This window comes from Triticum urartu, chromosome 3 (genome assembly GCF_003073215.2).
Source record: "Triticum urartu cultivar G1812 chromosome 3, Tu2.1, whole genome shotgun sequence".
NCBI lineage: Eukaryota > Viridiplantae > Streptophyta > Magnoliopsida > Poales > Poaceae > Triticum > Triticum urartu.
This window is the reverse complement of record NC_053024.1, coordinates 665,725,926-665,798,014: the sequence shown is the minus strand read 5'-3', so window position 1 is coordinate 665,798,014 and position 72,089 is coordinate 665,725,926. Positions and strand designations below refer to the sequence as shown.

The 72,089-nt window shown below is 44.0% G+C and overlaps 1 protein-coding gene across 3 annotated transcripts; it reads right to left on the bottom strand.

The window, feature by feature from the left end:
• Positions 1–27,231: 27,231 nt before the first annotated feature.
• LOC125545780 (protein HASTY 1-like) lies at positions 27,232–57,821 on the bottom strand. Of its 3 annotated transcripts, XM_048709812.1 has the most exons (40): positions 57,684–57,821; positions 57,442–57,542; positions 56,832–56,876; positions 56,666–56,746; positions 56,536–56,581; positions 56,387–56,457; positions 56,127–56,290; positions 55,976–56,047; positions 55,651–55,885; positions 55,415–55,477; positions 53,153–53,413; positions 52,871–52,984; positions 52,634–52,769; positions 52,381–52,550; positions 51,857–51,955; positions 47,032–47,098; positions 45,445–45,722; positions 45,239–45,343; positions 43,440–43,543; positions 43,030–43,321; positions 42,549–42,748; positions 41,455–41,925; positions 41,062–41,377; positions 40,228–40,377; positions 40,034–40,114; positions 37,741–37,857; positions 37,561–37,650; positions 37,236–37,331; positions 37,113–37,172; positions 36,961–37,023; positions 36,806–36,892; positions 33,579–33,689; positions 33,395–33,469; positions 33,212–33,286; positions 32,869–32,949; positions 32,711–32,800; positions 32,576–32,635; positions 32,462–32,503; positions 32,318–32,383; positions 27,232–27,632 (listed from the first exon to the last, which is right to left on the bottom strand). In XM_048709812.1, exons 1-40 carry the CDS (start codon positions 57,769–57,771, stop codon positions 27,591–27,593), a joined length of 4,965 nt encoding a protein of 1,654 aa, XP_048565769.1. In that variant the 5' UTR covers positions 57,772–57,821; the 3' UTR covers positions 27,232–27,590. The 3 variants fall into 3 exon arrangements, with proteins under 3 accessions (XP_048565769.1, XP_048565770.1, XP_048565771.1); XM_048709813.1 differs by lacking the exon at positions 32,711–32,800; XM_048709814.1 differs by lacking the exon at positions 33,579–33,689.
• Between the last annotated feature and the right edge of the window lie 14,268 nt (positions 57,822–72,089).

Here is a 72,089-nt window from a genome sequence, read left to right as displayed (position 1 = left end):
TGGCTCAAGTCATCGGCATCTGGTGGCCGCACGTAAGTGCCCTGAAAGTTGTCGAGGAATACGGCTTCCAGATCTTCCCAACAGCTGATGGACTCTGCTGGCAAGCTGCCGCACTGGTCCCTTGAGCTTTAGTGGGAGGTATTTGATGGCGTGTAAGTCATCACCACGGGCCATGTGGATGTGGAGGAGGAAATCCTCGATCCATACTGCGGGATCTGTTGTGCCGTCGTATGATTCAATATTTACAGGTTTGAAACCTTCTGGGATTTGATGATCCATTACTTCGTCTGTGAAGCATAAGGGGCGTGTGTCTCCTCTGTATTGGGCTATATCGCGATGCAGCTCGAATGGGTCTTGCCCGCTGTGTTCGGCCCAGCTGGATTTACTTTTACTGTATTCGGTGTGACTTTTATCGTCTCGCGTAGTGGCGCGCCCCCGTGATCCGTAGATCGATCTTGCATGCTTTGCTTTGTCCTCCAATATGTCTCGCAGGTCTGGCATATCTCCCCATGCCTTTTTATTTGAATGGCGTCGGGGTGCAGGCTGGGTTTTTGGCTGGAATGCCTCTCTATCGCGGCCACGAGGTGGCCGATCAGCTGCATCATACGCTTCTTCCTCTAGTCGGGGTAGCAACCTACACTTAGGGTAACTCTTGGAGGGGCGCTCGAGTTTATATTCCTCGGCCGCGAGGACTTCAGTCCATCTGTCAGCTAGCAGATCCTGGTCAGCTTGAAGCTGCTGCTGCTTTTTCTTAAGGCTATTTGCCGTGGCTATAAGCTGGCGTTTGAAGCGCTCTTGTTCGAAGGGATCCTCTGGCACAGCGAATTCGTCGTTGCCGAGGCTTGCCTCGTCTTCGGAGGGGGCATGTAATTATCATCCTCCGTCTCTCCATCTGCCGCACTCTCAGGAGGGCTGGCTCCTCCATCCTCCTACTCTAAATCTTGCTGGAGGGGATTGTTGTTGTCTTCGGCACTATCCGGAGTGTTATTATCTCCTGTGCCGGTATCACCACTTTTTGCTTCGGCAGGACTTAGAGCGGCGCCGCTGACGTTGGCGCTTGGGTTGCTTCTTGGAGGGGTCATCCTCCGCTATCTCGTCGCCATTGCCTTCTTTGGGTGTATCCACCATGTATATATCGTATGATGAGGTGGCTGTCCAGTGCCTTGTGGGTAGTGGTTCCTCTTCGTATCCCGCATCATCGTCCATACCGTCGATGTCTTCGGAGTCGAAGTCGAGCATGTCGGTTAAGTCATCGACAGTGGCTACTAAGTGGGTGGTGGGTGGGCCGCGAATTTCTTCATCGTCCACATCCCAGTCCTGCCGGACATAGTTTGGCCAGGATCCTCCTGACAAGGAGAGAGACCTTAATGAGTTTAGTATGTCGCCAAAGGGCGAGTGCTGAAAAATATCCGCGGAGGTAAACTCCAAGATCGGTGCCCAATCGGATTCAACAGGAACAGGCGCAGGCGGTTCGGAGTCCGTGGCCGAGGAAGGATCCGGCAGTTTAATAGCACAGCTCTCGTGCAAGGTAAGGTCGATGTTTGGCTCGATCGCCGCTGAGGGTAAGGCCTCCGTGGCGGGGTCTATCCACCCGTACATGGATGGCGCAACTGGCTCCGAATTGAGGGTCGGAGCAGTTGCCTGTGCGATCTCCTGGACACAGTCCGATGGTAGAGCTAAATCGTACTCATCGTGACCGCGTGATGCACAAGGCAGAGGCTCGAATCCGTCGAAGATCAAGTCTCCACGGATATCGGCCGTGTAGTTTAAGCTTCCAAACCTGACCTGGTGGCCAGGGGCGTAACTTTCAATCTGCTCCAGATGGCCAAGCGAATTGGCCCACGGTGCAAAGTCGCCGAACACGAAGATCTGTCCGGGGAGAAAAGTCTCACCCTGGACTGCATCACTATCAATGATAGCAGGAGCCATCAAGCCTAACGGCGACGACACAGAGGAACTCTCAATGAAAGCACCAATGTCGGTGTCAAAACCAGCGGATCTCGGGTAGGGGGTCCCGAACTGTGCGTCTAGGCTGGATGGTAACAGGAGGCAGGGGACACAAAGTTTTACCCAGGTTCGAGCCCTCTTGATGGAGGTAAAACCCTATGTCCTGCTTGATTAATATTGATGATATGGGTAGTACAAGAGTAGATCTACCACGAGATCAGAGAGGCTAAACCCTACAGCTAGCCTATGGTATGATTGTATGTTGTAGTTGTCGTGTCCTATGGACTAAAACCCTCCGGTTTATAGAGACACTGGAGAGGGTTAGGGTTACACAAGGTCGGTTACAAAGGAGGAGATATCCATATCTGAATTGCCTAGCTTGCCTTCAACACCAAGTAGAGTCCCATCCGGACATGAGACGAAGTCTTCAATCTTGTATCTTCATAGTCTAACAGTCCGGCCAAAGGATATAGTCCGGCTATCCGGAGACCCCCTAATCCAGGACTCCCTCAGGCCTTTAACTTGGCCGATGCCTTTTCGGCAGCCGCATTACTAAACCGGGCCTGCTCCTTGGCCTGGGCCAGCTCCGCCCGAAGATTCTCAACGGCGGCGCCACCATCTGCAGCCATGCGCATTCCAGTATGCAACTTTCAGCGTCATGCTTATATTACAAATACGTATATGTAAGGATTGCTCCGAATACATACCTTGCGACTCATCAAAACGCCTGTTGATAAGCGCGATATCAGCATCTGCTTCATCAATCTTGTGTTGCAAATTCGTAATCTCTATAGTCCGGACAGTTTCTGGGGAGGTTACGGCCTGTGTTCCAATTAATCATACTAATTCCTAGGCATATCTTTTGATCCTCTGATCGCCTCCCTCAGGAAGCCAATCAGAGTCTCAGGGGCTACTATCTATACACAGGTGTATTCTTGAATAAAACACAATCGAACAGATTACAGGTACAAACCTCGAAGCCTCTTAGCAGGCCCATGAAGGCCTCATTCCATCCGCTTTTCGCGGCCAGGACCTTGTTAACCACCATGCCCATCAAGGTACGATGTTCCTCTGAAACGGACGCCTGTCACAGCATGTTCGTCAATATATCCGGCGCCTCTGGGTCTCCGGAGGCTGTCGTAGGAGTATGGCCTCCCGTTGAAGGAATCCGTTTATTCGTATCCGGTTGTAGACCGGAATGTTCGCGGCCTTTATTGTTGGTCCCTGGACCCTGGGCCACCGAAGTATCACCTTCGGGTTGTGTCTTCATCACCCCATGCACCGCTTGATCGGGAGAAACCCTCCGCGACGACACCTCGAAGTCGTCCGCCCTGTTGGGCGAGGAGATCGGTGGAGACATCTCGCTTTCCATCATCTCCAGGAGAAGATCCCCCGAGGAAGAGGATTGTTGAAGAAGACCGCGTACCGAACTTCAAAAAACGTATATTCTAGACGTTATAAGAAAGGACGGGATGTGTTTAAAACACCCTGGTTGTAACACCCCGGATGTAACCTACCTTATTTGTATTCCAACTCTTGCCATTTACGGCACTAAGTTATTATATTTCCTCATTGTCGGGTTTTTGTCTCCATGTGTTTTGTCTTTGTCTTGCATCTCATATCATGTCATCATGTGCTTTGCATTTGCATACGTGTTCGTCTCATGCATTCGAGCATTTTCCCCGTTGTCCGTTTTGCATTCCGGCGCTCCTATGTCCTCCGTCGTCCCTTTCTACCTCTTTTCGTGTGCGGGCGTTAAACATTTCCGGATTGGACCGGGACTTGTCATGTGGCCTTGGTTTACTACCAGTAGACCGCCTGTCAAGTTTCATGCCATTTGGACTTCGTTTGATACTCTAACGGTTAACCGAGGGACCGAAAAGGCCTCGTGTGTGTTGCAGCCCAACACCCCTCCAAAGTGGCCCAAAACCCATCTAAACCTGTTCCATCATCTAGATCATTCGATCACGATCGCGTGGCCGAAAACCGCACCTCATTTGGAGCTTCCTAGCTCCCTCTACCTGTATAAATAGATCCCTCCACGAAAATCCCAGGTCTCCTCTCCCCCTAACCCTAGAAAAACTCCACCCACCGCCGCCGGACAAAAATCCGCGCGTCGGACGTGTCCGCCCGGCTCCGCCGGACGAATCACGCCGCGCCACGCGTCCCGGGCCGGTCCCCACTTCCCCGCCGACACCCGTGGCCCGTTCTGCCACGCCCGCGCCGCTTCTCTCCTTCGTCGCCGGCGCGCCCAGCCGCCGTCAGCGCCCCACCGCCTCGTTCTTCACCAGCCGCTGCAACTCCGCCTCGTCGCCGGCCACCTCGGCGCCCAACCGCGCCGCCCCGTGCCTCCTCAACTCCGGCAGCCACGCCCGTCCTTCTTTCGCGTCGCTCCGGCGAGTTCTACCACCGGAGCAGCTCCGGCGACCTGCAGCTCCGGCGATCTCGTCCAAGTCTGGCGACATCCTCAACCCCGGTGAACCTCGGGAGCTGTGCGTGCTACAGTGCAAGACCCGATCCAGATCTGGAGTTTTGCCCTCGGTTGACTTTTTCCCCCGAAACCCTAACATTTTGCATACTTTGACATGCCATAACTTCCTCATCGTAGCTCCGATTCGTGCGTGTAGCATATCAAAATGTTCACCTCGAAGAGTACATCATTTCATCTCATTGCGTCATTTTCATTTGAGCTCATCTTGATGCCCGAAATGCTATTGGAAGAGGGCTATGTGATGATAGTTTCAGATCTGTTTCAGCAAATGCACTTTTGTCATTTTTGTCATGATTAATGTGTGCATGCTATGATCCTGAGCTCTACATGTGTTTTGAAGTATGCCATGCCATCTTTACAGGGGTGTGTGCCATGTATTTTTGTGATCTTTGTGGTGACTAGCACAAGCTTGCAAAGTAGCTTACTCAATGATGCTGATTTCAGGGACTTCGAATTTCACTAAGTCCTTGCCCTGTCATTATTTTTATGCCATATGTTCATGTTGTTTCCTAGTGATTCGTGCCTCTTTTGAGCAGGACCAGTAAGGATGTTTTGTAGATAATGTTGTGCTCTATCCATCCATGTCTTTGTTTGCAATTATGGAGCACCCTAGCTTGAGACTATCGAGCTCTACTTTTGCTATAAAGTGTTCCTGGCAGATTGTTAACATGTTTAGCAATTTTGCCGAGCTTGTTGTAGTGGATCCGTGCATGCTATGTTGTTGTTCTTGCCATGTCTAGCTTCTATGCCATGTCTACTTGCTGGGTGTATGCTTAAATTATCATGCCAAGCTTTGTAGTGAGTGCATCGAGCTTGTTAACATGCCTACTTGATATCTGTTTTGCATGCTCCAGTTTTTCACTAAGTCTGAATCTGTTTATGTTTTTGCTATGTTCACGTGGTTGCAATTGTATTTTCTGATCCCTTTTGGCTCATGGTCACTAAGGGACTTTTGTTGTATGCTTTGAGTAGCTTCATCCCATGCCTTGCTTTAACACGATATGTTCCCGTAGCATATAGTTATCGTGCTCGAAACATTGCTTCCTGCTGATAAATTCCAGACATGCTGTTAATTTCACTAAGTCTGAAACCTGTTATCTTTTGCATTTTTGCCATGCTTGTTTGAGATTGCTATTGAGTGAATTAGCCGTAGCTGAGTGTTCATCTTTTGTCAAGCATCATGAGTGGATCCCTGCCATGTATTTTGTTGCCATGTTTGAGTGCAGTAGCTTATTTATCTTGATGCATTTACAAGGCTACTTGTTAATCGCAGACCGGTGCCATATTTGTTTTGCTTGTCATTTCCAAACCGTGCATCCGACTCCGGTGATCTTTATATCGTTTTCGACCGAAATCACCTCCCCTTTCCAGTGGCACTCTTGGATTTCCATGTTGAGGCCAGGTTCAATCTTTCCTTTCCAAATCTTGCATATGCATCACATATCGCATCCCGCATATCATACCATGTTTGCATCATGTTGCTTGAGCATTGCACGTGGTTGATTATGTCCCTTTTGCTTTTTTGTTCTTGCTTGGGTAGAGCCGGGAGACGAGTACGTGATCGAGGAGCCCGTTGAGTACGCTTACGAGGATAAAGGCAACTCTGAGAACTTTGCGGAGCCCGTTGAAATCACTTCTATCTTTGCTTGCTTGATGCTCGCTCTTTTGCTTTGCCTATGCTACGATACCTACCACTTGCTTATCTTACCTCCCACATTGCCATGTCAAACCTCTAACCCACCATGTCCTAGCAAACCATTGTTTGTCTATGTTACCGCTTTGCTCAGCCCCTGTTATAGCGTTGCTAGTTGCAGGTGAAGATTGGAGATCGTTCCTTGTTGGAACATGTTTATTGTTGGGATATCATAATATTATCTTGTTTATCTTAATGCACCTATATACTTGGTAAAGGGTGGAAGGCTCGGCCTTATGCCTGGTGTTTTGTTCCACTCTTGCCGCCCTAGTTTCCGTCATATCGGTGTTATGTTCCCGGATTTTGCGTTCCTTACACGGTTGGGTTATAATGGGAACCCCTTGACAGTTCACCTTGAATAAAACTCCTCTAGCAATGCCCAACATTGGTTTTACCATTCGCCACCTAGCCTCTTTTTCCCTTGGGTTTCCGGAGGCCAAGGGTCATCTTTATTAAACCCCCCGGGCCAGTGCTCCTCTGAGTGTTGGTCCAAACTAGAGCCCCTTGTAGCGCCACCTCGGGGAAACTCGAGGGCTGGTTTTAGTTGTACAAATTGCTTATCCGGTGTCCCTAAGAACGAGATATGTCCAGCTCCTACCAGAATTTGTTGGCACATTCGGGTGGTGTTGCTGGACCTATTTTACCATTGTCGAGATGTCTTGTAACCGGGATGCCGAGTCTGATCGGAATGTCTTGGGAGAAGGAATATCCTTCGTTGACCGTGAGAGCTTGTGATGGGCTAAGTTGGGACTCCCCTGCAGGGATTTGAACTTTCGAAAGCCGTGCCCGCGGTTATGGGCAGATGGGAATTTGTTAATGTTCGGTTGTAGATAACCTGAAACTTAACTTAATTAAAATGCACCAACCGTGTGTGTAACCGTGATGGTCTCTTCTCGGCGGAGTCCGGGAAGTGAACACGGTGTTGGAGTTATGTTTGACATAGGTTGTTCTAGGATCACTTCTTGATCATAGTTGTTTGACCGTGCCTTTGCCTTCTCTTCTCGCTCTCTTTTGCGTATGTTAGCCACCATATATGCTAGTCGCTTGCTGCAGCTCCACATCATATTTTTACCCTTACCTATAAGCTTAAATAGTCTTGATCGCGAGGGTGTGAGATTGTTGAGTCCCCGTGACTCACAGATTCCTTCCAAACCAGATGCAGGGACCGATGATACCGCTCCAGACGATATGACAGAGCTCAAGTGGGAGTTCGATGAAGAATCTTGTCGTTACTATGTGTCTTTCCCAGATGATCAGTAGTGGTGCCCAGTTGGGGCGATCGGTGACTTGATAACCCACAAGTATAGGGAATCGCAACAGTTTTTGATAAGTAAGAGTGTCGAACCCAATGAGGAGCTAAAGGTAGAACAAATATTCCCTCAAGTTCTATCGACCACCAATACAACTCTACGCACGCTTGACGTTCGCTTTACCTAGAACAAGTATGAAACTAGAAGTACTTTGTAGGTGTTGTTGGATAGGTTTGCAAGATAATAAAGAGTACAAAAATAAAACTAGGGGCTGTTAAGGTAAAGAAGCAACTAAAGTAAATATAGCGAGTGTGGAAAAGTGGTGGTAGGAGTTGCGAAATTGTCCCTAAGCAATTGACTACTTTACTAGACCGATAGCAAGTATTGTGTGGGAGAGGCCACTGCTATCATGTCATCCCTGACTTGGAATTCTATGCACTTATGATTGGAACTATTAGCAAGCATCCGCAACTACTAACGTTCACTAAGGTAAAACCCAACCATAGCATTAAGATAAATTGGTCCCCCTTCAATCCTGTATGCATCAATTTCTATGCTAGGTTGAAGCTTCTGTCACTCTTGCCCTCCAATACATAGTCCTATCAACATACAACTAACCCTATGGTGTGATCCACGCGCGCGCTCATATGATGGGCACCAAAGGACAGCAACATAACCACAAGCAAATTAAATCAATCATAGCAATTCTTCAACCACCGATAGGACAACGAAAATCTACTCAGACATCGTAGGATGGCAACACATCATTGGATAATAATATGAAGCATAAAGCACCATGTTCAAGTAGAGGGTACAGCGGGTTGCGGGAGAGTGGACCGCTGTAGATAGAGGGGGGAAGGTGATGGAGATGTTGGTGAAGATGGCGGAGGTGTTGGTGAAGATCGCGGTGATGATGATGATGGCCACGGCGGCGTTCCGGCGCCACCGGAGGAGAGGGGGAGAGAGGCCCCCTTATTCCTCTTCTTCCTTGACCTGCTCCCTAGATGGGAGAAGGGTTTCCCCTCTGGTCCTTGGCCTCCATGGCATGGGAGGGGCGAGAGCCCCTCCGAGATTGGATCTATCTCTCTGTTTCTCTCTGGTTCTGCGTTCTCAGATTCTTCCCTTTCACCGTTTCTTATATTCCCGGAGATTCATAACTCCGATTGGGCTGAAATTTTGACATGATCTCTATCCGGAAATTAGCTTTCTTGCGGTGAAAGAAGGGCACCAACCGCCTTACGGGGTGGTCACGAGGGTCAGGGGCGCGCCTGACACCCTGGGGCGCGCCCCCCTACCTCATGCCCCCCTCGGACACCGTCTCGCGTTGATTTTACTTCCCAAAAATCATAAATATTCCAAAATAATTCTCCTTCCGTTTTTATCCCGTTTGGACTCTGTTTGATATGGATATTCTGCGAAACCAAAAACATGCTACAGACAGGAACTGGCACTGGGCACTGGATCAATATGTTAGTCCCAAAAATAATATAAAAAGTTGCCAAAAAGTATATGAAAGTTGAATAATATCGGCATGGAACAATCAAAAATTATAGATACGACAGAGATGTATCAGGACTATGTTGCATTTGGGTTTTATCTTCATTTTGGTTCCGTAGTCGGACCTTGAGTGTATTTGGATGAATGTAATGTTATTTATGCATTGTTTGACGTGGCGAGTGTAAGCCAACTATGTATCCTTTTCCCTTATTGTATTACATGGGTTGTTTGTGAAGATTACCTCACTTGCGACATTGCTTTCAATGCGGTTATGCCTCTAAGTCGTGCTTCGACACGTGGGAGATATAGCTGCATCGAGGGCATTACAAGTTGGTAATCAGAGCCTTCCCCGACCTTAGGAGCCCCCTTCTTGATCGAATCGTTGGCGTTGTTGAGTCTAGAAAAATGTTTTGAGTCATTTAGGATTATATATATCGGAGAGTAAGGAATTCTTTTTACTCCTCAGTCCCTTCGTCGCTCTGGTGAGGCATCCTGACGTAGAGTTTTGACTCTTCTCATCTCAAATTTCACTAAAAAAAATTTAGGATCACGCGGGTATCTTGGAATCGTTCTGATGGTTTTGTGACGAGAACATTGTTCTTGGTGCCTCCTGACATTTAGGGGTTGTGGTAGTGTCCCGGGGAGTTGAGCTCCGAGGTGTTGTCGTCACAATTTTATCGTTGAGATTCTAGAATACCTGAGTTTTGTCGACATCGAAAATCTCTTTTATGCAGTTGTTGGTGAGATAACCTCGACGCCACCCAGTACTGGGGCGGGAGTTCGGGAGTATTGCCATAACTCGTATAACGAATGCTTTTCAAAGGTTGAGGTAAATGATTTCCGAAGGTTTCTTGGTTATGTGTTGAAGGATGGATACAGCTGGATGTAGGATTTGCTAGCTTTGGGTGAGATATTATGCTTCCCCTGTATCCCCAACACCTAATTTCATAACCGGAAAGGTTCGGGAGTTTCATAGGTGGGAATTCATGTAGCTCTAGTAATTCTTCCGCAGATATTTGGTTTGTGATTGGGTAATCCCCACCAAATATTTGTTCTTGTCCGTACCTTGTTGTTTTATTCTTCTACCTCTATCTAGGTGGCTTCTCAATTTATGGAAATGTGACCATTTCAATTGGAATGCATTCGTTCATTTTGTTCTGATGTTAAGACTTTATGTTGCAATTTCTATCCATTGGATTCAGCTTTAATATATGTCTGTCAAGATGCTAACGGATGTCACCCTCTTCAGGATGGCTCCTGCTAAGGGTCAGAATCAGAATCAGGATCCGCCACCACCACCTCCACCTCCCGAGGCCTGGCAAGTTGTGATGGCCGCTACCAATGCAAACACGCAACTGATCATGCAAATTCTGCAAGAGCGCAACCAAGGGAATCATGGCCATGGCAACAATCAGAATCAGTTTACTACACTCAACCAGTTTCTTGCTAACCAGCCAAAGACCTTCAGCAACTGTGTCGAGGCCTCAGACGCTGATGATTGGCTTGTGGATATATGCAAGCATTTCGAGTGCAGCAACTTCAGGCCTGAGGACTTTGTCAAGTTTGCCTCCTTCCAACTCAAAGACCAAGCTGCAGAATGGTTTCAACAATACAAAGAGTCCAGAGGAGGCCGTGTGATTACCTGGGATGAATTCCGTCAAGACTTCAAAGCTCATCACATTCCTCAGAGTGTTGTTGAAAGCAAGCGTGAGGAATTCCGCAACCTGAAGCAAGGCAGCTTGTCTGTTTACCAGTATAACATTCTGTTCCAGAGGCTCGCTCGTTTCGCCAAGCAAGACGGCCCTGACGAGAAGAGCATGATTTATCTGTTCAGGGGTGGCCTCAGAGAAGATCTCCAACTAGCTCTCGTCCTTTTTGAGCCGAAGAAGTACGATGAGTTCTACAATATGACAATGAAACAAGAGACTGCTCAACTGAAGTGCGATGCTTCCAAGAAGCGAGTCAGAGATGCAACTCCTTCTTCCTCAACTCAAGTGGCTTCTAAGCAGCAAAAGTATTGGCTGCCTCCTCCTCCGTTCCGTCAGCCTTATCAGTAGAAGAGCAAAGGTGGCAATATATCTTCCCCCCCACCCAACCCAGGCTTTCAGAACAAGACTTCGTCTCAAGCTCCAAGATCAGGTGCTCCGTATCACCGTCCGCTCTCAGAGATCATGTGCAACAAGTGTCAGCAGAAGGGTCACTATGCCAACAAATGCTTCAATCAGAGGCGTCTTCCTCCTCCTCCTCCTGTGAGGTCTGCTAGTACCGCAGTGGTCAAGCATAACCCCAAGCATGCCAAGGTCAACATGATGAATGCAGCTCAGGCAGAGGACTCGTCAGATGTCATCATGGGTAACCTTCCTGTTAACGGTATTCCTGCAAAAGTTCTTTTTGACACTGGTGCATCGCATTGTTTCATCTCGAGACCTTTCGCATCTAAGCATGATTTGGTTACTCAAGTGTTGCCGAAACATTTGGCTATTGTCTCTCCGACCCGTCAAATGACTTCTCGAGTATTTGTTCTGGATGTTTCTATCACATTGGGTGACTATAAGCTCTTGTCTTCTCCTAATGTCCTTGGTGACTCGAATATCGATCTTATTCTTGGAATGGACTGGCTTTCTAAGCACAAGGCTCAGCTTGATTGTGCTGCCAGGCAGATTCAATTGATTCATTCGTCTGAGGATGTAATTGTCTTTGCCGCAAGGGATGATACCATTCGACTGTTTTCTCTCAATGAGAAGGGCGAGCTGGATACCATCTCTCAAATTCCAGTCGTTTGCGAATATCAAGACGTCTTTCCAGACGAGCTTCCAGGAATGCCTCCGCACCGGCCAGTTAAATTTTTCATCGATCTTGAGCCTGGCACGGAACCTGTTTGCAAACGTCCTTACAATCTTGGACCTGAAGAGTTGAAGGAGCTGAAGAAGCAACTCGATATTCAAGAGCGTATGGGTCTCATCCGACCAAGTTCTTCTCCATGGGGTTGTGGAGTTCTTTTTGTGAAGAAGAAGGATGGAATGGACCAACTTTGTGTCGACTACCGTCCATTGAACAAGAAGACCATAAAGAACAAGTACCCACTTCCCAACATCAACGAGCTGTTTGAACAACTCAAAGGTGCTCAAGTATTCTCCAAGCTTGATCTTCGTATGGGCTATCACCAGATTCGCATTCATGAACAAGATATCCCCAAGACAGCATTCAGAACAAGCTATGGTTCATATGAATACACTGTCATGTCTTTCAGTCTCGTCAACGCTCCTCCAACATTCTCTCACATGATGAACTTCATCTTCAACCCCTACACAAATGACTTCGTCTTGGTCTACCTCGTTGACATTTTGGTCTTTTCCAAGAACATGGAGGATCATGCCAAGCACTTGCGTTTGGTGCTGGATAAGCTCAGAGAACATCAGTTCTATGCCAAGTTTTCAAAGTGTGAGTTTTGGCTCGATGAGGTTCTCTACCTTGGGCATATCATCTCTGCCAAGGGCATAGCGGTTAATCCTGAGAAGGTGTCTGCAATTGTGAATTGGGAACCACCTCAGAATGTGAAGCAACTCCGCAGCTTCCTTGGGCATGCAAGCTATTGTCGAAGGTTCGTTGAGAACTTCTCTAAGATCGCGAAGCCTCTTTCAAACCTTCTCCAGAAGAAAGTGAAGTACGTTTGGTCTCCTGAATGTGACATCTCTTTCAACACCCTGAAAGAGAAATTAGTCATTGCTCCAGTCCTGACTCCTCCTGATGAATCCAAACCGTTTGAGGTCTTCTGTGATGCTTCCCTTCAAGGTCTTGGTGTAGTATTGATGCAAGAGAAGAAAGTTGTGGCCTATACCTCTCGCCAGTTGAAGCCCAACGAAAAGAACTACCCCACTCATGACCTCGAGTTGGCGGCAGTTGTCCATGCTCTTTTAACTTGGGGACATCTCTTATTGGGAAGAAAAGTGGACATCTTCACTTATCATAAGAGTCTCAAGTACATCTTCACTCAGCCTAATCTCAACCTCAGGCAGACTCGTTGGGTCAAAATGATTCAAGAGTATAATCCGAATATCGAATATACTCCGGGCAAGGCCAATGTAATTGTTGACGCATTGAGCAGGAAGGCTTACTGCAACAGTTTGATTATCAAGCCTTACCAACCCGAGCTTTGTGAAGCTTTCCGCAAACTCAATCTGCAAGTTGTTCCTCAAGGATTTCTGGCCAACCTCCAAGTCTCTCCTACTTTGGAAGATTAGATTCGCGAGGCTCAACTTCTTGATGCTATGGTGAAGAAGGTGAAGATTGGGATTGCCAAGAGTCAACCCAAGTACAAGTGCTATCGTCTTGATGACAAGGATACTCTATTCTTCGAGGATCGCATTGTTGTGCGTAAAGGTGACCTTCGTAAAGTCATTATGAACGAGGCTCACAACTCACTCCTCTCTATTCACCCTGGAAGTACAAAGATGTACCATGACCTCAAGTAGTCGTATTGGTGGACTCGAATGAAGCGCGAGATTGCTCAGTTCGTGAATGAATGTGATGTCTGCAGAAGAGTGAAGGCAGAACACCAACGACCAGCTGGTCTCCTCCAACCTCTTGCCATTCCAGAATGGAAGTTTGACCATATTGAGATGGACTTCGTGACTGGATTTCCAAAGTCCAAGCGTGACAATGATGCTATCTTCGTTGTCATCGACAAACTCACTAAAGTGGCTCATTTCCTTCCTATCAAAGAATCTATCACAGCAGCTCAATTGGCAGAGCTATATACCTCCCGGATTGTCTCTTTGCACGGCATTCCGCAGTTGATATCTTCAGATCGTGGCAGCATCTTTACCTCCAAGTTCTGGGAATCTTTTCAGAAGGCCATGGGCACCAACATTTGCTTCAGCACAGCTTTTCATCCTCAAACTAGTGGCCAAGTCAAGCGAGTAAATCAGATTCTTGAAGATATGCTCAGGGCTTGCGTCATCTCCTTCGGTATGAAGTGGGAAGATTGTCTTCCATATGCTGAGTTGACCTACAACAACAGCTTCCAAGCGAGTTCGGGCAAGGCCCCGTTCGAGATTCTCTATGGAAGGAAGTGTCGTACTCCTCTTAACTGGTCAGAGACTGGTGAACGTCAACTTCTTGGAAATGACTTGATCACAAAGGCAGAATAAATGTGCAAAGTCATTCGTGATAATCTCAAAGCCGCGCAATCGCGCCAGAAGAGTTACTATGATAGAAAGCATCGTGACTTGGCTTTCGAGATCAAAGACCATGTCTACCTCCGCGTCTCTCCAATGAAAGGTACTCGTCGCTTCGGTATCAAGGGGAAGCTTGCCTCTAGATACGTGGGTCCTTTCAAGATCGTCAACAAGAGAGGCGATCTCGCCTATCAACTTGAGCTTCCCTCCAACTTTGCAAACATGCACGACGTGTTTCACGTGTCTCAACTCCGCAAGTGCTTCAAGACTCCTGATCGCACCGTCAACTTCGAATACACTGATCTCCAATAAGACCTGTCTTATCGCGAACACCCCGTTGCTATTCTTGAAGAAACTGAGCACAAGACTCGCAACAAGTCTATCAAATTGCTGAAAGTCAAGTGGTCACATCATTCCGACCGTGAAGCCACCTGGGAACGCGAGGATTACCTTCGTTCTGAGTACCCGGAGTTTTCCAGTCCTAGATATCGGGACGAGATGCTTTCGTAGTGGTGGAGTGTTGTAACACCCCGGATGTAACCTACCTTATTTGTGTTCCAACTCTTGCTGTTTCTGGCACTAAGTTATTCTATTTCCTCGTTGTCGGGTTTTTGTCTCTGTGTGTTTTGTCTTTGTCTTGCATCTCATATCATGTCATCATGTGCATTGCATTTGCATACGTGTTCGTCTCATGCATTCGAGCATTTTCCCCGTTGTCCGTTTTGCATTCCGGCGCTCCTATGTCCTCCGACGTCCCTTTCTACCTCTTTTCGTGTGCGGGCGTTAAACATTTCCGGATTGGACCGAGACTTGTCATGGGCCTTGGTTTACTACCGGTAGACCACCTGTCAAGTTTCGTGCCATTTGGACTTCGTTTGATACTCCAACGGTTAACCGAGGGACCGAAAAGGCCTCGTGTGTGTTGCAGCCCAACACCCCTCCAAAGTGGCCCAAAACCCATCTAAACCTCATCCATCATCTAGATCGTTCGATCACGATCGCGTGGCCGAAAAACGCACCTCATTTGGAGCTTCCTAGCTCCCTCTACCTCTATAAATAGATCCCTCCACGAAAATCTCGAGTCTCCTCTCCCCCTAACCCTAGAAAAACTCCACCCGCCGCCGGACAAAAATCCGCGCTTCGGACGTGTCCGCCCGGCTCCGCCGGACGAATCCCGCCGTGCCACGCGTCCCGGGCCGGTCCCCACTTCCTCGCCGACGCCCACGGCCCGTCGACGCCCGGGGAGGGCCCCCGCGGCCCGTTCTGCCACGTCGCCGCCCGAAGCGTGCCCGCGCCCGCGCCGCATCTCTCCTTCGTCGCCGGTGCGCCCAGCCGCCGTCAGCACCCCGCCGCCTCGTTCTTCACCGGCCACCGCCACCCCGCCTCGTCGCCGGCCACCTCGACGCCCAACCACGCCGCCCCGCGCCTCCTCAACTCCGGCAGCCGCGCCCGTCCTTCTTCCGCGTTGCTCCGGCGAGTTCTACCACCGGAGCAGCTCCGGCGTTCTCGTCCAAGTCCAGTGACATCCTCAACCCCGGCGAACCTCGGGAGCTGTGCATGCTACAGTGCAAGACCCGATCCAGATCTGGAATTTTGCCCTCGGTTGACTTTTCCCCCCGAAACTCTAACATTTTGCATACTTTGACATGCCATAATTTCCTTATCGTAGCTCTGATTCGTGCGTGTAGCATATCAAAATGTTCGTCTCGAAGAGTACATCATTTCATCTCATTGCATCAGTTTCATTTGAGCTCATCTTGATGCCCGAAATGCTGTTGGAAGAGGGCTATGTGATGATAGTTTCAGATCTGTTTCAGCAAATGCACTTTTGTCATTTTTTCCATGATTAATGTGTGCATGCTATGATCCTGAGCTCTACATGTGTTTTGAAGTATGCCATGCCATATTTACAGGGGTGTATGCCATGTATTTTTGTGATCTTTGTGGTGACTAGCACAAACTTGCAAAGTAGCTTACTCAATGATGCTGATTTCAGGGACTTCGAATTTCACTAAGTCCTTACCCTGTCATTATTTTTATGCCATATGTTCATGTTGTTTCCTAGTGATCCGTGCCTCTTTTGAGCATGACCAGTAAGGATGTTTTGTAGATAATGTTGTGCTCTATCCATCCATGTCTTTGTTTGCAATTATGGAGCACCCTAGCTTGAGTCTATCGAGCTCTACTTTTACTATAAAATGTTCCTGGCAGATTGTTAACATGTTTAGCAATTTTGCCGAGCTTGTTGTAGTTGATCCGTGCATGCTATGTTGTTGTTCTTGCCATGTATAACTTCTATGCCATGTCTACTTGCTGGGTGTATGCTTAGATTATCATGCGATGCTTTGTAGTGAGTGCATCGAGCTTGTTAACATGCCTACTTGATATCTGTTTTGCATGCTCCAATTTTTCACCAAGTCTGAATCTGTTTATGTTTTTGCTATGTTCACATGGTTGCAATTGTATTTTCTGATCCCTTTTGGCTCATGGTCACTAAGGGACTTTTGTTGTATGCTTTGAGTAGCTTCATGACATGCCTTGCTTTACCACGATATGTTCCTGTAGCATATAGTTATCGTGCTCTAAACATTGCTTCCTGATGATAAATTCCTGACATGTTAATTTCACTAAGTCTGAAACCTGTTATCTTTTGCATTTTTGCCATGCTTGTTTGAGCTCGCTATTGAGTGAATTAGCCGTAGCTCAGTGTTCATCTTTTGTCAAGCATCATGAGTGGATCCCTGCCATGTATTTTGTTGCCATGTTTGAGTGAAGTAGCTTATTTATCTTGATGCATTTAGAAGGCTACTTGCTATTAATCATAGACCGGTGCCATATTTGTTTTGCTTGTCATTTCCGAACCGTGCATCCGATTCCGGTGATCTTTATATCGTTTTTGACCGAAATCACCTCCCCTTTCCAGTGGCACTCTTGGATTTCCAAGTTGAGGCCAGGTTCAATCTTTCCTTTCCAAATCTTGCATATGCATCACATATCGCATCACGCATATCATACCATGTTTGCATCATGTTGCTTGAGCATTGCACGTGGTTGATTGTGTCCCTTTTGCTTCTTGTTCTTGCTTGGGTAGAGCCAGGAGACGAGTACGTGATCGAGGAGCCCGTTGAGTACGCTTACGAGGATCAAGGTAACTCTGAGAACTTTGCAGGAAAGATGACTGTACCCTTGAAATCACTTCTATCTTTGCTTGCTTGATGCTCGCTCTTTTGCTTTGCCTACGCTACGATACCTACCACTTGCTTATCTTGCCTCCCACATTGCCATGTAAAACCTCTAACCCACCATGTCCTAGAAAACCATTGTTTGGCTGTGTTACCACTTTGATCAGCCCCTCTTATAGCGTTGCTAGTTACAGGTGAAGATTGGAGATCGTTCCTTGTTGGAACATGTTTATTGTTGGGATATCATAATATTATCTTGTTTATCTTAATGCACCTATATACTTGGTAAAGGGTGGAAGGCTCGGCCTTATGCTTGGTGTTTTGTTCCACTCTTGCCGCCCTAGTTTCCGTCATATCGGTGTTATGTTCCCGGATTTTGCATTCCTTACACGGTTGGGTTATAATGGGAACCCCTTGACAGTTCGCCTTGAATAAAACTCCTCCAGCAATGCTCAACATTGGTTTTACCATTCACCACCTAGCCTCTTTTTCCCTTGGGTTTCCGGAGCCCAAGGGTCATCTTTATTAAACCCCCCGGGCCAGTGCTCCTCTGAGTGTTAGTCCAAACTAGAGCCCCTTGCAGTGCCACCTCAGGCAAACTCGAGGGCTGGTTTTAGTTGTACAGATTGCTTATCCGGTGTGCCCTGAGAACGAGATATGTGCAGCTCCTATCGGGATTTGTCGGCACATTCGGGTGGTGTTGCTGGACTTGTTTTACCATTGTCGAGATGTCTTGTAACCAGGATGCCGAGTCTAATCGGAATGTCTTGGGAGAAGGAATATCCTTCGTTAACCGTGAGAGCTTGTGATGGGCTAAGTTGGGACTCCCCTGCAGGGATTTGAACTTTCGAAAGCCGTGCCCGCGGTTATGGGCAGATGGGAATTTGTTAATGTCCGGTTGTAGATAACCTGAAACTTAACTTAATTAAAATGCACCAACCACGTGTGTAACCGTGATGGTCTCTTCTCGGCGGAATCCGGGAAGTGAACACGGTGTTGGAGTTATGTTTGGCGTAGGTTGTTCTAGGATCACTTCTTGATCATAGTTGTTCGATCGTGCCTTTGCCTTCTCTTCTCGCTCTCTTTTGCGTATGTTAGCCACCATATATGCTAGTCGCTTGCTGCAGCTCCACATCATACTTTTACCCTTACCTATAAGCTTAAATAGTCTTGATCACGAGGGTGTGAGATTGCTGAGTCCCCGTGACTCACAGATTCCTTCCAAACCAGATGCAGGGACCGATGATACCGCTCCAGACGATATGACCGAGCTCAAGTGGGAGTTCGATGAAGACTCCCATCATTACTACGTGTCTTTCCTAGATGATCAGTAGTGGTGCCCAGTTGGGGCGATTGGGGACTATGTTGCATTTGGGGTTTATCTTCATTTTGGTTCCGTAGTCGGACCTTGAGTGTATTTGGATGAATGTAATGTTATTTATGCATTGTTTGACGTGGCGAGTGTAAGCCAACTATGTATCAGTTTCCCTTATTGTATTACATGGATTGTTTGCGAAGATTACCTCACTTGCGACATTGCTTTCAATGCGGTTATGCCTCTAAGCCGTGCTTCGACACGTGGGAGATATAGCCGCATCGAGGGCGTTACACTTGTTCACTTACGATTTGGACTGAGGCTTGTCCTTGTCATAGGACTATGTGATGACGTTGTCCTCCGAGCCCGAGCCACCCGACGAAGGCATCTTGCCTCGCTTAGGAGCCTTTTCCTCCCAATCTTCGGAGGCGGCCCTTTTCTTCCCATGGGGGGAAGAGACGTTGACTTCCCCTTCATTTTTGTCTTCGGATGATGGAATCTTGATTCCTCCGGACACGATGTCTGGTGCACCTTTGGGATGGGGGACATCTTTGGTCCTCTCTGCCTTGCCCTCCTTCACAGGCATCTGGTACGGTGCCGAAGCTAGCATCCTTGTTAATACAGGATCCGATGAACCCTCGAGAAGAGGGGCCGGACACCTAATCAGCTCTGCTTTCTTTACCCAGCCCTGAAAAGAGATAGTTGGATCAGTAAAGTATTACGACATACCTAAAAAAGAGGGGGATGTTCGAAAGTCAAATGCTTACCGGAGTATCCGGATGGTTACAGTCGAGGCCTGTGTCCTCAGTAGTGTCCGGCCAACATTTTTGTTTTCTGAAAAACAACTGCCACATCCCTTTGTGCGTAATGTCAAAGAAGTGTTGGAGGGTTCGTGGTCCTGCTATATTGAACTCCCACATACAGATAGGCCTACGCTGGCATGGAAGGATTCGGCGAATCAACATTACTTGAATCACGCTGACCAGATCGATGTTCCACTCAAGGAGGGTTCGGATGCGAGTTTGTAGAGTTCGCACTTCATCAACTGATCCCCAATTCAGCCCCTTGTTGACCCACGATGCAAGCTGTGACGGTGGGCCAGGGTGAAACGTGGGTGCATCTACCCACTCGGTGCTGCGGGGCTCCGTAACGTAAAACCACTCTCGTTGCCATTGATTGGAAGTTTCGGCAAAAGAGCCTTTTGGCCAAGGAGTGTTGGTGAGCGGGCTGACTACAGCAGCGCCGCACTCTGCCTGTTCCCCGTCGACTACCTCTGGTTTCACACTGAAGGTCTTGAGCCATAAGTCGAACTGTGGGGGGATTCGGAGGAAGGCCTCGCACGTAATGATGAACGCTGAGACATGGAGGAAAGACTCTGGGGCAAGATCGTGAAAATCTAGTCCATAATAGAACATTAGCCCCCGGACAAAGGGGTGAAGAGCGAGCCCTAGCCCTCGAAGGAAGTGTAATATGAAGACAACCCTCTCGCCAGATCTGGGGGTCGGGATAACCTGCCTAAGGGAGTCCTGAATTAGGGGGTCTCCGGACAGCCGGACTATTAGACTATGAAGATACAAGATTGAAGACTTCGTCTCGTGTCCGGATGGGACTCTACTTGGTGTGGAAGGCAAGCTAGGCAATTCGGATATGGATATCTCCTCCTTTGTAACCGACCTTGTGTAACCCTAACCCTCTCCGGTGTCTATATAAACCGGAGGGTTTTAGTCCATAGGACACGACAACTACAACATACAATCATACCATAGGCTAGCTTCTAGGGTTTAGCCTCTCTGATCCCGTGGTAGATCTACTCTTGTACTACCCATATCATCAATATTAATCAAGCAGGACGTAGGGTTTTACCTCCATCAAGAGGGCCCGAACCTGGGTAAAACATTGTGTCCTGTGCCTCCTGTTACCATCCGGCCTAGACGCACAGTTCGGGACCCCCTACCCGAGATCCGCCGGTTTTGACACCGACATTGGTGCTTTCATTGAGAGTTCCTCTGTGTCGTTGCCGTTAGGCTTGATGGCTCCTGCTATCATTGATAGTGATGCAGTCCAGGGTGAGACTTTTCTCCCCGGACAGATCTTCGTGTTCGGCGACTTTGCACTGCGGGCCAATTCGCTTGGCCATCTGGAGCAGATTGAAAGTTACGCCCCTGGCCACCAGGTTAGAGACGGAGTAGGGTGGAGTTGGTCATGGGGACATAACTAAAACGGTGAAGTAAACCATGAAGTGGTTTTAGGGGATTAAATTTACCCATGAACCCTAATGAACATGTGTATGTTCTTTATCCCTTATTCAGGTTTCATAGTTGTCCACAATCAACCATATAGTTGCCTAAAACCAAGTATCCAGTTGCCCAAAATCAACAAATAGTTTGCCTAAACCCATGTATCCAGTTGCCCAATCCTCATGAACAGAAATATTTACCAATACCATTATTTGATAAATATCTAAAGGTTTTAGATAACTTTAATTAAGTTTGTGTCATAGAGGTGGAGTCAAGATTTTCCTCTCCTCGGGTGAAATCCCTTTGTGCGATCGTAGAGTGGAGCGGGTGGAACTGGTCAGGTTTCCTCGCTGGAATTATGAGGCACATGACTATGTGTGTGCGCGCGTGAGCGTGCGTGTGCGTGTGTGTATTTTCTCCTCTGCTACTGCCTAGGTGCCCAAGGAAAACTGTGGAGTTGTTCAGGCTTGGAGTACACACGTGTTTCCTGATGAACTTAGTCTTTTCTAAATGTGGCCGCTTTATCTAGATACTAAGTCATGATGGGACTACACACGAGTTGTCTGGTGAATGCATTGGAATTGTGTAAAAACACCCCAAAAGTTGCTGGCTTTTTCAAGTACAACTCCAGTGCATATAAGTCACATAGTTGTTTTTCTTTTCTACCCACAATGGGCTCTGTAAGGTGAAGTTAGTCTCTTCTATATGTGGCTCTGTTTATCAATACTCGAAGTTGTTGTTGCCACCTCCTTGTTACAACAGAAATGGTTGGCGAAGTGGGGACAACGTCTCACGTCTCCTCCTTTATGAGGCATCTAGTTTTGGATGTCGTGTTTCATCGGGAGCGGCGAAGAGGGCTTTGTCAGACAATGGTGGGAGGTTGGCCGTTGGGTTAGCATCTCCATTTGTAGTGCGGGCTCTTTGTCCATCACGGGGGCTCGCCTAGGAGGTGCAGATTCTGCTCCTCTTGTCATCTGAGAAGATGGGATCAGGCTTGATGTCGGAGGAAGCAATGGAGGCTGCAGGCCCTAAGAACGCCCCGGCGTCGTTCAGTTTGGAGGATTTCAGAAGTACAAACTTGTTCAAAAAATATTAGATGTCCGTCGTTGGATGGTTAAAAGTGTCTAGAAAGGCTGATTCCGACAATTTTTAGGGTGATTTGGTGATCCATGGTGGAGTTGTCCTTATGGTAGGCAATTTAGAGGTGAAGCTAGTCAATTGGCACTCATCATAACCAACTTAGAAGGTTCCTCCGTTGATAGAAGGTCATACTAGGGGGGGAGGAGTTGCTTTTCTATAGCATTAAAGTTGCCTCTGTAGCATAAAAAGTTGCTCGAAAAAAAAAGTTCGTCGAAACCTACTCATATGAGATCTAATTTTGAAGAATTCATCACGAGAACCCAATGGTGAAAACGGATTTGTATTTTGACATTCTAATCAAAAGTTACAAGTTTTTAAAGTTTTTGGTCCCCTAATAAATACAGGTGGGATAGTTATGCGCGTGCATTCGGGTTCCCTTTTTGGCTGTCTTTGCTGACGTGTGGGAAGGTCTTTCCTTATATGGGAGAGCACTCGCTCCCACGTACGAGCGCACGGGCGCCATCGAGTCACGTCCTGTAAAGAATATCCATGTGCATGCATATGCCAACATCATCTATTTATTCTGTTTCAATTTTTCAAAAAGCTACAACTTTTGAACCGAGTGTCAGAACGCAGAACCGTTTTCACCGCTGGGTTTATCGTGACGAGCTCTTCAAAACTAGATCCCATATGAATATGTTTTGATGATTTTTTTAAAGCAACTTTGATGCTAGATGAAGCAATTTTAGTGCTAAACACGAGCAACTCTGATGCTAGATGAATTGCACTGTGTGTATAACTAACTTCGCCTATTAGTCACCTAGTTAGTTGTGTGCAACAGTGTAATAGGTGGTCACCATGATTTGCATACATTGGAAAATAAGTTGTGGATTGTTTAGTTGCCTATCATACTGTGAAAGTTTCTTATCGTAGAGTAGAAACTTGTCTAACATGGTTTCTAAGTTGTCTACCTCAGAAACTAGGTTGCCCTTTCACTACGAAGTTGCCTATGAGTGATCCTCAATTTCTTACAATACTATGAAAGTTGTCCATCAAGGGACCTAAGTTGCCTACAATATCAAAAAGTTTTTGTGGGATCTAAGTCATCTATCATGATTTCAATTTTTGAACTATGTGGGGATGGGTGGTATGAGATATGTGTGCTTTTCTTTTCTAGGGGAGTCTGCCCGCCAACGCTACCGAGCACACGGGTGTTAGCTAGCCAGGTCATGACGAGCTCTTCAAAACTAAACCCACATGGGTATGTTTTGATGATTTTTCTTTTTTCTTTTAGAAAGTAACTTAGACACTGGATGGGACAACTTTAGTGCTAAACAGAAGCAACTCCACTCCAATTTAAAGTAACTAATTACCAACAATGAGCAACTAACTAGTAATAGAGAATAACTTTGAACAAAAGTAGACAACATCATATCACCTTTATAAGCAACTTTCTTTCTACGAGAGACAACTTTAGTGCTAAAAATAGGCAAGTTCACTGCACTTTCTCCTAATTAATTTTTTCTAACATTCTCCTAACTTCAATTGTTTTGTATGTAGCACTAAAGGGGCCTTATGTTTCTAACATCCCGCTATGAGAGACTACTTTAGTGCTAAAAATAGGCAAGCTCACAGGTATACATAGTGTTGTGAAGTTGTTTTGTATGTAGCACTAAAGGGGCCTTATGTTTTGTGTGATTTTTCTTGTTTTTATGCAAACAAACCTAATAGGAAGTCCTACTAGGCCAAAGAGAAGAAGGTGCTCCCCTATAGCACGATAGTTGCCTCCTTCGCACCCAAAGTTTCCCTAAAAAAGTATTCAGTTGCCCACAATCAACAAACAGTTTGCCTAAAACCATGTATCCAGTTGCCCAATCCTCACGAACAGAAATATTTACCAATATCGAAAAGTTATCTGGTGAATGCATTGGAGTTGCACAAAAACACCCCAAAAGTTGCTACTTTTTTAAGTACAACTCCAGTGCATATAAGTCACATAGTTGTTTTTCTTTTCTACCCCCAATGGGCTCTGTTGGGCGAACTTAGTCTTTTCTATATGTGGTTGCGTTTATCAATATTCAAAGTTGTTGTTGCCACCTCCTTGTTACAACAAAAATGGTTGGTGTAGTGGGGACGACGTCTCCTCCTTTACGCAGCATCTAGTTTTGGACGTCGTGTTTGCTCGGGAGCGGTGGAGAGCGCATCGTTAGACAGCTGTCGAAAGTTGACCGTTTGATTGGCATCTCAATTTGTAGTGCGGACTCTTTATCCATCGTGGGGGCCTCGGCTAGGAGGGGCGGACTTTGCTCCTCTTGTCGTCTTAGGAGATGGGATCCGGCTTGATGTCGAAGGGAGCAATCGACACTGAGGGACCATGAGAACACCCCCTCCTCATTCGGCTTGGAGGATTTCAAACGTATGAACTTATTCAAACAAATTCGGGTCATTGGATGGTTAAAAGCATCTAGAGAGGTCAATCCCATAGTGTAATGAAGTTGCTTGTTAACAGCACTACATATGTCTCATGCTTTTTGTTTTTTTTTTCTTATTTTTACACTGGCCAACCTAATAGATAGTCCTACTAGGCCAGAAAGAAGAAGTTGCTTTCCTACAGTACTAAAGTTGTCTCCATTGCACCCAAAGTTGCTCAAGAAAAAATTAATCAAAACCTGCCCATATGGGATCTAATTTTGAAGAACTCATCTCGATGAACCCAATGGTGAAAGCGAATCTAAATTCCGATGCTCGAATCAAAAGTTACAGCTTTTTAAATTTTTCGAAACCCAAATAAATGCATGCGGTCTCTTGGATCACTCTGTGCATTTAAAAACCGAACCGAAAAACCATACCGAAAATAAACCGAACCGAACCAATTTTATGGTTTTTATGGTTTCTGGTTTCGGTATGGTATGAACTTTTCATACCGATTTGAACTTGGTTTTTATGGTATATACCGGAAAATCGAACGGTTAACCGAATAAACCGAAGTAAAAAATAAATTTATATTTCTTGAGATGAACAACCATGCAAGTTGTCATTTTTCTTGTACATGAGTCAAATGCACTACTAAGCACGTAATTTTTTATTGTAACATAGTCACTTTTCTATTTTTAAAATGCTAAGCACGTCCATAACCATCAACAGATGAATCAATGCATGCATATATACTTATATATATATAGTCATATACTATTTGTGTAGAATAGTATGTGTTTTGAGTCATAAATTTGCTAATTATTATTACGTCATTTCCAAATTCGCGTCAACTTTGGTTTTTATGGTATATACCGAAACCATACCGAAATAATTTGGTATATACCAAAACCGAACCGTATTTTAATTTCATACCATATTTACCGAAGTATTAATACCGTACAAACTGAAAAACCATATAAGTTGAACCATGTAAACCGAATAAACCGAACACACAGGGTGACTCTTGGATGATGTAGCGTGAGGGTGTGGAGCGCAATGTTGGAGCTGCTTCGTTCTATGCGTGTGTGGGGTGGAGGGTGTGCTCGGAACAGCAAACGAGCGTAGCAACGCTAGCTAGCCACGCCAGGTATTAGACGGACACTAATAGCAATGCAATCACATTAAACAAATTGGGATCAGACGCCTTAGATGAAGGCAACTTTAGTACTAAACAGAAGCAACTTCACTCCTAAAAATAACTCATTAGCAACAATAAGCAACTAACTAATAATACAGAACAACTTCGAAACGGAGGTGGATAATATGACATCACCTTCGTAAGCAACTTTCCTTCGATAAGAGGCAACCTTAGTGCTAAAAGCAGACAACTTCACTACATTTTGTGTCCTAGTTAATTTATGTAACATTCTCCTAACTTCCTCATCGGTACTTCTAAGTTGCCTATTGTTCATGCTCATATGTCGTCATTGTTTCTAAATGGTCTATAATACTACGATGTCGTTTACCGATGATGCTCTTGTGTCTACTATTGCTAGTTATGATAGACAACATGATGGTGAATCTTGCCACTTCAGAGTTTTTGTAGGCAACTTAGAAAAACAATGATAAACAATTTCAAAAGATTGTAGGCAACTATTTTTGCAAAGTTAGGCACCTAAGAAGCAATTGTAGGCAACTAATTACCAATAGCAGGCAACTAGGCATCAATATAGGCAATTTATATCATTTATAGGCAATTGACCATCAGCCGTAGGCAACTAAGCATCAACAATAGGCAATTGAGCAGCCATGATAGGCAAGTTGGGATAATTTACCGAATTCACAGATACACATAGTGCAGTGAAGTTGCTTTGTATGTAGAACTATAGATGCCTTATGTTTTGTGTGATTTTTCTTGTTTTTACGCAAACCAACCTAATAGTCAGTCCAACTAGGCGAAAAAGAAGAAGTTGCTTCCGTGTAGCACTATAGTTGCCTCCATTGCATCCAAAGTTGCCCTCAAAAAAGGTTTGACGAAACCTATTCATATAAGATCTAGTTTTGAAGAACTCGTCGTCAGAAATCTGACAGTGAAAACGGAACTAAATTTCGATGCTTGAATCAAAAGTTATGGCTTTTACAACTTTTTAAACCCCCAAATAAATGCACGTGGGACGGGATTTAGGCTAATTCAATCAACACCCATGTGCACTACGGGATGTGGCCAACCAATTTCCTTTTCTAGCGTAGACAACTGGACACAAGACATGCACTTACTATATACAGCGATGCGCTCCAGACAACAAACCAGCACAGCGACGCTCCCTAGCCACGTCCGTAGAAATTATGTATTTTTATGGTTTGCCGTGCGTATCTTTGACCGAAACATTCCTGCCATCTCTCTATTTCCAGTTCACTATATTTTTTATTGTTTTAAACAGAAATGTATCGACAGTTTATATTGTTATTTTAATTTGAAATTTAAGGCATGCAACAATGACACCACCTATAAAATACTATGTATCAACGGGGCGCAGTGTGCCGCCGCACAGGGATATGCTAGTTGGAACTAATGCTAAGCTCAACATCATGGCTGGTAATTCCTGTATGGATGCTTATCGTATGCAATTGTTTGTTAGGTACCAGATCGATCTATCACTATCTCACGATATACTTGCACGAATTCGAATTACATTCCAGCCCTGCTGTTCTTGGAAGGGAAGAAAGGAAAGTAGGTGGGGAAGGGAGAGAAGCCGCCGTTCGTCCTGATCCTTCTGGATGCCTATCTCTCTGTCGTCTGTGGCCTTAAGTAGCGAGCTGCCTGGCGAGTGGGTTCAGCAGGCCCAATCCGGCCTAACGAAATTTCAGTTGGGCTGCACAATTCTCTTGGGCCTGCTGTCGACGCGCCTCGGGGTGAAGCCGGTGATTGTCTTGGTGGTATTGGTGGTACGTGCGCTGACATTGTTTTTGTTGCAATAATGCAAATTCCATACACATATAATCTAATCCTTGGTTTATACACATATTTGAATGGGCAGTGAGCACAAGTGCACAACTCCGAAAATTAATCCAGAGGCCGTGCGAACACAACACTGAGCTATTAGGTGATCGTCCAGCAACACAACGTTTCGCAGAATTCAATCCATACCCAGAGCAGCATGTTAAATGCCCCATGAAAAAGATGCTCTAAACGAACAAATAGCTAAAAAGGGTGTGCCATGAAAATTACTAGCATCTTCTGCCCTGAACTTGTGTTGCTCGATCTGATTTCCCCAGAATCAGATATCTGCAATTTATGTGATCCTATTACGTAGGCCTCATCGGTACAAACTCACTTGATTTGAACACCTGCACAAAAAGGTGCAGTACAAGTAAATAAACAAATAGATGAAGAACAATAATTTGTATAACTCGACAGAGCACAACTCTGGCAATGTCAGAATTCAACACAAGAAAACATGATCGCTTAGAAAAGGCACCACTTTTTTGGCCACTAGTTCTAGATATTGTGGATCTGCACCCTTTCATCCATGTCCCATTCGTTTTAAAATATAAGGCACCTATGAGATTCAACTTTGATCAACAAGCAAGTACTTATTTTATGTCCTAACAAAATCCACCGGGCCGCCTTCTCCTCACCACCCACCACCTCACCAGTAAACTCTCTCCTACAGTTCGATGCTTTTGATGGCAGAGTGCCTCGCACTGCTTATCCACAAAAGATAGACTGAGTTAGGATTTAAGTAGCATATATCAGTGACCGCATATCTCTGTGTCACTTGATTAAGTCATATAGGTTCCTCATGGAATCACAATGCTGAACCCAAACGCAAATCACAACATATGTTGTGTAAACTCTTCAAGTCACTTTATGTCTTAAATTAGTCGGAATGGATTTGGTCCAACCGACTTAGTGAGTTTCTTATACTCGGTCACTCCCTATAATAATAATTGCCCATGTATGTTCATCAAGAAATCCTCGACAGGATTTTGCAATATCTCAGTGTATGTTGATGATTTCACATCATTTGACAACACACAAGTTATTGATAAAGCACGTGATCATCCTAAGACAGGACTTTGAGATGAAGGATCTGGGTAATACCAATTTTGCTTGGGATCAAAACTCAAGCAACTTCACTCATGTATTACGGTACACCAAGTACATAGCATTGTGTGGCATTAGTTGTGACTCCTGCCTATCCATGGTACTGACCCTTTGTTGCAGGTTGGTGTGATGCTCCAGTCCATTGAACGAGTATAGCGTACACTGTATTCAGCTAAATAATGCCAGATTCCACTTTTTCCAGGCTGGTTGTTTTGGAAATTAATGAATAATAGTTCTAGGTTGGTTATTTTAAAATGAATGAACAGTTTATACGTATCTTTCACAAGATGAACTTTTGGAACATTCCTTTTACACCATAGCATTTCACTCTTGTGATCAAGTATATTCTGTAACAACACAAGCAACAAAATTGATATGGACAAGTCATATCCACCCAACACTCTCATGGATGTTCGATCTCTATACATTGAGAAAGATCTACCACTGTGAGATCACAGACACGCTTTGTTTCCTACTTGGTGTAAGAGCCATCTCATGTAAGTCTTCAAAAGAGTTCCTATTGGCTACATCCACCAATCACTCTGAACGACAACACTTGAATTCTTGTGGCTCCACGGAATGATAAATCACATACATGTGGGGTTGATACTACTGAATCACCAATCATCCACTATCTCTAAGATAATGTTCCTAGTGTTGTTTGGATTCAAACGGGTTACATAATGGGCAATATCACGATATTACCCATCTTGCAAACTAGATCATGTGACAACCTTGCAGATTTATTCACCAAGTCCCTTCCACATTCAACATTCATCTCTTGTAACACTATAAATACCTCAATCATCAATAAGGATTACACATTGTTTTCATTACATCATTAGTTTGTTCTCTTGCTGTTTCTCTTGTAACACATTATCATCATCAATACAGAATTACTGTTCCTTTCATTGTTTTATTATTACTCTTTCCAACTACACCGAGTACAAACACGTTATCACACTCCACTATCAAGGTAGAAGATGTTGAAGAGTATATGTGGATTTCCTAGCCCCTTTCCATCAGTTCAGACTTTTCGTTGCGTTGGCTAGTGCATGAAGCTTAACATAGTATCAGAGCCTAAGGTCTCGAGTTCAAGTCCTGGCTTCCGCAATTTATTCAAAAACTGCTGTTGTCCCCCAATATGTCCCACATGTAGGCCTCTTGAGCCATACCTCTGACTATTCATGTGTTGACTTTTCGTGTCACACGCGAGAGGAGGTGTTGAAGTGTATATGAGGATTGCCTAGCCTCTTTCCATCAGTTCGGACTTTTGCTTGCGTTGGCTAGTGCGTGAAGCTTAACAGAAGAAACTACGACGATGAGATGTCATTCCTCACATCTCTTTCTCCGCCTTCTCGCGGAGGATCGCCACCATCACTTGATAGCGCTGTCGCTTCATCCGCCACTGTTGGGGTGTTTCACCTGGACAATTAGGCCTCATAGTGGTCGCTGCCACCACCCTATGTTATGGACAGCGCCGCGTCGCCCCAATGACTACCACGCCGCCCCAATGAGTGCAAGGGCCGGAGACCTCAACCCATGGTTGATGGTTGGATTGAGCGCCCCAACGTTGGACGTAGAAGGCGCCGCCAAGCCTTGGTCCTGCCGCATCACGGATGACCCGCTACCCAGTGCATGGGTACATACTGTACTCGGTGTGCTCCAGGCTCTTGCGCTAGGCTCTCAGGCTGCTGACACCGACAGAGGAGGCCGCACACACATCACAACCATCGGCATGGACCGGCGCAGGAACGAGCGCGGGACTGACGTGGGACCAAGCGTCGCCTACAAGCCGGTGTGGATATTTGTCTTTATCGCCATGCCGTCATCTCCGTACACATCAGGCTCGTCGCCACCTCTACAGATGCATTGTCGCCGCCGACAATCAAGCTCGCAAATGAGCACCTCAAAAGCACCGCCGCCTCTAGCGACACCTCGTTGTGCGAGGAGGGCTTTGTCCCTCCACCATTGATATAGCTTGAGGAAACACGCAAGGAGACGCTACACTTTGAGACCTACACCACTGACGCAACTAGAGCGAGTTGGATCCGGAGAGGTTTCTAACTCTAACAGGCGCCAGAACGGGGGCAGTTAAAGTTTGCGGCGGTCCAAGCCCATGCACTTATGGCCTTTTTGCTAAGTACTCCATATATTTTTCAGGTTTCACAGAAGGTCACTCTAACAATATTATTTATGTATTTGTTTTTTTAGCCCCTCTATTTATTACTGAGTCTATTTCTGTTTCACTCATGTTTCTTTTACTCTAGAACTTCTGTAAATGTATATAGCCCCTCTGTATATAGGTGTCTCCAAAGTACAATACAAATAGTTCAACTAAAGTCTTACATACTAGCCACACGCTCAAGCCAAGCAACAACGCGCGACTTTGTGCAGCCCACAGTTGTTGAACTGCAAGCACAGCCTCTCTGAGCTAACCCTCCGTTGCTCCGCGTGCTCGCTCAGTCGCTCTTGGCATCTCACCGCCAGCGCCATTCCTGAGTTCATGACTTATTTTTTAGATTGTTCGTGATCCAGTTTACCGCTCGTGTCTCAGATTTATTTAGATACTGGTTGGAGGCTTTGGACTGCATTCTCAATTATATGATGTTCGTATGAACCCTATTCTGTTATTTAGATACTAGTTGGAGGCTTTAGACTGCATTCTGAATTATATGATGTTCGTATGAACCCTAATTCTATATTTTTGTGGGCTTAAAGTTTTGGCATATTTACACGAACCAAGATTAGTATAATGATATACATGTGCACTAGTAAAAGAATATCTTGCAAGAATGTTTGTTGGGGCACAGCCCACATAGCCCCAACTCTGGATCTGTCATGCTGCTTAATATATAGTTATGACAACAAATGACAAAAATAAGTGAAGCATGAAGCCTGTTGTCTCAATATAGCCAGTCCCAAGCCCGGATAAAGGAGGAGGGCTGTGATAGGCTTGGCAAGCCAACGTGAAAACTCAGCCACTCTTATGGAGATGAAACCCAAAAAAGGGTCAAAGTCGGATGGATGAAGTGACGCCAAGCTTCTAACATTCTCTGTGACAAGAGAGTACCACAAAAGCTAAAAGGCAAGTTCTATAGGACGGAGGTTCGACCCGCAATGTTGTATGGCACCGAGTGTTGGCCGACTAAAAGGCAACATGTTCAATAGCTAGTTGTGGCAGAGATGCGCATGTTGAGCTGGATGTGTGGCCACACAAGAAAGGACCGAGTCCGGAATGATGATATACGAGGTAGAGGTGGGGTAGCACCGATTGAAGGGAAGCTTGTCCAACATCGTCTGAGATGGTTTGGGCATATTCAGCGCAGGCCTCCAGAAGCGCGCCTGTGCGGGCGGCTAAAGCATGCTGATAATGTCAAGAGAGGTCGGGGGTAGACCGAACTTGACATGGGAGGAGTCCGTAAAGAGGGATCTAAAGGACTAGAGTGTCATCCGAGAACTAGCCATGGACAGGGGTGCGTAGAAGCTTGCTATTCATGTGCCAGAACCATGAGTTGGTTGCAAGATCTTATGGGTTTCACCTCTAGCCTACCCCAGCTTGTTTTGGACTAAAGGCTTTGTTGTTGTTGTTGTGGCATGAAGCGGAGTCAGGTCGCTAATGGTGGTAATCCAACAACGAGGCAGATCGGGATATAGGAAGGAATGGGGCAGAGATCAAGGGAGGACAGAGAAGATAGGAGTGGCTGCAACGTAGGATCAGGTTCATTATGTGGCAGCTTACGTGGTACAGTTATACTTCATACAAATTCAGTGGTATAATTTTTGCTCCTGCTGCAGTCCGTCTTGTTGGTTAAATTTATGGTCAAACTTAGATCTCAAAAAACACGGGCGCACTACATTGTGGAATGGAGGGAGTACAACAAATGTTCTAGGTACAGTGCACAAGGATTTAAAAAATACTCACCTTCTCAAGAGGTTGTCTAAGCATGTCGTAGTATTTATGTTCATAATGCCTTGTGTCCCTCCAAAACTGAAGAAGCAAACCAAATAGTGAACACAACAACACAATAGTCCCAAAGTTATAGCAAGATATTATACTTCAACATACATGCTCAAGATTTCCCTTCCACGCCTCGTTTGCATAATCAACCTGTCAAAAGTTGACAATGAATAATTTCCATGAACACAACGAGTTATAATTGACCTTTAGGAGGAAGCCTACCATTTTAACAGCGTCATGAGATGTATCATCATCCTTTCTTGGTAAGAATTTTTGAAGATCCTGATATTCAAGAAAAAGAATGGGCCCTAATCAACCATGTAATATGAGAAAACAGAGATAGCAAAAGAAGTATACCATTATTGCTCGGATTGCATAACATCCATCAAAGCAATGCCCAGTCAAAGCATTAAATGTATCCAATAATTTCTTAAACAATTCTTTTTCCTTCAAAAGGAAAAAAATGTTAATATACGAAATATGGATTTAAATATAAATATAAATAAGAAAAGTACCCAATCAATAGAAGAATCATCAATACTGAAAAAGCCTTCTTCATCCAGCAGATCCATCAAACTTGCAAGTTGACCTTTCACCTGGAATTTTTCAATGTAAATACATGGTTCAACTGAGCATTAGATTATACTCTCTGAAAAGTCTGAACCATGGTGATGCAAAGTCTGAACCATGAATTGTTCAGAGAGGTTAGGTGTGGTCTTTTTTTTTCCTAGAAGAATTGCATTAAATTACTATTGAGAAGTAGAGCCCTCCATGAAAAAGGACAAGCATCACCAGGAGAGAAGATTACACTAACCTCTCTGAAAAGTCAAGTTGAAAATACAGAACAGGTTTCCATACCTCATCATTAAGATCTCTCAAGCTCTGAGTGTAACCGTTCATTTCGTGTTCCCGCTTAGCAATCTTGGTCATTCGCTATAAAAGAGTAAAAGTGTGTAGGAGAATAATTTGTAACATAATCATCAAAAACAAAAGAAGAAGAGTGTAAAATCGACCAAGGAATTCATGCGAAGTAACAAGTACCTCAAAGGACATTTTGGCAAGATCGTTATCCAGTTCTTCAAACTGACCACTCTCATCATCTCTGCGAGCACTTTCCTGAAAAAAAGACGACATACAAACAATGCATAAAGAAATTAATACTTAATAGATAGATGTGTGGAGCCATATAGTGGAACCTTTCCAACAACAGAAAATTATGTTCTACCATGAAAGAAGAGAAGTCAATAGCATCATCCCATGTGCATGTCGCCAAATATTTATCCATATAATTATCAAACTCTTCATGCAGACGTACTTGTTTTTTAGCTGTATAATACTGGACAAAAGGACCTCCCAAGTTAATACAGACTAGAAGGTGACCAAGTTAAAAGAGCTAAAGAACCAACAAGTCAAAATTTAGTAGTTGCGAGATGGTAACAACAATATTGTTGATACGACCAAATTCTGGTCTGACTGCTGGTTGCAAGGTGAAACAGTGGCGGAGTTGGCTCCTAATTTGTTCTCTTAATTCTCAAACAAGACATTAATTGGTGACGCTGGCTCAAAAGCTCTTACCAACCGAAGATAGGTGACTGACATTAAGGGACCAGCCGCAGCCTGCAGCATCTTTTCACCCCCGCTGCCTACTATGTGATCAAGCCCCGGAAACTATGCGACACCTCTTGATGGACTGCACCTTCGCCCAGCAAACCTGGCATGAGGTAATGACTCTAGGAGTTCAGATACCTACACCAAACCATGAGGCAACGCTAATGGACTGGTGGCTGCGCGTGACACAAGCAGCAACAACACTGCAGCGCGAAGCGCTGCCATCCGTCACCCTCATCGTGCCTTGGATGATCTGGAAGCACAGGAACGACGTGCGTCTTCGACAATGCCAGTCCTTCAATTGCAATTCTTGTAGGCAGGATCAAGCACGAGGCCTCTTCTTGGGCTATGGCCGGCGCTCTAGGACTTAAAACTGTCTTGCCCTCCACCTGGGACGTCCACTGACTCCCTCCCATATATCTGTGACCTCCTAGGAGGATTGTACCATATTCTACCTTTTCAATGAAATGAAACGCAAAGGTCTTTTGCGTTTTCTCGAAAAAAGTTAAGGGAGCATTAATTGTGCAAGTTATTGTCGAATATCTTCAAATTTGGGATATGGTTGACAACTTTGTCTTACACCATGTGTGCCGTATCAGCCTGCAATGGTTGCTCTCTGGGATCCATCGAGTTTGCGCCCTGGAAAAGGATTTGGAAATCTTCAGCTCTGCTGCTTTGATTTTTCATCTGATTGGCTGTCAAGAAACGCTGCTGGACAGCTGATTGGTTATCTATAAGCGTGGGCTGCCGCACTCTGCTGCTTGACCATTGTGTGATCAAGAAGAAATTCAGCACATCCTGGTTTCTTGTGTCTCATGGCAAGTCTGGATGCTGGCTCTCCAAAAGTTGGTATATCAGCTACTGCCCCCCAACCTGGTGTAACTTTTTTCTCCAGGTGGTGGTGCAGTGTTATCAAGAGGACTCTCCTAAAGAGATGAGTAAAGGTCTTAAGTCCCTCATCATTCTGGTTGTCGGGAATTATGGAAGCACCGGAATGCTTGTGTGCTGAGGGAGCAAACCCTTGTATTCCTATGGTTTTACAAGTGGTGGCTAGTGAAAGTCGTTTGTGGTGCTTTGCTGGAGCTGCAGCACTCAACAAATTGCTCATGTGGTCACTTACCCTGGACACTTAGTCCACCTTGGGGTAGTGTGTGGTAGTGGTCGCTGTTCTTCTGTGTGTTGCGCAACGGTTTTTTGCGTGTGTTCTGGGAGCAGGCCAGTCAGCCTCTCCTTTGTACTCCCTCCGTCCCAAAATAAGTGTCTCAAGCTTAGTACAACTTTGTACAAAAGGCAGTACAAAGTTGAGAGACTTATTTTGGGACGGAGGGTGTACTTTATTCCTTTCATCTTAATGAAACAACACAGAGCTCCCCTGCATCGTTCGAGATGAAGAAAAAGGCAAAAGCTTATAAATAGGTATTTTTCTGGCTTATAAGCCAAAACTAAGCCTAACGAAACACCCCTAAGCTAAAGGCAGTAACCTTTGTAAGCTTGCACCTCCGTTGAGCAGTGAGTTTACTGAAACAGAATTCAGAGCTTAACTAAAAGCTAATGTATAATTTTGTGAAGGATCCTGAATCTCACTTTTGGCAGAAAAATTGGACTAGGCTGTTTTCTCTGGCTCCTTTGACTTGAATAATACTTGTATTTTATCAGGACACCATACAAGTAACACACTGTAACACTGATGCTAGATGACACCAACAGGCAAATTAACAACTCTGGCATTCCTCCATCTCTGTTTGTGATATACTATATTACAATGAAGTAGCTTATGCCGGACTTCACTAAGTCTACGCAGGTTGATCCCCCCAAAATAAAATCTTATAAGTATGTTCAACAATTTAAACAATCAAAGCTTGTCAGCTGGCAGAAGTGTATAAGAAGTTGAACCAACAAGTCTACTGATGAACTATAACATATACACAACAAAAGAGAACTCATAGTTCTGTTCACAACGAGTCAACAATTGCATGCATTCACGTCATATGCTAGTTTTAGATACAATCTTCCGCATAAGCATGTGCACACCAAAAGTTATACGATAGCTATGTGTATAGCCCTGTACTTGCATGTAACAGCCCCTCAGTTACTAGCTTAATAGGTACTCCCTCCATGCTTGAAAAGAAGGCATGCAAGTTTCGTCTAAAGTCAAAAGGCACAAAGTTCGACTAAGTTTATAGAAAAAACTATCAACAACAACAATACTAGATAGGTATAATATGAGGCCTCTTTTGGTTCATAGGATAGGATTATCGTAGGAATAGGAATTTTGTAGGAAATGAGATGACATGTATCTCAAATCCTATGAGTAGGAATAGGAAACGAGATGTCATTTGGTTGACATCAAAGGAATTTTTCCATTGAGTCTAGGCTCATTTTTATTTTCCTATGAAATGTGAAGGATAGGAATCAATCCTATGTAGGAATAGGAATTCATTCCTATGAACCAAAGGGCTCTAAAGGAAAAAAATCCTATAAGAATCCTATCCTCTAAAATTCCTATAAAATTCCTGCAAACCAAAGGAGGCCTGAAAGTATATTTTATTGTGTATTCAGTTATACTAATTTGGTATTGTAGTTTTTGTATAAACTTGGTCAAACTTGGCACTGTTGGACTTCAATCAAAATTTGTAAGCCTTCTTTTCAAGCATGGAGGGAGTACATAATTGTGTTACACAGTTCTAGTAATCCAGACACATTTATTGTAGCACCTGACCATCTCATCAGCAATAATGCTAAATCTATTAGAATATCAGTGCACATAACACAGTTTGGATTTAAAATATGCATGGATACAACTTTGGGAATGGGGAAATACAATTAAAAATAGTAATGGCGTACCCCAGACTGTTCCTTCTTACTCTCGAAGTATACCGATGCATATGGCCGCAAATGCGCCAAGAAATCATCAGGGTCAGGTTCCAATGGCTGTGAGAAAGAACTAGATTAATAAAGTTCTGGCCACGCCCCCCAAAAAAGAAAATTAATGGACAAACCTGAATAATTGCACACCCTTCAGCTAACTCATGGGCACTTGTTAGCAGTAGCTTCTTGTGGCGCTAGAAAATGTCAATTATTTAGCTTGCAACATAGGCGAGAAAAAATAATCTAGGATACATACGAAACAACTTTAAGACATCATAATAACCTCGCGTATCAAGGGATGAAACTGAGGCTCCCAGAAAATCAACAACGAATCAAGGAAAATCTACAAGAGAGATAGTCAGTCCAACCTTCCGTCAAATGAATTACAGAGTAAATTAATACTTACATCAACTGCCCTTAGTGCATAACCTTGCCAAAGGTCAGATTGTGGATGACAGCTTTCCTCAAGACGATCCATAACATCATCCGGACAATCAGTTTGCTGTAAATGATCTAGGATCAAGTTAGGGATGTCCCTGTTACAGAAAAGTACTCCCTCCGTTCCTAAATATTTGTCTTTCTAGAGATTTTAACAAGTGACTACATACGAAGCAAAATGAGTGAACCTACATTTCAAAATATGTCTACATACATCCGTATGTTGTAACCATTTGAAATGTCTAGAAAAACAAATATTTAGGAACGAAGGGAGTAAGAACCAGGCCAAATACCTTAATGTAAGGTTTCAGATTGATAAGTTGGAGCAAACACTTGTCGATCTCATCAGTACGTCGCCGATAGCGTACATCACGCTCCTTTCTCTTAAAAACAACAAAATAAACTAACATCAAACAGGAATAAAATGCAAGTACATATTGCAAGCTGAAGGTTATCAAGAATACAGTACTCACCCGTAGCATACGGGACATGATTCGCAAATGAGGATGTTGCAAGCTGTTAATGGCATACTTTGCCTTAAACTCTGGATTTAATCTCTCAAGAAGAGCATTACCGTTTAAAAGTTTACGCTGCAAAATTAGTTCATTAGTGCAACTTACAGTTTTATTAACAAAATATAAACTCAGAAAAATTGTAGTGTTCTTAAATCCCCAATGAAGTTATGTTGTACAAAACAAGGCTTTTGAAGGCAACTCCCAAAGGTAACACCCAAGACTTCTCTGGTTGTATCAGTAATCTAACAAGTTTTTTCCAGCTCTATAAGGGCGTACCCAGTGCTGAAAGCTCCCACACAAGGTGTGGTCTGCGGAAGGAATTTCTAGACAGCCTTACCCTTGCATAATAATTCTGCAAGGAGGCTGGTTCGAACCCAGGACCTCCAGGCCACAAGTGGAGAGACTACCACTGTGCCAGGCCCGCCCTTCTTTTTCCAGCTCTATGTCTAGAGGAATTTGTTTTAATTTGAAATGACCGTATCAGAAATCCAACAAGTTTTTTCCAGCTCTATCTCTAGAGGAATTTGTGGAATTTTGAAAATAGCAAATGCAGTCCTAGCAGGAGCTCAAAAAGGCGGTAAAATAAACCAAACATTCAAAATAAATACCCACAAAAAAGAATCATTGCCTCCCAAAAATATTGATTCTTGCAAGCACATGCATGCAACAAGCTGTGTGCCTCCTTAAGTTTAAAAAATGACAATATTTGCATTTGTTCATATGGTTGACTTCGATTGGCACAGTAGGACGCCATGGAACCACAAGAAACACGATGGAATCTAGTTTACTCAAAAACGGTGTAGGCTAGCTTAGATGTGTTTTGGCAGCTGGCACGAATGGGATTAGCGGTGGGAGATGGCATGAGGTGACTGGGTGATGCAAGATGACAGAAGGAGAGAGGATTCAGGAGGGGTCTGTTGCTGCTATGTTCATAGGTTTGCACCTGTCGGATTTGAGAAGGAAGACTGAAAGATGAGTGAATGGACGACTGCCAAGTCCAATCTTTATAAGTAGGAACAAAATGTCAATTGCACATATACAATTTTGTAACGAAAAGTAAAATCATTCCAATTGACAAATGATTTGGGATATCAAATGCATCCAATATTAGAAGCGAAAAATCATATCATACTAGCAAGATGCCCGTGCATTGCACAGAACATCAAGATGCATTATTTTACAAAACACCTATTGTGATTGACCCATGCAGGAGTAATCCCATGTGTAAAAACTAATGATATCTCGAGAATTTCATCAAAAAAATGGTATCTCGAGAATTTCATCAAAAAAATGATATCTCGAGAAAGATGAGAGATAAGGTGAGGAGTGGGGCGCGGTGGTGATTGGTGGTCGGACTTAGCAGAGGCATGGGGATGGACGACGCCGGCAGCGGCCACCATGCCAGATTGTTCCGGAGGCTTCTTTTTCAATTACTCAACAACGAAGTTGTGGGAGATAAGGATGAACGAGAGGTGCGGGTATCCTTTTGCAAAATTGCCATAGTTTGCTTTCTATCTGTCAGATATAGATCGAACGGTCTATATTGCAAGATGGCAGGCACACCATCATCACCAACTCGGTTTTTTATAAGAGTAGAGATGTAGCCTAACATAACCCTGGTTCCAGCCAAACTGCCCCTCAATCAAAATTTGTTTTGCATCATCAAGATCCATAAGGGCAAGGCAGGCAACAGCGAGTACATATCATGTGGCATGTGCTAATCAATGGCGAACAAGAACACAATACAAGAAACATCAAGACCAGCATTTGCATCATTCCAACATTGTGCTTACTGGAATTTTATCTTGTTCATTGGTAGGAATCCAAGCCTATAGCAAAATACGTCTTTCAGATAGCAGTTCTCCTAACACTAGAGAACAAGCCGTCTTCACACAAATTTTTAGTTTTAGACACACCTTTTTCATACTAATATTTGATTGATTGTGATAGCCTACAAGCGATTTTGCCTTGAATGAACGATGAAAAGTTTATCCCGTGAGCTGGGGTCAAAAGGCCTACAGACTTAGCATTTGTGGGACCCCACAACATAATATTTTAAATTATCTGTACATGCCTAGGCAAGTCAATGATGTACAATTACTGTAAGGTACTCATAGAAGGCAAACAAAACATGTGTATGGACACCAGAAAACATGTTTCCTTGACATGGTCAGACACAACGGAGCATTTTATTCAACATTGGATAGTATGTGCTTAATAAATGAATACCACATGATGGAGCAAAAATTACCTCCAGACAGTCGTTCATTGTATCCACCTCATGCAGCATTTCCATATAAGTAGGAAAATATCTGTCAAATTCTTCATTGAACTGCGCAAAGCATAAAAGAGAACATATTGTGAAGAAAAATAAGCACTAGAAGTAAGCCGGGTAACTTCTTTGAATGTGAGACATAAAAATATAAGAAAAACAAGAGAACTCACCTCCCAATTCCACACAGAGTGCTTTGGGAAAATATTTGGAGCAGACAAAGACGCACAGTAATGAAGATACTTCAATTCATTATTGAACCAATCGATGAATCCATCCGCACAGGTTTTTCTGTCTGCCCTTTCGCCATTCGTCATAGTAACCTGGTAAAAAATACATGCATCAAGTAGAATTCACTTACAGTGTTTGACTGAACTGAGCTTTGCCGAGAAGAAAAGGCTGATGCCAGTATACCAAAGCAGCATAATAGCTATATGCTCGTGATTTAAGTTAACCTTTACAAAAGTATCTCACACCTAAGGCCAATCATACTATAGGGAGCTAAATGGAAAAGCTAAATGGAAAATCCAGAAGGACCAGCAACCAACTTGCTTTGTTACTACAGTGCACTCATGGATTATTATCCACATGATCACTCAGGCATCATTACATTGCATCTCATGCCAATAATTATGTAATGCATTTTAGACTTAGAAGTACAACAATCACCAAGAAATGTCAATATGCTATTTAATTTAATGCAGTTTACTCCGAACCATCTAAAAGAATTGGTCCATTAGCAACCAGTAATAAGCTAGATAACAATGATCCAAAAGAAGTCATGGCATGTCACTGTCAATATTAGACCTTATAGCCATCAAATTTTACAGACTCAAGAAAGTAATTACCAATTAGCACACAGAATTTAGACCTGCTATTTACGAAAACAGGACAGAAAACTCCTGTACAACACATTTTGTATTGATTTGAGCGCAAATATGGCTTGGACCCTTGAGATAACAACAAATTACAAGTACACAATAGGAGGAGATACATTCATAACTTGCCTGATTGTGTAAGTAAACTTTGTATATTTCTTGACCAAGGCAAACAACATCATCCATAGAACTCACTTCATTGCTTGAACTTAACTCCGATCTTAACCGTGAGATTCCACTTTGAGGACTCCTATCACTAAAACGGACAATGGTTGGAAGCATTTCATTAAGAATAAACTGTTTCAGTCTCTCATCATCAGTAGCAACAGCAAGGCGGATCAATGCATGAAAAAAGGGTAGTGCTTCCATAGTTGCTTGATGATCCACCAAACACCCAAACAAGTACATACTAAACCTCCCAAAGCAATTGTGAAGTAAAAGATACCTACAAGAAGCATTGCTAAGTAGTAAGTAAATATGTAGTGATCACACAAAAAAAAACTAACTGAATGACGTTCATACCCCATAAGAGAGCTGGAAGATATGGATTTCAAGTCAGACTTTGGACAATTCAAATCCGGAAGGCCGCTATTAAGTTCTTTTGATGCTAAGACCCTGAGCAATAAAGATACAGAACGAGTGAATTTAAGCAGCAGCTCCACTTCTAATTTCTTGAGTTTGTCTTCCGGTCCGTATAGATCGCCAAAGAAATCTGGTACTTTAGCTCGGCCCTCGTGTATAAAACTGAGCCACGCATAACGAAAATTTCGCTCACAGTAGAAAAATAAAGATTCCAACAACAACAGCACCCATTTGTCCCAACATTCTCGAGGGCAACATCTGACTAATGGAATGAAGGTGAGCTCTATGAATTTCCCCAAATGATCAAATTCCATGAAGCTTATATCCGCCACAAGAGCATGGATGAAAAGAGAGCTGTCCAATTCAAAAAATGATCTTCCAACGTTCGCGCACAAGCCTATGACATTGTACCTGCAACATTATAATCTTTCAAACACCCAGACAATTGAAAGATCAGCTGGAAGCAGTTCAGTGTCATCTGGCACATTAGGACCTCCATTGCAGGGTATTAAATAGTGATCTGAACATAAATGCACATGTTGGCCAACTAATAGGCGACATGTCCAACAGCTAGGTGTAGCAGAGATGCGCATGCTGGGATGGATATGTGGCCACATAAGAAAGGATCGGGTCCGGAATGATGAGATACATGATAGAGTTGGGGTGGCACCAATTGAAGAGAAGCTTGTCCAACATCGTCTGAGATGGTTTGGGCATATACAGCGCAGGCCTCCAGAAGTGCCAGTGCATAGCAGATGGTTAAGGTGTCCTGACAATGTCAAGAGAGGTCGGGACAGACCAAACTTAACGTGGGAGGAGTCCGTAAAGAGGTATGAAGGACTGAAATATCACCAAAGATTTAGCCATGGAAGTTAGCTATCCACGGGCCAGAACCATGACTTGTTGTTGTTGTACGACTTCACAATATAGAAAGGGTGTATATCACTAATGCACCCGGAATACAATTCTTTTAAAACATATCTCTAGAAACAATAGAATCGGTTTGACAAACAGGTGTGAAGCAGCAGACTTACCCAGTCTCTCGAATTTCACGTAAGCGTGTTCCGATAGCATCCACCCTAATAGCATCAACTCCATCATTGTCAGGTAAAGTATTAGTCTCTGGTAGAAAAGTGAATATCTCCATGGTACTCATGAGTTTAGCTCTTCTAATAATTTCTGGCAGATCATACGCAGACTGATCCGTCCAAGCCATGTGTATGAAATGAAGGATCTGAAGTAAATGTGAAACATTGTAACTACATAATCACAATAAACCATGAAAAACAGCAATGTAAACTTGGTAGTTTTCATAAGCATTTGAACAGAGGGAGAACCTCAAAAAAATATCATTAGTTGTGTCACTGACAAATGGGGCCCATGCACATACATCTCTGCAATACTAGTTTAAAAACAGAAGTGATTTTTCCTATTTGCTCTCTGAAAAATCCTAAAAGTATATGGGTTCTACTGTCACAATCTGTAAAAAATTAAATGTTTGTGGTAGTTATTTACCCGTAAGAGCAGGGTAAGCATTAGCTGTAGAAAGGTAGATGAGTGCTGGTAATTAGCAATTGATGTTGGAGAGCATTTTTCCTGTGTTCCTGTAGAATGTTCAATTTTGCTTCCTTTGATCTCCTCAAATGACTTTACCAACAAATGTACTGTCTTCATAAATTGATCATCGCAAAGAAGACCAGACAGACGATATGTGTAACTCATGTATTCTTCATCCCACTCTGACTGGGTCCAAATTTTGTTCAAAGGGTTCAACAGAGACATAAGCAACTGCTTCTTACATTCAATCCTGACAGACAAAAGGCATAAAAATTGTTTTGCGTCATGATCAGCTGTAGTGAACTTTATAAATTAGTGCACTTAATGCGACAACATGGAAGTCTAAAATGATGTTATTGCCAATGTACCCTGGGCAGGCCATCACACTGATGAATGCTTCAGACAGGAGATTGTGCTCCCAAAGAAGTAGCTTGGCCTTTCCTTGATAGCCTGGCATTACTTTAAACTTACCTTGCACCATCAGTGATAATAGAACAGTCAGGGATGTAAATCCCTAGAGCAGCATAGCAAAAACTACGATGGCTATTTTCAGTATCCAAACCTCAAAGCAAAACATAAGCTACGATGCGCCAATAAGATTCGGGATACAACAACAACAACAAAGCCTTACAGGGCCTGTTTGGATTCATGCCAAAGCACTCCCTACCAAAAAGTTGGCTAGCCCACATAATTTAGCTACTGTTTGTATCGATGCCAGAAAATTGGCTCGCCCACCTTGCCGGCTCCCCTCCATGTTATTCACGCCAATGTATGGGCGAGACGAGGGTGCCGAAAAGCTTCGCCAAAAGATTGGCGTGGCGACTTCCGTTGTTAAATTGGTGGGCCCGGCGTGCATGCAGTAGGATTTGGCGATTATTTTGGCTTCTAAACAATCAGCAGCGCTTTTTACTGAATATAAAAAATGTGGGCCTTTGCGTGATTACTGCATGCAATGTGGTGGCGCACATAATTAACGACTTCCAACTGCAGCATCTCTCTCTTGTATAATTGATGACTTCTCTCTTCACGCCCACTCTTAGAACCAATTTGTAATTTTCTTAATGCTAGATAATAAATGTATTTATATACTTCCAAATCTAGTATCTCAATTTTCGTGGCCATAATGGTCACAATCCAAACAACAACATGCCAAAATTTTGGAGGCTGTAATGGTCACAATCCAAACACCAATGGCTTGCCAATATTTTGGTAGGGCTAACTGGGGCTCAAACTAAACATACCCTCAGTCCCAAACATGTCGGGGTAGGCTAGTGTTCAAACCCATAAGATTCAAGATATTCAAAGAAATAAAACTTCGCCACACCCCAAAACTCTGCAATGTATTTACTGCTCGACGACAGCACCTCTCCACTAGGGCTCCATCCCTTCCGTCAGCTTCCCTATTTTTCTTACCTATGCTAGCATTGAAACTAGATGTTTATTTTTGTCCCTATTTGGGGATTCTTCCACCTCTCCATTGCTGGTTCTCTCCTCAATGGCCATTGTCAACCCATCATATACCGGTTGAGCATGATTTAGCCTGGGTACATGTTTAATGCTAGAGTGCATGTTTAGTTGGCAAGATGGATTTCGTCTCTAGCCTATGGTGTGGCAAGGTCGGCTGGAGCCAAGTCAATGGGAAAATATAAAAGAGTGCATATGGTGAGCCTGGATAAGGTGTAAACCGAAGTGCAATGTGCCCATCCGTAAATTGATAATAACATGGTCCACAAAAAAATAATTCAGTTATTTAGTCTTCAAACCAACCACAATTCCCACACATACACCATATTCAACCAAAAAAACCTGTTACAGTGCACGTACACAGCCTAACTAGCTCCAGTCTAACTCTTACAAACCAGGCTACAATAAGTCCAAATTCCGATACTGTGATGATGGTGCATTACAATTATACATGTTACTCCCTCCGTTCCATTTGAACCAAAACCGTGACAAGAATTACGGAACACAGGGAGTACAAGGTAGGTCAAGTCACAATCATACAGTTTCATAATGAAAACACCTACAGGACATGTGTATTATCATAACTCCAAAAACAAATGTTTTAAGAATCACTTGAACTTTAGAAGAGGTAATTCGGCAACCACAAGTCCAAATATGTGGGGTAAAAACAATAAGAAAATGGAGAGAATAACACTACACTTACCAGACATTTTGACCCAAAAGACTCGGTGGGTCTTTCCAAATCACTAGTAGCATTACCCTGAACAGGATCATACTCTTGATCATCAAAATTGTTAACAGCCAGGGCCTGATGGAAGATAGGCAACAAGATATAAACATATATTGTTGATGGATAGGTATAGTATCACGCACAGTACTTGTTAATGAGTTCTTTGAAGGAAGCCCCACCTCCAATCCTGGTTTATCAGTGTCATTTACCACTTGCTTCACAGATAAGCTAGTGAATGGATCAGCTTTGAGACATGAAGGTTTAAAACAAGAATCAGGAGAAGGTGGTATAATGAGTGGATATTCTAGATAGGGAAGAGCAACTGATAAGCCTGCATTTTCATCTTTCTGAGCCCAAGGTCCCAGCCTTGCAGTCTGAACATGTATTTGACGAGATGACATTGTATTGGAGGATGCAGAGAGGTCAGTAGTGTGTCTGTCTTGACTCCCATCTCCCCCTACAGAAGAAGAAAAATATAAGAAATGAGCAGACACATTTGACAACTATGCATAGATATTCAATATGTATTCCAGTGCTGATGAGTTCTAAGGGCTCCTTTGATACAAAGGAAATGCATAGGATTTTTACAGGATTTGGATCCTTAGGATTTTTTCCTGTGATGGTCGTTTGATTTGTAGGATTGAAATCCTTAGGATTTTTTCCATATGATTCATTTATACTACATTTTGGAGGAAATTTTCCATCCACTCAAACTTCTTTGTAGAATTCCTTTGCTTTTCTTGTGCTATCAAACACTTCTCCAAATCCCGTAGGATACAAGAGGACATGACACTGTATTCTTACATTTTCCCTATTCCTGCGTTTTGAGAATCCTGAGAATCAAAGAGGCCCTAAATAGTAACAAAAAGAACACAACATCCTATATATCTAAGCAGGTGATCCCATTTTCGAGCACATGCGAGCCCTCCACATTCCATTTTCCAGCACATGCAAGACTTCCACACCATTATTTTCTTTTTCAGCAACAAAAAATTCAACTGAAGCAGGTCACGAGCTATTATAACATGCAACCAACCTCCATTTACTGCTATTTCTGATATTGTTCATATGGCAAGAATATCGAGGGGTATTATTCTCATACATTCTAATTATATTTTCAATAATTTTATTGCTATATAAATAAATTCCTGCATCAATTCCAGCATACTCTCTCCATAACTACTCCCTCCATTCCAAACAAAGCTAGAACATCTTATAATTTGGTAAGGACAGAGTACATTGTAAGCAGGAAAGGGTCTATTATTTTTAGCCACTAGGTTAAATTTAATTATTAAAAGACACTCTGCACATAAACTAGTACCAGGATATAGCAATATTTTGCGTCTGCAAGTTTGATGGTTGCCATTTCTCAACTATTATGTTTTCAGATAGAATTTACTATTGAATCCTCAAAAAAAAGGTCAGATTAAAACAAGTACAACTCATGACAAAACTAGAACATCTTACAATTTGGAAAGGACGGAGTACATGGTAAGCAGAAAAGTATCTATAACTTTTAGCTGCTAGGCTAAAATTTAATCATTAAAAGATGTTCTGCACATAAAACTAGTACCAGGATACTGTCCATATTTTGCATCTGCAAGTTTGATGGTTGCCCTTTCTTAACTATTATTATGTTTTCAGATGGAATTTACCGTTGAATCCTCAAAAATGTTGAGTTACTATATACTCCATTTATTTTCTCTCCAGCAAGAGTTCTCAAACAATACCATGTTAGTGGCTTAAGAGCAAAAGGTGCATCTTACCTTTGTTCTGTTTGATGGAATAAAAGGCTAGTACATCTTCTTCCGTGATGTAAGGAGAGAAGAAATCCTGCATGTCAATCGATTTATTAACTTGAGAATTAAAGACACTTCACAAAATTGATTTACACATTTCTACTTGGTTTTATTGTCAATAATTGCCAAAATCATGTAATAAAATAACCAAGCTAAAAGATCTCCAACAGAGCTGAATATGCATATATCCCATAAAGCGGAAGTACCACTTAACCTTACCAAACAAGTTAGTACGAAGTAAAAACAGAAATACCCCCTGTTGTACTGTGTGTGTGCATGCGCTTAAGGCCCATGTGGCCCATGTAACCCAGCAAACTATATATGTGCTGCCCTCCTGCATAGGAAACACTTAACCCCAAAAGAATACAACACCACAGGTCAGCTCTCTATCCTAGCCGCCACCCCTCTCTCCGGTACTTCAACATGGGGTCAGAGCTTGGGTTCCCAGCAGTGTTGATTGTCGCTGGCTGGTGATGCTTGCGGCGACTGTCTGGGAGGAGGAGGCTTGTATGGAAGGGAGGTGAAAACACAGATCTGAGGGATGGAGGTAGCAGAGAGGTTGAAAGTGGGGAGCCGTGGTTGCTCGAGGTTGCTAGGGGTGTAACTCAAGCTTGGAAAGATAGGGGACAGCCAGAGATTGGCAAAGGCGTTGGAGAAGCTAGCTGAGCTCCTTGCCGTCAAGGCAGAGGGTGTGCCTTACCCAGGTGTGCTTGTTCCTCAGCCTGAGGTGATTCAGAAAATAGAATTGATGCCAAATGACATCAACCTGACCTAAGCTGGTCTAGAAGAGCATTGCTAATATTGTGGACAAAGGGGCTGAAAGGCTATGTCAATGAACCGGAAAACAGGGCAAGTGAAGAGAGGAAGAAGTGGAGTGTCGTCAACTCTCTGGTGGTGGCATGGCTGCTGAACTTCTTGACTCCATCCATTGCAGCAGCCGTGGAGACTCTTCCCCATGCAAGCAGAGGTATGGAAAACCCTGGAAACAATGTAATCCGGGAAAGGGAACATAATGCTTATGGCACAGACTGAGGATAGAGTAAATGAGTTAAAGCAGGGGGATAAATCGGTGATGGAATATGTAGCAAAATTGCAGCATTTGTGGGCTGACTTAGACCGCTATGATCCACTGGAATTGCCACATTCAGAATGTATATAGTTGCCACTTGCCACTAAGAAGTGGGTAGAGCATAGGAGAGATGAAATTCTTGAAAGGACTTCACTCAGAATTTGAAGGGAGGCGTGCTGGGTTCTTTCATCAGCCAAAGCTTCCCTCACTTGAGGAGGCAGTTGCAGAAATGGCACAAGAGGAGGTCAGGTTTAAGTTGACCAAGATTGGAGAGGATGGCTGGAAGGAAACATGGGACAGGAATCAGGCATAGTGGATTGTTGTACATGGATCGTCAAGTGTCTAGGTCTGGTGCTAGTCCTGTTTTGGCAGACTAGTTGGAGGAAGTGAGACAATGGCAATGATCCATCACTGCCACATGCCCACATGGGGCATATGGCTTTTGATAAGATGAGTAAGCTGTCTCCTGCTGTAATGTGTGGAATAGACACGAGTAAAGCTTATGTGTGATGCATGTGAACATGCAAAGTACAAAAGAATCAAATATTAAGAATCAAATATTTGAGTAACGGGCTCAGGAGTATATCCCTGTTTATGTTGATTCACTGATGTGTGGACATGTCCTGTCATTTCTATTGGTGGAATGAAATATTTTGTGACATTTATAGATTGCCACATTCACATGACTTGGGTGTACCTCCTGCTACATAAAGATGATGTATTCCAATGTTTTCAGGAGTTTTATACCTATGTGCAAAACCAATTTAATGTGCAGGTGCAGGTGATCAGATCTGCTAATGGAGCTGAATATGTAAACAAGCAATTTGGAGGCTTTCTGTCAGCACAAGGCATAATGCACCAAACATCATGTCCAGATACCCCTGCTCAGAATGGTGTTGCAGAAAGAAAGAACCGAAACATTCTAGAAGTGGTTCGCTCACTTATGTTCACCATGAATGTGCTAAAATTATTGTGGAGTGAAGCTGTCATGACTGCAATGTTCCTGATCAATCAGATGCCTTCAAAAACGCTTAGCATGAAATCTCCTTGTGAGATGCTATTCAGGGAGAATCAATTCACAGTTTCTCCTAAGTTAATTGGGTGTACTTGCTTCTTCAGAGAACACCGACCATCAGTGGAAAGCTGGATCCATGAGCTGTACAATGCATATTTGTTGGATATCATGCAGCCCAGCAAGGCTATACATGTTGGAGTCATAAGGATAAGTATGGATGTCACCTTTCGGGGGTGGCAATAGCGGGATCCTTCATTCCAGCTGTAGTTGATGGGGCTGAAGGAATCCTCAGGTGCATACTACCATACTACAAGAGAGTTGTGGAGGAACAAGTGCGCCAGGGGTTGGGGGGGGGGGGGGGGGGGGGGGGGGGGGGGGGCAGTTAGTGGAGGAACAACTGCGCCGGGAACCTCATCTGAAGTGGAGGCATATGAGAATTCAAGTACTCAAGAAGCATGACCTAATCTACAATTGCTCTCAGGAAGAAAGTAGCAAGGAGAACTTTGAGCAAGGGCAATCTTGAGAATGACATAAGTAATTATGTCACCTATGAAGCTCTATCACCTTCATTTAGAGCATTTGTCGCATCACTTCAAGCCGTGCTTGTTCCAAAAGACTGGAAAGAAGCAAGACAAGATCCAAAATGGTGTGAAGCCATGAGGGAAGAGTTGGAGGCTCTGAGAAAGAACAAAACGTGGGAGCTAGCAAATCTTCCAGAAGGGAAGAAGGCAGTCAATTGCAAGTGGAGCAGAATCCCGAGGGTAAAGTTGACCGATGCAAGGCAAGACTAGTAGCTAGAGGGTACAGCCAAACCTATGGTATTGACTGACATAAACATTCGCCCCAGTTCCAAAGATGAATACAGTGAGGATTCTGATTTCGTGTGCAACTAATTTTGGATGGCCACTCCACCAACTCAATGTCAAAAATGCCTTCTTACATGGAGATCTATAAGAGGAAGTGTAAATGGAAATTCCTCCAGGACTTTCTACACCTGCGATTGCTAGGATGGTTTGTAGATTGAGAAAGTCTCTCTACGATTTGAAGCAGTCGCCAAGGACTTGGTTTGACCGGTTCAGGCAAGCAACTTGCAATGTGGAGTATAAACAATGCAATGGAGATCACATGGTTTTCTATAAACATTTCAAGCAATAGATCACTATTCTTGCAGTATATGTGGATGACATCACAACAACAGGAGACAATGAAGAGGAGATTAGAAAACTGAATAAATGCTAGGCAAAGCATTTGAAGTTGAACATCTTGGTCAGCTAAAATATTTCCTGGGTATCGAAGTTGCCAGATCAAAGGGGGAATAGCCCTATCTCAGAGGAAGTATTACCTTAGAGTCATATGGGAATGCTTGGATGTAGAGCAGCTCCAACTCCCATTGAACAAAATCACAAATTGACAACACAGCTTGGTGAACCGGTAACAAAGAAAATGTCAACAATTGGTTGGCAGACTTCTGTACTTATGTCACGCTTGACCAGATATTACATATGCGGTAAGTGCAGTAAGTAGATATATTCATGACCCCAGAAATGGACACCTTGATGCAGTCTATAGAATCCTGAGGTATCTAAAGGGCAGCCCTGGTATGGGACTCTGGTTCAAGAGTAATGGCCATTTGAATATTGATGGTTATAGTGATGCTGATTGGGTTAGCTGTCTTGATGATAGACGATCAACCTCAGGCTATTGTGTGTTTGTTGGTGGAAATTTGGTGTCATGAAGAAGCAAAAAAGAACCGGTAGAACCAAAAACAACTGCAGAAGCTAAGTATAGGGCAATGCCTCAAGGGCTGAGTGAGATGTTGTGGGTTGCTCGAGCTAAAGGCGCTCAGACAAGATCCTTTGAATCATGTGTGGGTTGCTCGAGCTAAAGCGCTCAGACAAGATCCTTTGAATCATGTGTGGGATGCTGATGGCAAATGCCTCAAGGGCTGAGTGAGATGTTGTGGGTTGCTCGAGCTAAAGGCGCTCAGACAAGATATCTATCATGCTCGTGTGTCAACAAATCTGCCATCAGCATTGCTAATAATCCAGTGCAGCATGACAGAACAAAACATGTGGAGATAGACAGATTCTTTATCAAAGAGAAATTGGATGCAAGAATCATCAAGATAACTCATGTGAGCTCTGGAAAACAAGTCGCCGATTGTCTAACAAAAGGCTTGGGAACAAGGGCGAGCAACCTTGGTTGTGAGAAGATGGGTATGATAGATATCTATCATACCTCATGGGAGGGAGTGTTGGGCTGTGTCTTCTCTATGTTCTGTGTGTGTGTGTGTGCTTAAGGCCCATCTGGCCCATGTACCCAGCAGCCTATATGTGGGCTGCCCTCCTGTACAGGAAACCCTAACCCAAAAGAATACAACAACACAGGTCAGCTCTCTATCCCAGCCGCCACACCTCTCTCCCCTACTTCAACACCCCCTTATAGAGCAAATTAGGGAACTCGTTGCATATACCATGCAACAAAAGGTAAGTATATCGTATACATGTAATTACCATGCAAAGTGGTTTAAAATGTACTAATGAGTAATGAGAAACACATGATAATATGGTATGCGATCTCTAGCTTGTAAACACTATACAGCATAACAGTGATAAAGAACTTTCCTAATCAAACTGGCAAGGTACTCCACATGTGGCTAAATATAACAGAAACGAGTCTGCTTATATCTGAATACAAGGTCAACTAACCTTCATATCTGAAGGAAGAGCAGTGCTATTAACAGCTTTGCATACGTGAATGATACATGAGCATATTTGCGATTGGGCACTCTGGGCTATTGAAAGATCCTAGACAACAATGTTAATAAGCAACAAGAAAGTAAGTTAGCCAACTCATAGAGAACTCGGACACTATAAAACAGGATTTGAAGCCTAGTTAAGGACATGGTATAGTTATTTATGCCCGTCTCCTTGCATGTTAGTTGCACAAATCTCTGACCACTAAGAACACATCCAATCATGGTTAAAAATTCAATTATTGTGAAATTTTCAAGGTAACATCTCAAACAGGTAGAATAAATATCCAGAAGCAAATACCCTACTTCAAAAAAGAACAGCAAACTAAAATCAGGGAGAGTGATTTCAGGTTCACGGACATGGAGTATAAGATTAATAGTAGACTACGGTCTAAACTGCCAACAAAGTTCGATTAACCAGTCTAAACAGGTTATAATTGTGTTTCCCTCACGACGGAAGGAAAGTGTTGAGCTTACATGACAGCTGGCAGTGATTGATGACAATAGTTCAAAAAGTTTATTCACAACTGCGGGAACTACAGGTGGATGACGCCTCAGGTAAGGGCAAAACGCACTCAAGTAGTGTCCAAGGATAACGGCCAGTCTTGGTTCCGTCCACTTCAAAGACAGAAGCTGAGTAAGTAGACCTGATTTACAATCACAGGGTGAGTTAATGATAAAACAGAACTACGTTTACCACAAAAGAAGAAAAGGTGAATAATCTGCAGACCTCCAAATATGTCATGTATCCTGTGCAATGAAAATTGTGTGTCCAGAATAATCTCTCCATTCTCAACCGAATCATCAAAAATAGCATTGACAACCGTGTTAAGCACTAGCTGTGCACTTTCAAATGCAGCCAAATCCTAAAATACTCATGCAGTCAGCACAATTTCACCAGCACAAATAAATTTATAAGAAAACACGACAAATAATTAAGCTCTGGCTGAATAATTAAGGGTCCAACCTTGGGGGGGTTTGATACAGTGATTGCATCTCCAGTGACGCTATTAATTCTCTGTGCAACTCTGCTGGCGGCAAGGATTGGTCTTCGATAAGCAATATATTTTATGAGATCCAACTGAGTGGAGGAATCAAATCGTTACATTCAGCAGACAGCAAACATAAGAACCACCATAAGCAACTCTTATGATAAGACTTGAGAAAGCTTCAACAGATAGTAAACATGAAGTGGTAGGCAACAGATTACTAACTGGAGGAGGGCTATGAGATGTAACAAGAAACGCACCAGTCTGGAGCGGTACTGTATGAAGCCATTCTTTCCATGAAGCTCATCGCTCCATAACTCTAACGAGCATGGCAATATGGTTCCAGGTGTCTTGAGCATTCTTTTAAATGAAACGTCCAGAATCACACTGCATATACCATCGCTAAAAAATAAAATTGTTCCAATATTGCCCTTTTCTGCTGAATTGGTCCCAGATGCAAAAGCAACATCCGCAGGGTCAGAGGCTAAAAAAAATTCTTTAGGTCCCTTAGTTAGCACCATCTGCATGAGGAATAAATTTCATAAGGATAATGTTGCATCTACTCCCTCTATTTCAAATTATTTTTCCAAGCATACCATATGTATAGACCTAGGGTGCACAAGAAATTTCAGTGGTGTTGGATTAAGCATACTCTACTAACTTACAAACTATCACTACAACATCTTTAACAACACTAAAGCAGGGGCATAATCCGCAACTAGTGTGATAGCTGCACTAATGATTTGCTCATTGGACAAACGTTGTCAGACAACACTTCCCGTAAATCTGTACTATGGATATCAAGTCATATGGACTGCTGGATCTTTCTTATCAGATGGCTCACAATTAACATCTTTAGCTGAAGCACAACGTGGCTACAACTACACCGTTGGATAGACTAATCAAACAGTCCATGGTGCAGGAATTCGCGGTGGCCCCGGCAATGTGCTGCAGCATGCCCCTCTCTGAACATGCTTGTACACACGCGTGATTCTCCCATCTCTGTCTAGAAAGTTCTGGCATGCTCACACGAGTAGTACTAGCAACTACTAGCAAGAAAACAGAGAGGGAGTGAGAGAGATTAGAAAATTCTGGCATGCTCACGTTGGTGGTACTAGCAAGTAGCAAAAAGGAGACAGAGAGATATGGCATGCAGCGGTACAGCCTCTGGAAAGGCGCAAATTTTATTTTACCAAATTAGAGAACTGCAAGTACTATAATAATAGTATGAATATGATATATGTTGTAACTAAATATCTTCACCTTCACTTATAGTTCCGTTTTACAAATGTTGTGACATGGTTTTCCCTTTGTTTTTACCAACAATTTTTGTGTACAAGAATCGATCAAATCATTGTTCGCATAATCGTCTGATTTATGATGATAAATAATTGACTTAATACTCTCCCCATTGCTCGGTCTAGAACTTGTAAATTTTATCAAGAAAAATATTGGAGGGGGTATCCCTTTTCTTTGGTACGACCGCACGACCCTCTCTACCGAGCCAGACTGCCTAACCTGGAAATGGAGCGCAAGCGGTGTCTACTCCACCAAATCGGCCTACATCGACACTTTCAACGGCTCTATCACCTGCGACGTATGGAAGCTTACCTGGAAGAGCTGGGCGCCGCCGAGCGTCAGATTCTTCCACTAGTTCGGTGCTGAACTGCGGACCGGCTTGCCCGCCGAGGCCAGCAGCACCCCGCGCGCTGCACCCTCTGCGATCAGGCCCCCGAGACCATGCACCACCTACTCCTCGCATGCCCCTTCACCCGGCAGATTTGGCACGAAGTGCTGCACTGGCTGAGGATCCCCTGCACCCCGCCCGACCATGAGGACTCACTCAATGACTGGTGGCAATCGGCAAGACAGCTCGCCCCCAAGCCCATGCGCAAGGGCCTTGCCACCATGACCCTGCTCGTCCCCCGGATGACATGGAAGCACCGCAACGATTGCATTTTCAACCGAGGACGCCCATCTGTGACCAGCCTGCTCACGAAGATCAAGGATGAGGCTGCCCTCTGGACCGGAGCTGGTGCATTAGGGCTTAGAGCCATCACCCCCCAAACCTGGGATGTCCCCTAAATCGTTTTCAAACTATGTAACTGCCTCCTAGGAGGATTGTAGCCCAAACTCTCTCTTTTCAATGCAATGAAACGCAAGCTCTCTTGCATTTACTTGAAACAAATAATGCACCGCTACAATTTTTTTGGAAGTTTTTAGAGTTGATCATTAATTAATTAATGAGTTGCATTAATCCACTCATCTAGTTTACACGACGATACTTACGTTACACACACCCATGTGTACATACCTTTCACTAGAAAGATTGCGAGATTAACAGAATTTGTTATCGTGCATTGTCTATGTGTGTGTATGGATATTACTTGAAGAAAATAAGTTAATGAAATTGACATATGTCCCTCCCAAGATATGACATTTCACAAGACGTGCATGGCGCGTGCCGTAGAGAAATATTGCCAAACAGAAAGAATAGTTTAGTAAAGCTGTGTGAGATATACCAGCCAAAACGGTAAGCACTGAAAATGAAGTGCAATCTTGTAATGTTGGTAATATTCCAGCATCTACAAGCACGAACATAAGGTAGACATCAGGGCCACTTAGAACTCAAAAAGGGGGCAAATTACCAACCAATATGCATTAAAGTATTTAACAAGATACCAAAATAAGCAAAGAATACTATTTGAAGAGCACTGATACCATGAAAGGCAAACAATACTATCAGATGAGCACTGACCTGTCGAAGGAAACAGGAGGTCTTAATGGTATCTGAAACAATACATTGCATGTTGGATGAAACCAGAGTAACCAAACAGTCGCAGATACCCTCGGCAACGTCGAGCTCCCTTTCACTACTAAAATCAGAGCATGCTCTATCTTTGGTCAAAGAATCTTGTGAAATGCTCATCAAGATCTCAAAGACATGGCCCATTGCATCGTCATAATCCTGTGCGGCAGTAATAGGCCTTCTTCTGAGAAAACATTCACAGCCACAATCAATACAGAAGGAAGGGGGGGAAGTTGTTGGCTTAGGAGAAAGGAGAAACCAATATTATACACACCTTTGGCACAGAATTTTGAAGAACTTCAAAGCATATGTCTGGAATTTACTGAGATGAAGTAAGGACTCGCATCTGCAAAATTAAGGATCATATGGTCATCATCAAAATAAAGATAACACCAACAAACAAATTCAAATTTCTGAAAACAAACCTTTTAACTAAACCATGTTTGACAAGGTGAACCACTGGAACCCACTCCGCATACGCATTTGCAGCAAGCAAGCAAGATGTTACCGTCAAGACATCCTTTTCAGTTGATACCATGAGCTCGTCAGGGCGTTCAGCAATAATTGATTCAAAATGTTTCTCGAGCAACTACAACGGGATATCCAAAGAAGAATTCACATTAAGAAGCCATATCTTACCAGATAAACTATCAACGTTGAATACATAGTAAGAAAAATAACTTACTGACGAAAGGAAAAGCATGACATTTGTGAGAAACTCATCTAGATCAGGTAAATCTGCTTCACATAGGCCACCTAACAAGGAGAGTAACATTCGTTTACCTTAGTAATTGAAATGGTTGCAAAGAAATTAACCAAGGAAAACATCATTACCTCTGAAATCTGAAATCCACTTTAACGTGAAGGCGGCCAACTCAGCCTAACAGTTAGAGCGACACTTATTAACAATAACTTGAATGCTGGGAAGGAAAGGAACTGGAAGTTTATATGTTGATGAACTCACATCGTCAGGACCTGGTTTAGATAGATAAGTAACGGGAGAAAGCAAATCATTCAATAGAGAAATTCCACCACTCCAAATTGCCTGCGAAATAACATTGAGATTTGAACACAAAACAGGCACAGAAACAAATAAAACAAATAACAAAAACGGACAAAAAAGGAAGAACCTTTGCCACTAAAGCAGCTGTAGCACTCCTTGAACTGAATAGATGCTGCCAATATCAAAATGCCACGAGTTATAGATGAGTCGTACGATCAGAGTAACAACTTATGCACTACTCCTATCTAACAATCAATCCCATAAATGACACATATTTTACAGGCAAATCCCACAACAGCCATACTAGCATCATGATGAAGTAGTGACCAAAGTAAGCTAGACCGTGTACAAGAATTGCATACACAGTGAATAAGTAAGTGGCATTATTACAAACTGTATCTTCGTCTACTAACTGTCTCTGGGCCCAGCTCCCTGTGTGAGAGAAAAAGAATCAAACATACTACTACCTACGTTCATTTTTGTAAGAAGTTTCTGTAAGAGGTACTGGAGTTGTTACAAATGGGAACGTATATTTAGTAATGCTAGTCTTGCTGGATGTTGTTGTCTCTGTTGTCTCGATTAAAAAAAAGATTAAAGCTGGGTGATAACAGATGTCTTCCCGGTCGGAGACAATAGGATATACGAATTGCGACTCTATTCAGTGCTATCTAACTGGGAAAGCATAAGAAAACGCAAGAACAGCCTCTGACTCGAGCTAATTGAAAACGAGGAATAACCCGCATCATTTTGAAGCCGTGGTGCCGGAGTTGAGGCGGAAGACCCTTCCCAAGCAGCTGAAGCGATGCCTTCGCAAACAAATCCTCGTACAATTCTTCCCCCTATAATACAGCATATAATTACACAAAATCCCCAGATCAATCGGTAGAAAAACACGAAATCTAGAAGTGTGATCCGGAGAATTTCGGGGGGAGGGGTGGGGGGAGAATTTCGGGGGGAAGGGGGAGGGGGGGAGACTAACCAAGCTCGCGCATTGCAGAGGCCGCGGACACGCTGGGGTCGAAATCGACGTCGTCGCCGGAGAATTCCTTCTCCGCCGACGCCTTCATAGAGGAGCTCCCGGCCCGCAGAAGATGCTTCTAGAAGCACACGGGATGGGGGGGGGGGGGGGGGGGGGGGGGGGAGGGGGGGTTCGGGGGGCATTAACTCCGTCGCTTGCGGTGGACTAGGGTCGGCGGAAAAGAAGTATACGAGACCATGTCTCACGCTAGACTCATCTGATGGATAACACGTGGCATTCATAAATTATAAAACATTGGCGATGGATGTTTTATAATTTGTGAATGTTACGTGTCATTTATCAAGACGGGTCTCATCTACTAACCGTGAGACCTGGTCTCATATAATTTTTTTTCGGGATTGGCTGGTCCACTTGAAGCAACTCTGCAGCTCTTCATTTGTAAAGTATTTCTTCTGTCTCAAAATTCTTGTTTTAAATTTATTTAAATACAAATGTATCAAGTCATATTTTTAGTATTAGATACATTCATATGTAAACAAATTTAAGACAAGAATTTAGAGATGAAGGAAGTACATACTAATACTCACCTTGTTATAGAGTCTGCCAGCGATTAAAAGGGTGAAAAGAAAAAACGCTTTCAATGCAAGGAAAAGAAGTGTTGATTAAATTAGTTGTCCAAGCAATTCCATTATATGTCTTTCAATTGCTAAAAGGAATTTGCAAGTTAATTACTGACGAAATTGCTGGGTTTTGATGGGATGACAGCAAGAAAAAGAAGATAATGCATTGGTTCGTTTGGTGAAAATTGTGTGTTCCGAAGAAGAGAGGGTGATTGGGATTCAGATACCTTCACAATTTTTAATCTTGCTATGTTAGTAAAACAGTGTTGATGGCTAATTCAAAACCCGGACTCTTTGTGTACACAAGTATCGAGAGCGAAATATTGTCCCGATGACAATATCCTAAGGGCTGGCCCAAAAAGGGGGTCTTCGTACTTGGCAAAGCATTGTGGCAGGGATTCAAACTTTTAAGAGGAGTTGCATTTGACGAGTTGGAACAGGTACATAAATCAATATTTGGCAAGATCCGTGGATTCCTAGCAGTGCTTCGCGAAAAGTCATCACACCCAGGGGTGCAATCATGTTGACAAATGTGGCAGACTTGATTGACCCTCACACTGGACACTGGGATGAAGTTCTATTAAGAGGTGTTCTTTCACCGGTGGATGTGCAGAGGATACTCCAAATCCCTCACAACGTTCAAGGATTTGAGGATTTCGTCGCATGGCATTATACAAAGGGATTTTTACATCTGTGCCTCTGGTTCCTTAGTTCTATTTATTCATTCCTGCGTTCTTAACTTTTGTTCAATTTTTCCTACTCCCTTGTCAGAAACCCTTATAACTGGGCATAACGGACGTTGTCGTCGGGTCAAAGGCTTGACCGTTAACTCTGACTAGTGGGGCCACGCTGGACTGTGTCGTCCGTTCGACCTGACAAGTGGGGCCGCGTTGGGTGGTGTCGTTGTTCGACCGTTGGGCCGCTAATCGTTAATTCTTTTATAATCACTGCAGATAAAAGGTCTAGCAATTCAAACACCGTCCATGGCTGCTGTGACCCCATTATGTAATTCAAATCAAGACAAAAAATTAAGTAGATCTCACATAGTTTATTATAACCAACCGTGTGAGATGTAGCATAAAATATCTTCGGACCATGTCTGAATAAGGGACCGTGTCTGATGACACTTTGCGCGCCAGTTTTTTGGCTGAAGCGATTCCAAATTTTCGGCTTCCGCGGAAATATCTACCTCCCCGCCCCTCCTCCTTACCAAAAGCCACATTCCCCCCTTTCCGCCTCCCTTTCCAAGTTGAAACCTTCACTCCTTGCTTGCAGCGCCGCCGCCTCCTCGCCGGCGACCCTCCTTCACGTTGCTCGGCCTCGCCTATCTAGGCAGGTAATCCACACCCGACCCACATCCTCCTCATCCTTTCACATCCCACATGCCCCGACCGCCAGTGCAAGCGCGACACCTTTCACCCAAATAACCGACCCCTCCACCAAATAAGCGCCGGCCTAAGCCATGGTGCACGCAGTATAGCCAGGACCTCAAGGAGCATTTGGCAGCGGAGAAGCAAATCACGGCTGCACACACGGATGAGGTTGTGATGGCTGCCATTCGTGCCGACCCCCCGATCTTGGAGGAGCACCTCGTCGTCGAGGCCACCGTTGACGCCTCATGCGCCGATGTCGCGACGCGGTTGGCTGCTTTAAACGACAGTTCGTAGCATTTTCTCGAGGCCATCGTTGGTGCCTTCGACGAAGACTACGGGGTGTTTTCTCAGCATGCACGTGCTTACCTCATCACGAGAGCCAACAGGTTGGTGCCCGGAGCGGCTCAAGCAACTCACCACTAAATGAGGGCACCCACGATGTGGAGGCCTCGCCCTCTTCCATGTCCAAGGAGCCAATCGTCATCGGTATCTCCGACAATGAGGAGTAGCTTGTCTTATTAGCTCACTATAAGGACCCATGTTCGGTTTGCTAGCTACTGCCTTTTCTTAACAAATTCTAGTGAATTGTGCTATCTACTTTCACCATGCAATCTTCTGCTATAGTGTATATGTTCTATATGTCTTGCAATGTGGTGTTCAATTAACTGCTTGGTTCAATTCTGCAAATGTGATGTTCAATTCTTCAAGGTGCAATATTTCCAAGTTGTTAAGCATGCTTGGTTTGGTTAACTGTCTGATCTTCTATTAGGAGTATGTTATATTGTTCAATTGGTGTTTAGTTAACTGCTTGGTTCATTTGTTGTGGCTTGATTCACTTGTTGTGGTGTTTAGTTAACTGCTTGGTTCAACTCTGCAATGTGATGTTCAATTGTTGTGGCTGCATTCTCTTATTGTATACCATGTGAGAAATAAATCAAATTTGGCTATATTAAATACATGAGAAACAAATACAATTGCTATATATCCAAGTTGTTAAGCATGCTTGGTTTGGTTAATTGTCTGATCTTCTATTAGGAGTATGTTATATTGTGCAATGTGGTGCTCAGTTAACGTTTGGTTCATTTGTTGTGGTGTTTAGTTAACTGTTTGGTTCAATTTTGCAATGCGATGTTCAATTGATGTGGCTGCATTCTCTTATTGTATACCATGTGAGGAATAAATCGAATTTGGTTGCACTTAATACATGAGAAACATACACAAGTGCTATATTTCCTAGTTCATAATCATGCTTGGTTTGGATAAATGGGTTTTCCATGTGGCTTGAATTAATCTGATGAATCTGCAATGTGCTTATTTTTCATCAACATATTTTACTGATAGCATGAGAACCCTTACTTAACCTGATGACTAACTACCTTATATGTGTTGCAAGGAAACAATGGGAAGCACTAAGGTTTACAAGATGGTACTAACTATTATACCTTGCCTTTTTTTATTCCTTTGCCTCATTTCCAATATAGAGAAGATATTTATGCACATCCTTATTTTTAGGGTTCACTGATGATTACCTCTCAAACCACCTCTATGGTCACGAGGCGAGGAAAGTTTTCATACAACACCCACGGTTCAATATTGATGTCGGGGGTGTCGTGCGACATATGCCAAAGGATGGCTTATCATGGAGGGGGCTAATGATACGTCGCCGGTGCTAGGAAATGGGATAAGGCGCAAACATGCCCGCCGGCGAATCTTACCCAGGTTCGGGGCTCTCCTAGGAGATAACACCCCTACTCCTGCTCTGCGGGGTCTCCGCATGATCACTTAAGCAACAAAGGTGGCTACAAGCTTGCTCCTTGAGCTGTTTTCTCTAGAGGGGGAAGAAGAGCAAAGCTAGCCCTAACTTCCTCTCTCTATGTGTGTGGATGGATGGACTAAGGTCCGAACCGTTTGCATGGGTGCCCTGGGGGTTTATATAGGCCTACCCCCAAGGGTACAGAGGTAATCTGGCCAGGTGTAGGACCCGGCTGTCAGTGTCTATGGTCGTCGGCTTCTCTGCCGGCCGCTGGGGACCGCCGCTTGGTGGGGCCCGCCGACTGTCTCGTACTTGGCCGACAGGCCGCACCCGCCGTTGATGGGTTCTGCCGGCTGCTTAGTACTATGGCAATGCCACTGATGATGTGTGCTTTGTCGGGGGGTGGCTACAGTACCGCCGCCTGGCGGGCGATCACTATAGCCATTCCCCATCTCTTCTGATTAATGGCGCATGGACTTTGAGGAAGGGAGAGGGCCGCCTGCTGACAGTCGACCTCCCCTCGTGCCGGCTGGTCTGAGCTCGCCGCCCTCTGGCTTCTCACGGACAGTAGGGCCCGCCGTCTGGGGCTGTCACTATAAAAAAAGACACATCCATGACATTTTGGGCCGAACGAATTTTTTTCCTGTCATACTTATGACACTTCTATGACGACAATTGTGACAAAACCCGGTATCATCATAGATGTGGTGGGCTCCTACTTCTATGACAAAAAATATGACAGAAAATGGGCTTTTCGTCCTGGGCGGACCGGAGACGCAGCTGCATGACATTCTTTGGGCCATCGATGACGGAAAAAACCGTGGTAGAAGCGAGGGTGAGGAAAATATCGAGGTGTTCCCGGTTACGGTGGGTGGTCGGGGCCGAGCTGTTGGGGAACGTAGCATAAATTCAAAATTTTCCTACGTGTCACCAAGATCTATCTATGGAGTCATCTAGCAACGAGGGAGGAGTGGATCTACATACCCTTGTAGATCGCGCGCGGAAGCGTTCAAGAGAACGGGGTTGATGGAGTCGTACTCGTCGTGATCCAAATCACCGGAGATCCTAGTGCCGAACGGACGGCACCTCCGCGTTCAACACACGTACAGCCCGACGATGTCTCCCACGCCTTAATCCAGCAAGGAGAAAGGGAGAGGTTGAGGAAGACTCCATCCAGCAGCAGCACAACGGCGTGGCGGTGGTGGAGGAGCGTGGCAATCCTGCAGGGCTTCGCCAAGCACCACGGGAGAGGAGAAGTACTTGGGAGAAGGGGAGGGCTGCACCAGAACATTGGTGTGGCTGCCCTCTGTCACGACCGGTTTTCCGGACATAAAATTCCAGAAAATGGCCGTTGTGCTCACCAGCCCCAGGATTACTGTTAGCTGATGAGGCACCAACTTGTTACAGAAATTCCAAGCAAAAGTACAAAATGTGTAGTACAAGACCATTGTGGCCTATGAGTACAACAATTGGGTTTTCTAGTGGTCGATGGCGGAAGCGGTTTGTGAGACATCAGTGTTTATGGGACTCCATTTCCCACGGGAACAGCTGACCAGGTTAACTCATATCTTTGCGAGGCTGCTATCACCGTTGCTTAAGTCTCGAGGCTGTCATCGCCACGCTCCTCTCCAAGCAAGCAATCTGGCCAAGACAATAGCCAGGGACAAGCCAGTGAGTACTTTGAATGTACTCGCAAACATTAGGAACACAGGTATAATATAATTGATAATCATGCACGGAAAAATTTTATGATCACATCGTCAGTCATAAATAAAACATCTTTTATGCATGCAAGCAGGTTATTTATATGCAACATGAATAAGCAATAATGGAGTGGGAAATAAAATGCCGCAGTCGGGCGTCTGCGCGACACCACATAAAGGGCTTAAAAGAAATGCCACAGTCGGGCGTCTAAGCGACACCACATAAAGGGCTTAAAAAGAAATGCCACAGTCGGGCGTCTAAGCGACACCACATAAAGGGCTTAAAAGAAATGCCACAGTCGGGCGTCTGAGCGACACCACATAAAGGGCTTTAAAATAAATGATCACAATGAATATCCAGGAGGTAGAACCGTCCCAGGGATACTCAATAATACAATAATGCCACGGGTTAGTCCATCATAAAAATAATAATCATGGTTCTCACAAGTAACCAGTCGGTATCCAAGTTTGGTTTAACAATATCTCCTCTGAAGACCGACACTAAGACCAACACTTGACCTATCCCAGACTGTAATCCTTAACCATGGACACGGCTATTCGAATAGGTTTAATCTCTGCAGAGGGTGTACTCTTTACCCACGAGTAACGGATTCCTTTAGTCCATCGGGACTAATTCCGTCTACGGTCTTTTAGTTGAAAACACGCCTAACTTGCACACACCAGCTTAACTCACCGGTGTCTGGAATCACCCACGACACTTGTTAAGCAAAACTCTAAGTGGGGAGGCTACAACCTCGCGTAGCATGGGATCAAATTTATATCGCGCGCTCTAAGGGGTGGCCTCCCCTCTCGGTCCCAACCGGAAACACCCATGCCCCCGGACCAGGTGGCATGCCTACCGGCTACAACCGATATCTTCCACCATGGCCTCTCTGTATGGTGTGTGCTTGAAAGGGGTTGACGACTTACTGAACCATACCCTACCTGCGGCAAGGACAAGTGGTAGTACATAGCAAGTATGGGGGTTACTGGAAACAAGACTCGGTCTACGGTCGACTCAGGAGGTTTATAAGTTCCCTGCATGACATGTAACAAATATATTTCAATCACAAAATCATCACTCAATATACCTTACCATGTCATACCGGACATAACCGTCCCGACGGGGACCGGCGACAAGCTCACGCCTACCCAAGGCCGAGGCTTTCCCAGATTCCTTTCCGGCATGCATGCTAGGCACATGAGGATGATTACCATCACAATAATATTCATTTCCAACAGCAAGGAAATCACTAATATGCCTCATGCAAATGATCATATCACATGAAATAACAAGCTCTCCGATATAAGGTGGTGATATAAACGTGTCAACTAACACACCAAAAATATTATTCCGGGGTTCAGAATGCTTGCCTTTAATGGTGTGGAGAGGTGGGGGTGCTCTCCAAAATTTTGAAAGTCTCTCCAAAATCCTATTTTGAAATATATTTGAATTAACACACATTTCAAAAACAGTACAAAAAAGTTGTTTGGAAAATTTTCAAATAAATCTTAAAATAAACTAGACAATATTTGAGAGATGTAGGAAAAAGAATTAATTCATTTGGAGTTATATTTAAAAAGTTATAGCCAGTCAAAGTTCTGGTCAAATCTGTTATATAAAATAAAACTAAAAAGAAAACGTTACGGAGGGGAATACGCTTTCGGAGCGGGGAAAACGTACTGGGGGAAATACGCCTTTTCTTAATCCCACGTGGACAGGCACGCGGTCGCTGACGGTGGGTCCAGAGGGCCCACTGGTCAGGTTTGACCAGTCTTCTCCCTCCTCTTTCTCTGTCCCGAGTGGAGGCGGGACTCCGGCGATCGTCGCCGGCGATTGGCGGTTCCGTTCGAGAAACCAAAGCCATCCACGGGCTCAGGGGGTCGAGGCGGTCCCGCCGGTGGGTGTTACGGTCTCGGGGGTGGACGGGGTCGTCGGCGGTGAGCTTCGCGACGGACGGAGAGCTTCGGGAGCAGAGTGTGATTGGGGCTATGGTGATTCCTGATCAACATCGAGTAGTGGGAATGGTTCACGGGAAGATGAGGAAGCTCTTGGTGGAGAGAACGGAGAGTGGGGGGTCCTGGTGGTGCCGAATTGGCCGGGGCAGTGGCGGCGGCTGCAGTTGCCGGAGATGAGGAAGGAGGCCTCCCCGGGTCGATTGGCTGCCACGGGAGAACTAGGGGAGCATTCTAAGATTGCCTGTGTGCATGAATGGGTTCGGGGACCTCTTTTTATAGCTCGTCGAGGTCGGTTCCGCGGCGGCCGTGGATAAGCCCTCCGGTGAACCGCCTCTCTGTAGCCAGGGCGACGTGGCGGCGACGAGCGCTAGTGGACACACTCGCTGATGAGCACGCGTTGTTCCAGGGGCCAGGTGGCGAGCGGAGGAAGGTTCGGCGGCGCCGACATGGGCAGAGGCTGTCGGGCGGCGGCGGCTAGCGCTTGGCCTGCCGGGCGCGGCGAGGGGCGGCTTGGCGAGTAGCTGTGAGAAGGGGAGTGCATGGCGTGATACCGCGGAGCGAGCCAAAGCCGTGGGGCCAGCGTGTCGGCTCGGGCGTGGGTCGTGCAATACGCGCGCTCTGCTCGCGCTCCGGGCGTGCGCGGGACGTGCTCGACGCAATGCCAGAGCGTGCTAGAGGTCGAGGTTGAGGCTGGGGGTTAACAGGTCTAGGTTTGGGCTTGCAAGGAGATCAGTGGACAAGCTGGTTTGGTCAGGGGATCAGGTTCACAGTGCAAACCAAAAATTCATGCCAAAACAGGTCATGCTCTCCAGGTGTTTGACAAAATGCCAAGGGCACTTAGGCAAGTCTTGGAGGGGCCAAATTTTCCAGATCAGGGTCTCCTTAGATGCAAGAGAGAGTGGTGAGGTTAGTTTGGCAAAAGGAGAAACTTGCTAGTGCAAGTTTTACAAAACTTCAATTCTAGACAAGAAATAAATGACATTATTTCATGAGCCAAAATTAATCCAATGGGTGCATGCTCCTGGATTTAGAGGTTTGGTAGGGCTGTCTACAAGTAGGAGAAAGCACAAGGTCATTGGAGCAAAATTTAATAGGGTTGCAGTAGAAATCACAAGGCTGGACCAGAATGGAAAAGAGGTTGATTCACTCAAATTTTTCAAATAACAACACAGGTTTTTTGCATAAAGTTGAATCATGTGTTACTACCAATATCCCATAATTTTGGTGGAGGCTAGAAAGAATTATTTAAAAGGGTTGTAGTGCAAATAGCACTCTGGACCAGAGAAGGAAAAATTGTTGCAGAGCTCAAAATATTACATAAATAAAATATATTTTTGCATAAAAGTTATTTAATAACATCACATGACATCTCCAAATTTTTGTGAGAATTTTAGGTGAATTTATCAAATGGTTGTAGTTCAAAAATGGCCATATAACCTTGGAAAACCATTTTTCAAGAAAATAAAGATCAAGCAATTTAATTAGGTAATTAGTTATACTGATAAAAGAAAAGTTTTTCTTGAGAGGTTAAACAAGTCCAATAACATATTTGAAAAGTTTTCTCTTTGGGAAAAACTCATCATAGCAAGGAAGGAAATGATTTAAAAAATCAAAATGGAGCTCAAAAATTCAAAGTTTTAATTCCTGGAAAAAATTTTAATTCATAAAACAAGGCCAAAAATTTGGGGTGTCACACCCTCCCACCCCCCACATATATATAGGGGCAAGGGAGAGAGGGGGGCGCAGCCCTGGCCCTTCCTCCAAGGAAGGGTGCGGCCAGGGAGGAGTCCCTCCTCCCCAAGGCACCTAGGAGGTGCCTTCCTCCTTTAGGACTCTTCATTTCCTTATCTCTTGGCGCATGGGCCTCTTGGGGCTGGTGCCCTTGGCCCATATAGGCCAAGGCGCACACCCCTGCAGCCCATGTGGCCCCCCGGGGCAGGTGGCCCCATCCGGTGGACCCCGGGACCCTTCCGGTGGTCCCAGTACAATACCGGTGACCCCGAAACTTGTCCGGTGACCAAAACAGGACTTCCCATATATAAATCTTTACCTCCGGACCATTCCGGAACTCCTCGTGACGTCCGGGATCTCATCCGGGACTCCGAAAAACATTCGGTAACCACATACAAACTTCCTTTATAACCCTAGCGTCATCGAACCTTAAGTGTGTAGACCCTACGGGTTCGGGAGACATGCAGACATGACCGAGACGTTCTCCGGTCAATAACCAACAGCGGGATCTGGATACCCATGTTGGCTCCCACATGTTCCACGATGATCTCATCGGATGAACCACGATGTCAAGGACTTAATCAATCCCGTATACAATTCCCTTGTCTATCGGTATGATACTTGCCCGAGATTCGATTGTCGGTATCCCGATACCTTGTTCAATCTCGTTACCGGCAAGTCTCTTTACTCGTTCCATAACACATCATCCCGTGATCAACTCCTTGATCACATTGTGCACATTATGATGATGTCCTACCGAGTGGGCCCAGAGATACCTCTCCGTCACACGGAGTGACAAATCCCAGGCTCGGTTCGTGCCAACCCAACAGACACTTTCGGAGATACCTGTAGTGTACCTTTATAGCCACCCAGTTACGTTGTGACGTTTGGCACACCCAAAGCATTCCTACGGTATCCGGGAGTTGCACAATCTCATGGTCTAAGGAAATGATACTTGACATTAGAAAAGCTTTAGCATACGAACTACACGATCTAGTGCTATGCTTAGGATTGGGTCTTGTCCATCACATCATTCTCCTAATGATGTGATCCCTTTATCAACGACATCCAATGTCCATGGTCAGGAAACCGTAACCATCTATTGATCAACGAGCTAGTCAACTAGAGGCTTACTAGGGACATGGTGTTGTCTATGTATCCACACATGTATCTGAGTTTCCTATCAATACAATTCTAGCATGGATAATAAACGATTATCATGAACAAGGAAATATAATAATAATCAATTTATTATTGCCTCTAGGGCATATTTCCAACAGTCTCCCACTTGCACTAGAGTCAATAATCCAGTTCACATCGCCATGTGATTAACACTCACGGGTCACATCGCCATGTGACTAACACCCAAGAGTTTACTAGAGTCAGTAGTCTAGTTCACATCACTATGTGATTAACATTCAGTGAGTTCTAGGTTTGATCATGTTGCTTGTGAGAGAGGTTTTAGTAAACGGGTCTGCAACATTCAGATCCGTATGTACTTCACAAATTTCTATGTCATCTTGTAGATGCAACTACTACGCTACATTTGGAGCCATTCCAAATAACTGTTCTACTTGGAGCTATTCTAAATTGTTGCTCCATTATACGTATCCGGTATCTCTACTCAGAGCTATCCGGATAGGTGTTAAGCTTGCATCGACGTAACCCTTTACGACGAACTCTTTTACCACCTCCATAATCGAGAAAATTCCTTAGTCCACTAGTTACTAAGGATAACTTTGACCGCTGTCCTGTGATCCATTCTTGGATCACTCTTGTACCCCTTGACTAACTCATGGCAAGGCACACTTCAGGTGCGGTACACAGCATAGCATACTGTAGAGAGCCTATGATAAAAGCATAGGGGACGACCTTCGTCCTTTCTCTTTCTTCTGCCGTGGTCGAGCTTTAAGTCTTAACTTCATACCTTACAACTCAGGCAAGAACTCCTTTTTTGACTGATCCATCTTGAACACCTTCAAGATCATGTCAAGGTATGTGCTCATTTGAATGTACCATTAAGCGTTTTGATCTATCCTTATAGATCTTGATGCTCAATGTTCAAGTAGCTTAATTCAGGCTTTCCATTGAAAAACACTTTCCAAATAACCCTATATGCTTTCCAGAAATTCTACGTCGTTTCTGATCAACAATATGTCAACAACATATACTCATCAGAAATTTTATAGTGCTCCCACTCACTTCTTTGGAAATACAAGTTTCTCATAAACTTTGTATACACCCAAAATCTTTGATCATCTCATCAAAGCATACATTCCAACTCCGAGATGCTTACTCCAGTCCTTAGAAGGATTGCTGGAGCTTTGCATACTTATTAGCATCTTTCAGGATTGACAAAACCTTCCGGTTGTATCACATACAACCTTTCCTCAAGAAAATCGTCGAGGAAACAATGTTTTGACATCCTATCTGCAAGATTTCATAAATAATGCAGTAATCGCTGATATAATTCCAACAGACTCTTAGCATCGCTACGAGTGAGAAAGTCTCATCATAGTCAACTCCTTGAACTTGTCGGCAAACATCTTAACGACAAGTCGAGCTTTATTAATGGTGATACTTACCATCATTGTCCGTCTTCCTTTTAAAATCCATCTGTACTCAACAGCCTCACGACCATCGAGCTGTTCTGTCAAAGTCTACACTTTGTTTTCATACATGGATCCTCTCTCGGATTTTATGGCCTCGAGCCATTTATCGGAATCCGGGCCCACCATCGCTTCTCCATGGCTCGTAGATTCATTGTTGTCTAGCAACATGACTTCCAAGACAGGATTATGTACCACTCTGAAGTAGCACGCATCCTTGTCATCCCACGAGGTTTGGTAGTGACTTGATCTGAAGTTTCATGATCACTATCATAAGCTTCCACTTCAATTGATGTAGGTGCCACAGGAACAACTTCCTGTGCCCTGCTACACACTAGTTGAAGAGACCGTTCAATAACCTCATCAAGTCTCCACCATCCTCCCACTCAATTCTTTCGAGAGAAACTTTTCCTCGAGAAAGGACCCGATTCTAGAAACAATCCCTTATTGCTTTCGGATCTGAGACAGGAGGTATACCCAACTGTTTTTGGGTGTCCTATGAAGATGTATTTATCCGCTTTGGGTTCGAGCTTATCGGCCTGAAACTTTTTCACATAAGCGTCGCAGCCCCAAACTTTTAAGAAATGACAGCTTAGGTTTCTCTAAACCATAGTTCATATGGTGTCATCTCATCGGAATTACGTGGTGCCCTATTTAAAGTGAATGTGGTTGTCTCTAATGCCTAACCCATAAACTATCGTGGTAATTCGATAAGAGACATCATGGTATGCATCATATCCAATAGGGTGCAGTTATGATGTTCGGACACACCATCACACTATGGTGTTCCAGGCTGTATCAGTTGTGAAACAATTTCCACAATGTCTTAATTCTGTGCCAAACTCGTAATTTAGATATTCATCTCTATGATCATATCATAGATCTTTTATCCTCTTGTCACGATGATCTTTCAACTTCACCCTGAAATTACTTGAACCTTTCAATAATTCAGACTCGTGATTCATCAAGTAAATATACTCAACATCTACTCAAATCATCTGTGAAGTAAGAACATAACGATATCCACTACACGCCTCAGCACACATTGGACTGCACACATCAAAATGTATTACTTCCAACAAGTTGCTTTCTAGTTCCATTTTACTGAAAACGAGGCTTTCATTCATCTTGCCCATGTGGTATGATTTGCATGTCTCAAGTGATTCAAGATCAAGTGAGTTCAAACGGTCCATTTGCATGGAGTTTCTTCATGCATATACACCAATAGACATGGTTCGCATGTCTCAAACTTTTCAAAAACGAGTGAGCCCAAAGATCCATCAACATGGAGCTTCTTCATGCGTTTTATACCGATATGACTTACGTGGCAGTGCCACAAGTAGGTGGTACTATCATTACTATCTTTTGGCATGAACATGTGTATCACTACGATCGAGATTCAATAAACCATTCATTTTAGGTGTAAGACCATTGAAGGTATTATTCAAATAAACAGAGTAACTATTATTCTCTTTAAATGAATAACCGTATTGCGATAGACATAATCCAAACATGTCTATGCTCAACGCAAACACCAATCTCGATGGTAGAGGGAGCGTGCGATGCTTGATCATATCAACATTGGAAACACTTCCAACACATATCGTCAGCTCACCTTTAGCTAGTCTCCGTTTATTCCGTAGCTTTTATTTCGAGTTACTAACACTTAGCAACCGAACCGGTATCTAATACCCTGGTGCTACTAGGAGTACTAGTAAAGTACACATCAACACAATGTATATCCAATATACTTCTATCGACCTTGCTAGCCTTCTCATCTACCAAGTATCTAGGGTAATTCTGCTCCAGTGGTTGTTCCCCTTATTACAGAAGCACTTAGTCTCGGGTTTGGGTTCAACCTTGGGTTTCTTCACTAGAGCAGAAGCTGAATTGCCGTTTCATGAAGTATCCCTTCTTGCCCTTGCCCTTCTTGAAACTAGTGGTTTCACCAACCATCAACAATTGATGCTCCTTCTTGATTTCTACTTTTGTGGTGTCAAACATCACGAATATCTCAAGGATCATCATATATGTCCCTGATATATTATAGTTCATCACGAAGCTCTAGCAGCTTGGTGGTAATGACTTCGGAGAACCATCACTATTTCATCTGGAAGATCAACTCCCACTCGATTCAAGCGATTGTTGTACTCAGACAATCTGAGCACAAGCACAACAATTGAGCTTTTCTCCTTAGTTTGCAGGCTAAGAAAATCGTCAGAGGTCTTATACCTCTTGACGTGGGCACGAGCCTGAAATCCCAATTTCAGCCCTCGAAACATCTCATATGTTTCGCGATGTTTCAAAACGTCTTCGGTGCCTCAACTCTAAACCGTTTAACTGAACTATCACGTAGTTATCAAAATGTGTATGTCAGATGTTCGCAACATCCACAGACGACGTTCGAGGTTCAGCACACTGAGCGGTGCATTAAGGACATAAGCCTTCTAAGAAGCAATGAGGACAATCCTCAGTTTACGGACCTAGTCCGCATAATTGCTACTATCAACTTTCAACTAAAATTTTCTCTAGGAACATATCTAAAACGTAGAACCGAAGCGCGAGCTACGACATAATTTGCAAAATCCTTTTGACTATGTTTAGGATAATTAAGTTCATCTTATGAAATCCCACTCAGATAGACATCTCTCTAGTCAT

Excerpts from the sequence above, each read along its gene's own strand:
- LOC125545780 (XM_048709812.1), bottom strand. The coding sequence starts at position 57,771 with ATGAAGGCGTCGGCGGAGAAGGAATTCTCCGGCGACGACGTCGATTTC. Across the intron at positions 40,378-41,061 it reads AAGTTTACTTACACAATCAG|GTTACTATGACGAATGGCGA; the intron begins GCAAGTTATGAA and ends ATTTTTTACCAG. Across the intron at positions 40,115-40,227 it reads ACTCTGTGTGGAATTGGGAG|TTCAATGAAGAATTTGACAG; the intron begins GTGAGTTCTCTT and ends TGCTTTGCGCAG.